This window comes from Varanus komodoensis, unplaced genomic scaffold (assembly GCF_004798865.1).
Source record: "Varanus komodoensis strain SLA01 unplaced genomic scaffold, ASM479886v1 scaffold5, whole genome shotgun sequence".
NCBI classification, from domain to species: domain Eukaryota; kingdom Metazoa; phylum Chordata; class Lepidosauria; order Squamata; family Varanidae; genus Varanus; species Varanus komodoensis.
In genome coordinates, this window is record NW_025336087.1 from 37,841,901 (window position 1) to 37,912,740 (window position 70,840).

The following is a 70,840-nucleotide window of genomic DNA, read 5'->3' on the forward strand; positions in this document are numbered from 1 at the left end:
CAACTGGGAATATAACTTAAGTCATATTATTAGTTCAGGTGAATAATAAATACAACCCTTGCTTTACTTTCTCGAGCGTCACTTGGATAGATGAATGTGTAAGTACTGGATAAATAAGGCTATTCTTGACAAAATTTCTGAAGCCGGTACCGATATTCAGCCATGTTCCTGAACTTAGGTTTATAGCTTTGTTCCAGCTAGATAATTCACCACCATAACTTTTGATGTAGCGCCTGTTGTTCTTGGACTAGACTTGCAGCTGTAACAATTCAAAGAGAAGTTTTCCTTTACTCCTTCAGTGTGTCTCTCCTCTACTCCTTCGGGCAGCAAATCGTGTTTCTGCTGTTCAACCGTGCCAGAATCAAGCAGTTTGATAGTCCACAGGGATTAAAAAAAATTTCTGGCACACAAAATATAATTTCAGTGTTGCTGTTTTTACTGCATCCCTCTGGAAAAAGTGAGCATGCTATATGTTCTGGTACAGTGCCAAACTACAGGCAAGAGAACTGATACTGAAAGGACTCAAATGGCCACAATTGTGTGTAGCTGTCGCAATCTTATACTGCCTTTTGCTTGTGGCCGTGATCTCTTGCCTGTGGCAGCACGTGTTTCAGCCTGGGACAAGTTGGGAACAGGGGTGAGAAAGACAGAGGAAAGGAGGAAGCGCACATCTGAATGAGACTTGGCCCAGGAAAGACAGTGGACACTTCTGGAAAAGGCTTTAAAAATAAGTCCTTCTATAGGTTAAATGCACACTCCATACTGAAACACCTTCTCTATTTAAAAAAAAGTTTGCAAAAGGCAAAATGGTGTCATATACTTGCCACTCAGGGGCAAAACAAACATTACTTTAAATCCATGGCTAGCTGCTGTTGCAGGTCCTTTAATCTAGAGTAGGTGCGGCGGAAACTCTGTCTCAGGACCTTAGCACATATTCTAGAATAAAAAGGGGATTTTTTAAAAAAAGACATTGCTCCTGACATTTACCTCAGACTGGTCACAACCCAGTGACAAAGAATTCTTTTTAAAATGAAGAGGCTTTTAGCCTGCAATCACCTTGCCTGAGGGAATTTTATAAGGGGTGGCACTGGAGGCATCCAGATGGTGGTATCTTCCATTTGAAACCCTGCTGTATTAATCTACCACTTTTTTTCCTTTTCAGAAAAGCATCCATTAAGGAGGAAACGATGGAACAGCGGTAGGAGCCCTTTCTCTGGAAGCACCCTTAACAGGAGGTGTGAATGCTGAGGAAAATGGTGCAGGCCCACATGATGGGTTGAGCTGAGGTAGAAGGGAAGGGTGACTTGCCTGGCTGAGCTGGGACTGAAGACACAACGACAGCTAACTAGAACCAAGCAGCATGGAGTGAAACGCTTGCCCGGTTGCCTGGGGCAGACTCCCATGTTGTTGTCAGGTGTGCCAAGGTGGGGAGAAGTGGTCCAGTTTGCTACTGACAAGCCCACAAGAACCAAGAAGAAGCCCTCTCCCTGGAAATTTCATTTAAGGACTGAGAGAGGCCAGGATGGCAAGGAAGATGGCAATTTCACTGGCAGTGTCCCAGCTAGGCAGAGAAGCGGCACAGAGGTTATTGCTAACCTCATGCTTCTGTCTGGGGTTGTTGTCTGTTTTCTTTGCTCCACGCTTCCTCTTTCCTCTGTTTCCTGTTTATACCTGACAAGTGAAAGTGTTGGTCACTTTGCTAATAGATTCATACAATCCTATATAACTTCCTGGTAGGGAATTAACTCAGCATTCACAATAATGCCATTTACCATCATTGTTTCAGTGCAAATATCTGGCTTCTTTCAGAATAGACTTAAAACAGGTCCATGAATAGCATGAAGGCTTAAGTGTGACCTGAAATCAAGCAGCCTGTTTACCATACTTGAAGTCATAAGTAGTCCTTCCCCCTCTTTTATGTCTTTAGTTAATTGCACACTCCTTCTACAGGCAGGTTGGAGAACAATCACACGTACCCTTTTCAGCATAGATTGTGTCATGCTGTCTCTATGGTTGCTATGGAGAACAAGGAAGAAAAAGTGAGGAGAATGAAGACAAAATGTGATCATCATTCATGGAGCTTTCTCGGGATACTTAAGAAAGAAAAACTGTGGCACTTTGATAGGTGAACTGTTATTTCATCAGCTCTCAGGCATGGGCCTTGTCATTTCTCTCTGCTCTCTCCCCTTCACTCTCACTTTCCCTCCCTCCCTCCCTCCCTCCCTCCCTCCCTCACACACACAGAGAGAGAGAGAGAGAGAGAGAGAGAGAGAGAGAGAGAGAGAGAGAGAATGCTTCAGGCATGGTTCCTGTGAAAGGCTACTGAAATTTAACTGAAGCAGAAAGGGAACATTGTTCAAACCTAAATATTCTGTGGCAGAGAGGGACTACTAAAAAAACCTGTGTCCTGTTTCTATCAGAAAAATACGCAGTTTTGTTGCAAGAAAAGGAAAATGACAAAAACCAGCACTCCTGCCCCAGTGATATCACGACTTTCTGAACTAATAGTCCAGTTTGAAACTTCAGCCATACTCATCAATCTCCTCTTGATTATGACTGCCATTCTTTACTGTTAGCCAGCAGGATCTACATAAATTTGAAATAAACCCAATAGTACATCAGACAACCACATATTGCTGTCAGGAAAAATGACAGCTTCCAGTTACAAGTCTAAATGTATTTGCCAGGAAAGCAAACATGTCAAAAAAAAAATTAAGTTTGCTACTTAGTAGGAATCTCATTTTACATCCAGTTGACATTAAAACGTCTGCCAGCCCCAGGGTTTCGACCTACCCTGAAGGTCCGTCCAGGAGCTGACCTTCTCCTCCTCATTGCCATTAGCTGCAACTTCTCTGCATCTTTTTCGACAGCGCTGCCCCTTATGCATTTGATGGACAGACACCCACCCAGCAAGGAGGCAGTGGGCACTGCTGCTGCTCCTTCAAGCCACCATCGCTGCTCTAATGCAGTAATTTAAAAAACGGCAGGCTGTCATGCCCCTGCTTTTTCCGTACAAGCCACAATCAGCTCCTTTTGCAGCATGACATGCATACCTGGAGTCCTGAACAGATTAGGGCTAAACCACCCTGCAGTTAACCCATGACTTGTTGATGGGTCAACCACAAGAATATTTCACTCTAAAGTATCCAGCAGGCCAGATTTGAACATCATGCAGCATACCCTATGAAGGCACCATTTGTGGGTTATGGGGTGCAGTGGAAGAGGTGGGTGTGCTGCAGGCCACCCACTTGTACATTTTTGTAACTGCATGCAAACTGCCCAGCATCTGGCCAGAGGGAGAAGCAGGTGAAGAAGCGTGTTACAGTGGTGAAAAGGAGCTTTTGTTTGGGGACCTTGCTGTGAGATAGACCCTAGACAGGCACCCAAGTCCTACCCTATAAAGGAAAGAATGTTGTGCATCCTAAAGTGCAATCCATATTTTCCCTCTTTCCTTTTTAATTCCTTTTCTCCTTGTTCATACTACATTGCAAAACACACAATCCCACGCAAGTGGCTACCCTCCTCCAGAATAGCCGCCTTCTTGGCTCGGACGGATTTTTCCCCAGTTCAAACAATTGTCATTTATCTGTGGACAGTTTCTGAAAGAAAACAAATTTTGGGCAAACACTTCCTAATTTGTCCCAAGAGTAAGCAGAAATTGTCTTACATTTAGTATAAGCTGTTCCCAGCTCTAGAGGTGTTAGGAAATGAAGAACATGCTGCAGGAAGGAGGGATATTGACTGAGACTTCTGCACTGCACATTTAAAAAAGCCCAGTCAATGAACTTCACAGGCAATAAAGGAAGACGGATGGACGATGCAAAAAAGCCCCCCAGCACTGTGGATGCACACAGATCTCTATGGGGCTGTAGCATTTCAGGGGACTGATTGCTCGTGTTAGAGACACTAATTGCTTTCCTCTTCCAACACTTTTTCACAGAGGTCATCCAGCTAAGCTAGCTCCCCTCCACAGCACTTCTGCTCTACAAAGCGCGCGCGTGTGTGTGTTCTGGAGGAAGAAGGAAAGCAATAAATCTGCTACTGATGAGCCTGGATGTTGACTGCTGCATGGTTGCAGGCCATAAGCTAGGCTGCAGGGCTCCAGACTTGCATCTGGAGGTCTGACCATGGCAACGCTACCAAGAATGGGTAGCGTAGAAGGCAGGCAAAAAAATAAAATAAACAAATAAAGAAGAAAAATAAAACACATAATAATATGACAAGAGCAGTTCAGGAGCAGGTTACAAAGCAGATCACTTTCCCCAGTACAAACCTGTGCAAGGATTAAGATCACTGGAGGAGTCCTTGCTGGTTGCAATACTACCTTTAGGTTGCCATTTCACAGACCTTCTCCGTGGTGGCTCCCAATTTATGGAATAGGGATTCCTGGAATTCCAAAATAGACCCTGGTTTTCAGGAGCTGCCAACCATATCATGTTTTAGGTCTCATTTCTTTATTCAAGCATCCCCTGAGTGAATGTGCTGTCCAGTCTGATATTGGTATTTAACGCTTTTAATGTTTGTATTAAAGTTAAATGTTTATATATCCTTGCATATATTTTAGCAATCTCACAATATATCTTTGAATGTGTTGAATGTATTTTGAACCAGTGAAATATGTTTTTAAAATATGCTCAGGGGATAGAAACCCAGAGGATTATGAGCATCCAACCACATGTGGGAGCAGTGCAGAGACTCACAAGGAAGAAGGATAGAGAAACTGCAGGGATTCCTGATATCCAGCAGAGCTCCTCCTCCCTCCCTGGCCCAGTGCCAACTTAGGAGTGGAATTTGCCCCTGCAGAGCACAGGCAACATGGAAAGAACCTTGCCGGTTGGAATCCCAGCTCCAGCCTTGGCATGCATTTCCATTAGCGGAGCTGGGACTTGACCCTATCCGAGGGTCATCAGCTTCTAGCTAGCACAGGATTGTGAGCTCAACCATTACAATTCTTTCTTTATCATGACTACTGGAGCAGTCCGAGTGGAAGCTCACTGTCTAATAAAAGAAGAACAGGTATGTTGCACCACATAGATCATATCTGTACATTATCTATGTACTGAACAAATATTGGCAATGATTTTCACCTGGAATCAAATGTTGGAAGGGCTTCCCATACCATGATGCCATAACATCTTTCTTAAAAGTAATAGTTTTTGCTTGCAGCCTTTACTAAGCATATACATAATTATAGCTAGTGCACGGCTGTTTAGTTGGATGCTTGACGGCTTTGAGTTGTGGGCTATGCAGAACTTAAGGTGCAATCCTATGCAAGTTTAGGCAGATAAAAGTCCTACTGGCTGGGGAATGCTTGGAGTTGTAGGACTTCTTTCCTGTCGAAGCCTGCTTAGGATTGCTCCCTGGGAGACAGCCTTGCCTTGCTCTCTCACCTGTCTGTCACCACCCCAACATCTCTTCCTCCTGCTAGGACTGGGAAAATTGCAAACCTGCAATTATGTGCCCAAGATGGACCTGATGAAATCACTCCAGTCTTTCCCCATTATGCAGCATTTCATTCTCCAAAAGGAGGAAGAAATGTGGATGGCCCACGATGTTTTATTGCCTGGACTGGAGTCCAAATGGCACTACCCAGCAAACCAAGGCAAACGTTTTTAAAAGCTGTGCTTAATGCCAGAATGGCAATCCTGTGTGAAATTCTCCCTTTATCTCAGTGGGCAGGAGGACAACGGTGCCTGAACACCCTTAGCTGGAAAACTGGGGTGCATCTTCAGAGACTCTCTAGAACTTTGGCAGGAGTGCCTTCAAAAACAGCATTTACCTCTTGGCTGTACCACAAAAGAACTTTTTACTTAAAGCATTTCTACTTCTGCTGCATTGCTAAAGAACGATGAAGCGCAGCCCACTGTAGCTGCCCTTTAAGTACTGTGGCTGCCTTTGCCCTTGGATTGCTTGTGCTTGTGCCTGGTGCAGGCTTTGCTGTGGCTTAGGAATCGATACAGCCCAAGACAAGCTTTTATTTGCTGGCACAGCAAGTCTCAGGACTGGTCTGTAAGCCAATAATTAAATACAAAACATTTCCTTCAGACAAAAATCCTTCATAGAAATTTCCCCCAGGACCCTATTGTTGTGTTTGATAAAGAATTTTAATTTTCCTTTCCATTCGAAAACTGGCTTGTTATACACAACATAAATCAATATTTTAGAAGTTCAGTGGCTGAATGCTCTGAAAGCAGTAATGCGATGCCAATACAGCACTGGGGCTTTTGTTTTAAGTACCAGAATGAGTGAAAAAGAGAAACAGGAGGGCTCAGTTATAGCGTAGGCAGGGCCTATGCACAGTGATCCAACAAAATGGATCTGTGTTATTTTAAAATCAGTGTTATTGTATGGCAAAGGAAAATACGATGTTGTGATGGATGAGCCATAATAATCTAATGCCTTGGCAAGATGACGCTCACTTATCCAAATAAAAATGTGTTGCTTTTCACTGTGCCAGACCATCAACAGCTTGCATTTTATAAATATTGAGATCTTGATGGTTCAGCATTTCTGTATTAAGTATACTATATGACTTTGGAATTTCAGATTTGTCGGGAATCTCTGTAGTAAGAGCTGCGTTTTGGCAGGGATGGCTGCTCATCTTCAGCATCAGTGTTTGCATAGGGGACCTTTGTTTGGTTCAGGAAGCTCAGACAGCCATGGTTGGGTAGCTAAGGATGTCTGGACTTCCTATCTATAGTCTACCTTTTTCCCTTCAGGGAACCCAGAATTGGTTCTTTCCATTGTATCCTCACAGCCACCTTCTTTCCATTGTCCCAGCCTGTGAGGTGATTCGGCTGAGAGTCAGGGACTGACCCAAGTCACCCCATGCGCTTCATGGCCAAGTGGGAACTACAACCCGGATCTTCCACATCCCAGAGCAGTACTTTAACCACTGGCCTTTCTGCTCTCTGAAACTGAGACTGAAATTGATGCCTGACTGAAGGGAACGATGAAATCCAAAGGGCTTCTTCAGCCTGATCAAAAGCCATCTACACCCAAGTGCTTGTGCAGCCTGGTCCTTTATGCCATTTACGCTGTGCAGTCTCACATGGTTTCACTTTGGCTTGCTCCCACTCCCAAGTGATCCACCATTGAGGACAGATCGGCCCTTAATGGGACCTCAGAAGGCGGAGAGCACAGATAGGTACACTTTGATAGAGGTTAGTTCCTCTTTGCAGGAATGCCAATATCCTTTGAATGGTTGCAGTAGCTGGATTAAAGGAATGATCCTTCACACATCCCCTAAATTTTGTCCATTTGGTAGAGTTCGCGCACCTAGTGTCAGATGTAATGCCACAATGTCCTGGATGGAAGGATCCAAATCCACGGCTGAGGCTGTTAAGTAATCGGGCAGAATTTCAAATGAAGTTATATTGGAGATGTGTGTCCTTAGGGCAGGATACAGAACCTATTTCAGCCCAAGGGCTGACTTCTCCCTGGGAGAACCTCTCAGGGGTAAGGGCACAGGCCTGCACTGGGAGAACTTTTACAAGCTCACAGAATGGAGAAAACTGCATGAACACCAGCAAACTACCCAGCCACTGATAGCTGGAGGAAAAGAAAAATTGGACTAGAGAGAGAGAAATTGCCACCTGCACAATCCCAGAGGCCAAGACTTGGACAGTAGAGGGCCAGATTTTCAGATATGGATTGGGTTTCCAAGTAGGGAATGTGATTCCACAGGAGGTGGTTGAAGACCCAACGGTGAGGGTGTTTGAGGATAGGCTGGACATGCACATGGTAGGCATGTCATGAGTGGAGTCAGGAGTCAGACTAGATGTCCCAGGAGGTCCCTTCCGACTCCCTCTGTTTTTGTGCTTCTATGTTCTATGTTTCCATGCTCCACAGGCCTTGGGTTCTGCATTGCTGGACAAAGGGGACTGATGAATTAGCGTGACTGTGATCAGTTTCACGGAATGGCTATATTCAGACAAGCATGAGAACCCACACTCAGGGGTTGTGCTGAAACATGTTGTCTAATGCAGCTCTACTTACAGGCATGAACAGCCCGTGACCTGTGAACTGAGGGTTGTTCACCATCATTTGTTACCTCACATGAGTTCGTTAAGCAACACGATAACACATATTTCAGCAATAAGCCATGGTTCAGCTTAGATTTCACCCTTACATGTTGGGTATTGTGCAGACTGAACCTCATCAATGACCGTATCTGACCCTTCATGCCATTCAGGGTAAGCAGAATCCACATCAATCCCCATGCAGAATATTTCAATGTACTCAGATACAGATTTCCTCACACAGAGAGCTGGAGACATGGAGAGGTGCAATGTTACTTAAAGCAGGAAAAGGATAAACATTTTAACAGGTGTGATAGTTGGCCTAGCACAGGCCTATAAACAAGGCATCTCATTAAGTCTTTGAAGGCAGAGAAAAATACAACCCTTATTTATATGATAGGTCTGAGTTCTGATTATTTTTTTTATCGGATTCAGCAATGATCTCTGGTAAAATGTGTTTTCCATATAAGTACACTATTCACATATATTTCAATGAGTAAAGGTTTACTGTGCTACTTTAATTTACCAACCTGTAAATGGAATACTTTCTGAAATCAGACTTGGCCAAATCGACATCTTGCTTGCTTGTTTTTCTCCATTAGATCACTGTTTTGTATCATATTTATTCTCATACGTTTGCAGCTGGTGATAAGCTAGATTTGAATACATGATGCATACCTTCTTCCACTTCCGTCAGCTCAGGAGATGGGCAGAAAGACAGATGGGCTCCTGTCACTGTAAAGAAGAGATTTCAGCAGATCTCATGCAGGAATGAGAAGATAAAATAAGATGGTACTAAAGTAGCAATTTTTTCAAAGGTGGAGATAGTTGGGAATTATGGCAGCAAGCTCCAGCGCATCTAGAAGGCAGCAAGTTGTAAAAGGCTGCATTAATGTACCTTCTGCAGAAAAGGGCCACCGGCCCACCATTTCAAGGCATTTCTTCAATGAGATAGTTGAAGAAAAGGTGTTCTTTGGGGAACAGTATATGTCAAACTATTTAAATTCAGTCTACTGCTTTACTGGCAGAGTTGCCAATTCAGATTTTGGTGGTGGGAGCTAAGATCCTCAGCCAGGTTCCAAGACCTGCTGTTGAATATATCAAGACAAAGTTGGAAAGGAAAAATCAGTGTCTTTTAAAAGCACTTGTTGTGCCTAAATAACACACACACATAGACATACCATAATAGCAATATATACAAGTTGTTGATCAGCCTTGCATTTTGGTTTCTTTAAGCAAAGGGCTTTGCGCTTTTCCATGCAGACTTCATACATAGGCCTATTTCGCTGTTTTGTCGTGTTTTTAAAGGTGCAGTTCTGTACTTGAGACCCATCCTACTGAGGGGCTTTAGGGTCTGGCAGAAGAAGAAGCCACTACACTTCTTGAAATGAGCCACCTCAGATACGCTGCATGGGCAACAGGCACAGCATCCTGTGTACAGTATGTGAACCTCACACAGGAAGAGCATCACTTGAGTAACAGGGCACGCAACTGCTGTCTGCCTCTGTCTGGCCTCATGCTGTGCATGCTTTGAACTGACAAAGTAGAACTCTGGTGCGGGAAAAGGTCACTGCACAAAACAGCCTGGCCTCAGCAGGGCCCGCTCATCAGTACTATGCAAATCGGGCTTCTTCTGAAAGAGCGAACAGAGGGCCACTTGAGAGCATCACTAATCCTCCTCCCCTGCCTGGAGACTTAACCGGCAGCTCAGGTCTGGACTCAGGTCACAAACATCCAGTGGTAAGCCAGTTCAGCAAGTGGTGCTGTCCAGATGGAATACCTGAGACAGGGAAGAGAGATGCATCCTATGATTTTAGCACGGCTGCTAAAAACCCACCTCCCCCCACCTTGCTTTTGCACTTCAGAATTGAGTTTGGAAGGAAAAGAGATTAATTACTGATTGATATAAGGTCCATCTGTACTGTGCACAGTCCTGCCATGAGAAAATGCCAGGTGGGTTGTTTATGGTTGATAAAAGCAACAGTGAATTTCACACAAAAACAAAACAAAGACTTTCTTTCGAATCCTGCTCCAACTGAACTGAAAAATATGTGCCTATTACACTTAGAGAGAATGTGCTTCTGACATGGAATCACTGCTGGGATTTACATAATCTGTGTTCATCCTTCCTCTGCTTTGTGGAAGGAAGTTAATAGTTCCAGACACCTAATGCAGAGTGGCAGGGGAAACAGTATATAGAACGTGTTGAAATGGCCAAGCAATTGCAAGCAGAAATGTCCCATTTAAATTTATTTGACTATCGAGAAGGCAAGCCACGTTGTTGTTACGTTGATCTCATTCCTCGCAAGAAGCCCACGCTTGCTTACATGGTCCTCAGCCCTCTTCTATCCTCACAATATCCCTGAGAGTTGAGTTAGGCTGAGAGTCAGAGAGCGGCCCAAAGTCACCCAGTGAGCTTCATGACCTGGTGGGAACTAGAAACCAGGTCTCCTCAGTCCCCAGCCAACACTCCAAACCACAACACCACATTGATTCTCTTAATGCAGCCATAATGTGCGTATAACTCTGTGCCTTGCATCTGCCCAAAAGTGCCTCATTTGCAATATCTAGTTGATATTCTGCCAGAATATACAATGAAAACTGTGTAGCAAAAACTGATGCTAGCCTTTTAACAATGCTCTTTACAGCAAGCGCTTTAACTCCCACTTCAGAAACAGCACAGAAACACCCAAGTCTGAGATAATTACCTGTCTCCTTTTCTGGTGTCTGGAGGAATCTTTTTTCCTGTTCATTTCACTGTCAGTAAAAGGAGCCTTGTCAGTGAAGCTCTAGTTATCTTCACTTCTTAAAAGAGTTTTATTTTCAACTTGTGCTATAAGAAGAATGCTATAAATAAACCATTCATCCTTAAACACTTTATTAATGCTCTGCACATATCATACACAATGGTGCCAAGATTCAGCAACTGATGCCAATGTTGCATCATAGGCTGAGTCCTCTTTGCAGCTGCATCTAACCACTCTGATCCTGTATGCAAGAGCAACAGACTCCGACGATCATTAAACCTGTCTTCAAAAGCTGCAGCCTTTCACGTTCTTTGGTACTAGGACAAAAACTTTACACAAAACCAGAAAGAAAACAAACTGATTTCTGGAAGAACCAGGACTGCTACTGAGAGGTCAGCCATGTGTCCTTCTTTCTCTATAAAGCTTTCTTCCTTTTGAAGGGCTCACTGCTTCAAGTCCAATTTAAGGTACCAAGAGAACAGAGCATACCGGGGCCTTGAAGTTGCCCACCCATGGCTAGCATGCAGATCACAAGCTGAGATGGCACACAGTCACCTCATCCCATGACAGGGAAATGTGGGGCCTTTGCATCTGTATCCATAAATAGCACATGCAACATTTCGTACAAGCTGGTGCCTTCTTTTTGTACTGATGTGTTTTCTTTACTGGCAATGCATCAATAGACATCTGAGCTGCTGTCAAAAGTTCCTAAATATTTTTAGCATATGATAACAAGGCCTTGTTCAGGCATTCCCTTTACACGTTCATTGAATGTGTGAAAGTAGAGAAGAACTACACCTGCTGGTCACATCCCTTAGCGACACTCATCCAAAGGAATGCATGAAAATGCACGCACACGGTGGCTTCCCCACAATTGGAAAACCTGCTCACACATAGGCAGTTGGGATCTGCCATGCACAAAGTAACTTGCATTGTATTAGGTATAACTAGTGCTGCACGGAAAAAAATCCCCATTTGTTCTGACCATTCGCATTCCATTTGACAGAAAGGAAATCGCTTTTAAAAAGTAACTGAATGGAGAAGAACATTTTGGAGAATTTCTCATGGCTTGGGTTTGAATTTCTTGTGCTTACCTTACTTATGAGGTGACTGAGGAGAAAGCACAGCATCCTGTCTTTCATTGTACAGTCATCACTCTGGCAGTCTGTAGCCACTCTGGTTCCCAAAGTTAAGTTAAAGCCTAGGATAGCGGAAGACATCATGAGATACTTCCTCCTCTGCCATTTTTTTTTTCTTTTTCTTCCTTTTTTCCCCAGATCAGGAACTACAGTCATCCTAGGATATGGCAGAGCAATGGAGAAGTGTATAATAGAAAGTACATACCCAGCTCCAAAACACCTCAAAAATAAACTAAAAAACACCCTGAGAATAAGAGAAAAATGGAAGGAGAGGAAACTGTCAGGAAATATTTGCTCAGCACTAGCGCCACTTCTCAAGACGAGACACAACACCAACCAGCTTGCACACGCATTGAGAGAGATGCAAATTGCAAGCTAACACAGATGCTTTTGGGAACATAAAGAGCCCCCAAAAAGAAGCTGATCTACATCCCCTGCCAATGGTGAACCAATCCTGTGAGAAATTGTTGAAAAATTATCTTCCCACTGATTAAATTCAGTGACTTTTCCCTATCCCTAATTTTTCTGCCCACAAAATGCATGGGGAATTTTGAGTAGTTCTTTGCACACATCTCTAGATATAGCATTTAAATGATACCTTTTCAATTACGGAATAGTCTTCACAAAGAAATTCATGGACAATCAGCAGTATGGTATCAAGATCAAACATGTAGAGTTTATTAAGCTTGGTGGATGAAGAGGGGAAAATAGTCAAAAGATGGAGCACCTGAATGCACCATGGTTATCTCAACGAACACTGGAGTTGGGTATATGTCTGGAAGCAAAATGCAACAGCAGCTCATAAGATCAGACCGCAGTGCAACAAAACCAAACCGTTTTCCTAGTAGTCGTCTGTTGTACCTCTCCAGAGTGTGGTATTCGAAGCCTGTGATCATTATTTCACAGACAAAAATTGTTACCAACAGTTTCATATAAGAATGAATCAGTTTCTGAAGGCGTATGGATCCAAAAGTTTGTGCTCCGGGGCTTTTTGCATTAGTGTCTGTCCTTTCTGTTCCCCAAAGGATGCAGAAACATCAATTTAAAAATGTCTTTGAAGCTGTGTATTGTCGAGAAATGCAGAGAGTAACATGTGGCCACTTTTGAAGAAAAGTTTGTTCTTTTCCCCATTGCTTGAGGAAAATTACGCAAAGTGTGTATTGGAAAAATAAATGTGGGACCTGTTTGTGCTAGAATGTTCACTTTGGCAATCGGCGGCGGGAGGAGAGGTTGCAACCCCTGTCACTGAAATTCAGTAAGCAGCTTATTGCAAAGTGCACTCCTGTCACACAGAATCACAAATATCACTTAAAACCTAAGCTAAATTCTTTTTCAGTCAATGCTGAGCAAGACCTCCAAGTTTATATTGCTAGTAAAAGCACTGTGTGTCAATGCTGCTAAGGCCAGAGATGCAAAGCATACAGTCACTTAGGTTGGTATCTTCAAAACCAATTTCAGACTGGATACTGTCATGTCCTTTCCTTTCTACTACTTGGAGCACAGAAAAGACGCAGGGACTGATCTCTTCAACCAAATCAATGGTAACTTTAGGGGATTTTCGAGAAAAAAATTCCATTCACGGAGGGGAAACAGAAGCACTTTTCTTTGCACTTCGCCCACACAAACTAAAGACAGAAATGCAGATTGACACGCAGTTTTGTGGTGCATGATCCTGGTGGTACAAAATGTCATGAACAGGGGTGGGAAAGAATTTCTTCGCATGCAGCATCTTATGCACAACGGTTGCATATTCCCATTACTAGATAAGAACTTGTAACATTAGTAAAATGATCCGTGCTTCTCTAACGCAGGGATCAATTCACAAGAATTGTGGTATTCCAGCTACTATACCTAGTTGTTTAAATGCTGTGAAATAATAGAGCTTTGCATCACAGTGGTAGCAACTGAAAAAGTACTATCATTTGGCCCTTTGAATCATTGCTGCAAAGTCCTTCTCCTGCACCAACCTGCACCTTCAACTGCACCTTGAAAGGATGCGATTCCCTGTTTAGTTTCCAGTGGATTTGAGTGAATATAATCAACGTGATAATACTTTTCTACAATTATTTGCTTTCATTAGTAAGAGATCTATTTCAGTGGAATGCTTTCAAAGCAGCTCATTATCTGATAAATCCATCATTTGCCTGGCATATTTGCTTAATAAGCAGCCATGGTGATGCACTGCAAAATTCACTTACGATCCATGTCTCTTTAATCTCAGCAACAAGAATGGGAATACACTTCAGCAGCAGTGAACTGCTTAATCCAAAAAGCAAAGGATTTCTCTTACGGGGTGGCGAACCTCTTCCACCCTGAGGCCCAGATTCGGTTTCAGGAGCCACACACTCGTGGTGGGCAGAGCTAAAAGCATGGGGGGCGGGGGGGGGGAGGAAGAGCTACAATAGCAAGAATACAAACATATTTTAGGTAAGGCTCTTATTGCCAAAAATAAGCCTTAGGAAAGACATTTCAGGATTGAGGGAAATGGTGCAAAAGCCAGGAAGCCACCAAGTCAGGGGAAATGAGGCATGGTCAGGAAAGGGGGGAAAGGTCCTCTGTGGAACCTGCTGTGGGCCATATTTGGCCCGAGGACCTGAGGTTTACCATGATTTTTATATGACACAGTAAGTGCAACTAGTACAGAACTGTCACCAGTCCTGTAACATCCTTGCAACAGCTATCCCTCTTCTCCTTTAGTACAGCCCCTGGCATGGGCATAAGCCGTGTCAATTTGCCCTCAAGCATACTTCATTGTGTTCTGGCCTGCACCCAGTTTGAGGAGCATCAGACTAATGGTTTGTACAAAAAGTAATTCTGAATCATCCAATTAAATAAATGCATCTGGATGGAGTTTATGCCAGAACTTCCAAGGGTAGGGCAAGGTCTTAAAGAACGTTTCAATATTTGTTGAACACTAACTTAGAAAAATCACATCAATTTGCATCATACAAGGGCTTCCTGGTTAAATACTCACATTGGAAAATATAATGTGTTAACCAGATGATTGTTGATATAATGAGTAGTGATGGCACAAAACTTTAATTAGTCCATCTGTAAGTTGAATTTAGAAGGTTCATAATCCTCAATTGCACAGCAAGCGCTGGCTTCAGTCTAATGACCTTTAATACTATTGTAATTCAAACAGATTGATTACAGGTTCATTTATATTGCCTGTGCAGTCTAGTTGGCATGAATAAGTCCCCAATCAAGTCAATATTTCCATACAGATTTTAAAAGGGAAGTAAAACCACCTAAGAAAGTAGCAAACAATTGTCTTGCTCTGCCCTCATGTGGTCAATCCTGAAAATACCCAATCAAATAAACTGTCCCACATCCAAATAAATTAGGTCAAGGCACTGATTAAACACCATGTTTGTAGAAATCCAACATAAAGGTAGGAAAAAGCAAACAACTATTTCAAGGCACTGGCACAGCTTTTGCACTGAACAATAACATACCCCTTTAGGTCCAACTGGTCAAGTTTTTCTTTATACTACTGCACCTATAGGAGAAACATAGAAATAGATTGCTCTTTCTCTAGTTGTCATTCCTGAGTGGTCTTGTTTTTATTTAAAATGCCCCTTGCTTTCATCCAGTCTTTTTAGTCAACTTAACTATACAGAAGCTTTTAAAAGATATACTCAGAGGCTAACAGGTCCAGGCAACCTATGTTTTCTTCTCCCCAAGTAGCAGTGGCCAGAGCAGTGATGCCATATATTTAGTTAGCTATTTAAAACTTTCCTAAACCATCCCATACTGTGGTCTTGGAATGGTTTAACAATATGACAATATAAAATAAAACACAGCGTCCTAATAAAATTCCCAAACAGCAATAAAACCCCTATTAAAACAATCAAATCTTAAAACATGGGGGAAATAAAACGGTTTTAGCCTGGTGCCAAAAATAATAAAGCGACGGCGCCAGGCAAACCTCTCTGGGGAGTGAATTCCACAATCGGGGTGCCACCACAGAAAAGGCCCTTTTCCAGGTAGTCACCCTCCTATCTCTGGGTAGTCACCCTCCTAATGCCATTATTGGTCAGCAGGCATCCTCAACTGGAACACCAGGTCTGGAATGACGGAAGTGGATAGAGAAGCAAGGCTTACTCAGACAAGGGTCCAGACACTTGGCAAAGCATAGCAGAGCCAGTGGCAAGAGCAGGGACAAGAACCAGAGAAGGTCAAATATAGCAAAGGCACAGCCGTACTAGAAGAGAAGGCAGAGTCAGGAATGGGCAAGGAGCAAAACCAGTGAAGGACTGGAAGCAGAAACTACGTCAGGGATGCAGCCACTACCAAGCCTCATTTGGAGCCTTCTGTGGCCCCCAGCTGGTCTGTATGAGACTGGTGCTAATCTTGCAAGCTCCTACAGGTCTGGTGAGAATCCTGCATGTATGTGGAAGGTGAACCAGGCTGCCTTCTCCATCAGTCCACTGAGGGATAGGGGAAGAAGCATTGCCTTGCAGATACTGAGGTTTTTAGCCAAGTTTTCCTCCAAGAAGAGTAAGGTAGCATACTTCCACACAACCTTGTGACGTAGGTTAGGCTGAGCAATAAGGGATTTTCCCAAAGTCATTTTCATAGCTAACCAGATATTTGAAGCAGGGTCCCCCAGGTGATAATCTGACACTATACTACAATTCTCACACCAAAGCTCGTGAGATCCATAAAAGAATATTGAATATTGTTTTCCCATTAGCTCAGATTCCATCATTCATTGTGGAATACTGCAAGAAAGTTTATGGCAGGGCAGGCAAGCTGCTACTCTCCAGATATTTTGGACAACAACTCCCAGAGGTTCCAATCAGCATGGCAAATAGTCAGGAATTATAGATGTTGTCCAACTCATTTGGCCATCACTAGAAGCAGTATAAAGGTTAGCTGCTAAAGGTCACAACTGAATGCTAACTCTGCTCTTTTCCTGCTGCAAGCCATGCACCCTGAGCGCTACCATAAATGAACTGGGGCTGTAGTTTGTAAACCAGAAAAAAGAGAAAACCAGTTCACACAGGAACATGCCTTAGATACCAAATGAGATCAATTGTTCAGTTCAGTTTATCTACACTACACATTCCCAACTTGGCAACTTCCCCAACTCCAGTGAAATACAACTCCCACCAGCCATAGCTAGCATTGCCATAATTTTTTACCACTACCTTATGTACCAATATTTTCTTCAGTGACTCTAGATGCAAAGTATTTCTTCAGCTTTCTTTTGCTAATCCTTTCATCCCTGTATAATGTAACAATCCACCTACCACCCTGACCCACCTCCCAGCTCTCATGAATCTGAATACATTACTGTTTAATCTTCTTAGCTCTTCAAAGTCCTGTGCCCACTTCATTGCCCACTTACTTTTCTGTGGCAGTTTCCATTCCTTCTTGGTCTCATTTGCACTTTTTAAATGATCTCAACTTGCCTTTTAATCTTCATTGCCTATGCAAGTTAACCATGTTGGCATCCTCTTGGCCTCATTTGCAACTTCCCTAAACTGGGACAGAGCTGTAGCTGAGCTACCATTACTTTACTTTTAAATAACCAAGAGAGCATCTTCCTTTCAACTTCATTTTCTCTACCCAACACACATCCATGCACACAAAAGGTAGTCACAACTTTCAGGTGCCAACTTCCAGTGTTCTGACTCCTCCACCTTTTCCACACTTCCCCCCGTCTCTAAGAAGTCTGGCAAGACAAGATTTAGAACCCCCTCCCTGTTCATAAACTTTCTCAAGAACTATTTTTAACATGTGCTTTAAGCAGGATTCTTGACAGGGCTAAATGGGGCTATTTTGACAGATGTCATGGCTGCAGTCCTAACAGATGTTATCAGATGTTATGTATGCGTTTTGCATGTCCTAACAACCCACACTGTGGCTAGGTATCCACAATGGATTGCTGCATCATACAAACTCCATCAAGATCTGACTTCTTTGTACTACTTAAATTTGGTAGCACTGTGATCATTGTTCTCAGGTAGTTAATGAATACTGTGTGGCATCTTTATATCTAGCAGTCTTTCAACATCACAAACCCTACATAATCAGCATATCACACATGTAGTCTTGGCTACCACTTGGAACTAAGTTCAGGTACCCCTTCTTCCGTAATCTGTTTCATGACTGTTGTCATGTATCATAACTAGAAATGGTGTGTTGCTGCTGTACAGACTTCCAAATCCCTTTCAGGACGGTGGAAATGGGGCTGCCTTGACACTGTATAACTTTAAGCACCTTCCAGGAGGGATTTTACAATGAGGTTTCTTGTTTTTCAGCTGGAGAGTGCTAAGCCTTGCCAGCCAACCAGAAATATTTAACGATGCATTAAAAGAAGGGGCATTTTACTGTGTGCATTTTACTGCTTTAAAATAAAAAAATGCCTTTGCTTTGCTCTGCATGTTTAGACATAAAAGAAACCCCACAATTCCCAGCATTATTGCAGAATACTGCAAACTGTTGGATTTCATTGTCTAAATGTTGACAGGATTGCTCATTTCAAGACTTGCATGTTTTGCTTTTCTCTGGGAATCCTTTCTTGCCTCCAAACTGCAGATATGCATCACAGTCACTTTCTTAAGCAGAGGAAAGTGACTTGCAGCTCCCTAGAAGCCGCATGTGCAGAATCCAGCTTTGGTTACTCTGGTCTTCTTCAGGTTGGACTGCCTCCTTCCCATCTTCTGTGGGCTCATGCACAGCAGATGGTCCAACAACACATTCACCTTCCCAAGACCTGCTGCAGCAGCCGCCAAACCCAATCAGGCCTGCCCATTATGGTTCCTAACAGCAGAGCTTCCATGACAATTTCTTCCATTTGCTCTGCTCTTCCCATTTCACCCTGAAGTTCCTGCAGCTGATTAAAAGGAATCATGCAAGCATGGTGATTTTTCCCAATAAATGTGGAAATTGTTCAATTTCATGGGAGTAGGATTATCTCAGAAGTCAAGGGGAAACAATGAGATAACCCTTAGGTTATGGAGTGGCATAGAAGTAAAATGAAATACATAAACAATGGGATAAATGGCCAATAAACTGAAGCTCAATCCAGACAAGACGGAGGTCCTGTTGGTTGGTGGTTCTGGCTTTGGAGAGGGTGAACTGAACCTTGTTCTGAATGGGGTTGCACTCCCTCTTAAGGACAAGGTTCACAGCTTGGGAGTGCTCCTCGACCTGGAGCTTACACTAGAAGCTCAGGTGACAGCAGTGGCGAGGAGCGCTTTCCTCCAGCTTCGGCTGATCCATTAGCTGCGCCCCTATCTGGAGTATGACTGCCTCGCGACAGTGACACATGCATTGGTGACTTCCCGTCTCGACTTCTGTAACGCGCTCTACGTGGGGCTACCCTTGAAGACGGTCCGGATACTTCAACTGGTTCAAAACAGAGCTGCCAGGCTGCTGACGGGGACCGGGCGTTGTGTTCACATGACTCCAGTTCTCTGTCAGCTTCACTGGCTCCCCATTGAAGTCCGGGCCCAATTCAAGGTGTTGGTGATGACCTATAAAGCCCTAAACGGCTTGGGTCCTGGTTACCTGAAGGAGCGCTTGCATCCATATATGCCCAGCCACCCCTTGAGATCAGCGGGGGAGGCCCTTCTCCGGGAACCCTCCATGAAAGAAATTAGGAGGGTGGTTACTCGGAGGAGGGCTTTCTCAGCGGTGGCGCCTAAGTTATGGAACGCGCTCCCCAGAGAGGTCCGCCTGGCGCCGTCGTTATTTGTTTTTCGGTGCCAGGCGAAGACCTTTTTATTCAAGCGGCATTTTAACTGTTAACATTATTGGTTTTATCTGGCCAGGGCGGCTTATTTTATACTGTATTGTTGTATTTTAATATTTATATTTTTAATTTATATTATAATTATTGTGAGCCGCCCCGAGGCTTCGGCGAATGGGGCGGCATAAAAATGTTTTAATAAATAAATAAATAAATAAATAATAAATAAATAATAAAATAAAATAAAATAAAATAAAAGGAAGAATTTTTCATCCAACCAAACCTATTGTTTATTATCTCGCCTTTTTCCCGCAAGAAAACCAAGGCAGCTTACAAAACAACCCTGTTATATTTCTTATTTGTTAATAGTGCGATCCATTCTGTCACACTTTGGGACTAGATTTACTCTTCTCCAGTTGGTGGTTCAGGCTATCAGCGCTTGAGTCTTGTTAAGAGTTCCTTGGCATCTTTCTACATGACTCCCCAGCAATCTGTTCTCCACATCTCTGCAATTGTGGAGAAATTGCAGAATTCATCAACCATCAAGTGGAAAATATACCTTAAGCCAGTAGAAACAATACTAGTTGAATGGGTGCCTAGTTTTCACAGATTCAGCTACTAATTCAGCTTCAGAGAACTCTAAATGATTCATTGAGGGCCAGAACTCAAACCCCTATTTCTGTATTTGATCCAACTCTCACAGGAGACTTCCACTTGTGCAGTGGGACTTCCCTGTTCACTCCTCCCTACTTCACCCCCATATACATGTCCCAGATTTGCTCCAGAGTACCTCCTACCTCTCTTGGGCATGCCAAGGGAAGAAAAAATTCACAACAGTTCTCTTCCACTGGCAGATTAAACCACTGAATCACAGATTAATCCTGGGGTTACAGCTTGCAAAATCCTGCCCTTGCAAAATGAGAACACCTACCATCTCACATTGCTGAGAGGAATGAAAAAATATATGGCACATACATGGAATGTGGATGGGGAAGAAGCTTAACCGCCTTGGTTGCAATAGTGCTATGGTCTGAACACATAAAAAGCTGCAACTGTGCTGGAACTACACAGGTCTCCCTGGTCAGTGACAGGACAGAAGAGGATCCAAGAATCCTATGAATGCCACATCTATAGAAGATCAGCAACTTATAGATATATTCAAACTCAGTGACAGAACCGTAAAATGACTGGAAAGAATACAAACTGGGGATCCAACATACTTGTAATTTTATTGGATGAGGCTTTCACAAACTTTTATTGTTCTCCACAAGTGACTGGACTTCATTAAGCGTGGTTGGATTTTTTACATTTTTTACACTGGATTCAAGCAACAGTTTGAGGGCAATATTCCTATACCTCTCATGTAGTCCTTAACCTGGAGGCCACCCCATCTGACGACCTCCAAGGACATGTAGGTGTACATGGTAGACCGACTGGCCACCATCTGATCCTTCATTCACCACCATTCGGTATCCTCTGGTCAAGCCTAATTCAGAAGCACATTTCTTGCCAACAATCATTAGATGTCCAAGAAGCTGAAAGGAAATAAAGACACACCATCCTAAGTCATTTAGTCAAAGGCACAGCTAAGTCTAACCCCATGCCTGCAACATCTGGCCTAATTTTTAGACTTAACAACTGTTCAAGAGCTCTTTTTCTCCTTGTAAGTCATTACGAATCCAAAAGTGTTATTTTTATATAGGAAATCACCCTGCACAACATTCCACACTACATTATATAATTGCTAATGTAAATGACGTTGTACTAGTGATAAACTCTGCCTACTGCAATGCCAATTACACTTGCTAGCAGGCCAAGATTTGCAGGAAAACCCACTGCAACAGCAGGCGCTAGTGGTACTGTACTAGGGATAGTTTATGCCAGTACGGTATTATTTGCATTAGTGACAGTGCAATGTTAAATTCTGCCCAGTATTTTTTTATTAACTTCTGGTACAAGAGCCAAAGGGGAAGACGCTCTTCAAAAGACCTAAGCTCAGGAGAAATCCTTGTTACATCAAAAAAATTTCCCCTGCTCTATTTCTGTTGTTGGCATATGAGCTTTAGCTGTTCTGATGTTTACCGGTATTCCCAGAGGAATTTTTAATATGAACATCCTTATTTCACATCCCATCTTAATTTTGAACAAGTGCAATAAAACATTCAACGCTCCCATGTGTTTTTGATACTTCTCATATTCTACAAACATTAATATCGAAGTTGGTAATTCAGATTACAAAAATCAATTTAAACATCTCACATAAAAAGTGAGAATTAAGCCACCGTGCTTCCTATGATTTATGATCCATTTTTCCAGGCCCGCCCAGAACTGCTGTATTAGGGATACAAAGAGCAGCCAAGGCACACAGTTGTCAAATAGCAGAAGAAAGCAGTTACTCATGTGTCAGGGTGACTGTCATTTCACTGTGTGAAAAGCAATGCTCTCATAAATCACAGCAGCTAACCTGACTTGATTTATGGAAGCGCTGCTTTTTCACACCATGAGGTATCCTTGCCTCACAATATTTAACGAAAACTCAAAAACACAGCCTACTGAGTTCAGTGGGGCTTATCCCCAAGTATGTGTGCACAGGATTGCGGCCCTTAGAAAGGATTTTACATTTCAAGTTTGAGGACTGCATTGCAAGGACAAAAGCAGATCATTCAGCCTAGTTCATGTTTACTTAACTCAAACTGAGCAATAAGACAAACTTTGTGAAAATTGCAGTAGTGCCTGGCTTATTTAACCTAGATCAGGGAAATCCTTTCAGTGGATTTAAGACATCCAGGAAGTTTCAGTCCATCCAAGGGTAATTACTGACTGATCTAACATGTGAAGTGATTCCAGGAGTTCATATTTGCATCAGAACTGGGGGTGGGGGGTGTATTTTCCCCAGGGACCATAGGATAGCTTGCAAAGCTCTTCTGAGACCAGAAACAGCACTCCAACCTCAGTAGGAAGAGCTGACACCAGACCCCTTCCCCTTGCATCCAGAACAGAGAGCGCTGACAGCTGCCTTTCTGAAGCTGGAAAAGCAACCAAAGGGGACATTCTGGTGGGCTGGGAGGAGACCAGAGATTCCAGGACACAAGTTATGCTGAGGCTTCTCTAGCCTCCTTTACTAACCTCCAAAGCACCCTCACTAGACAAGCTGAAAAGCCAAAATGCAAGAGATCAGAGAACAGGGAGGAAAAGATCACCTCTTCAGTTCCACCTGCCCTGCTAGATTCAGCCCGGCAGGGCATAGGAAACTTGAGAATTCAAGGCCTTCCAGGTGACAACAGCACACCTGATAGGCCTGTGCCCTAACTGGATAAAAATACTAAGAAGCAAAAGTTATATCACAATGGCAAGAGCATTACATTCTGGGTAGAGCTCTATTTGGAACAAGGGGCACAATGCAACTATACTAAGAAAATGCACAAGACTGCATTTTGTGATGATGCCATGCACACTTTCAACACAAACAGAGATACAATTCCCTTCACAGCATGATGAGATGAGGTTTTCCCCTTTAGGGGATCCCTCCCAATATAAGAACTTCATAAATTTTAAAGAATGTGAAAACAGGGATGCATCTGTCTCCTCTCATGAAGTGTGCTTGCTAAAAAGCACTCCCCTAATATTTCGTAGATGCAAGACTGCAAGGTAATAGGGGCAGACAAGGGGGATTTGTTCTGGCATATTTAACTATCAGTTATCTGTAATTATTTGCATAGAAAGTTAGCACAGAAAAAAGGAAAAAAAGTACATATCAAACCCAATTTTCTAGTACAATATTAAAGTATAGAATAGGCAACCTATGCTGAGAGTCCCAATAGCAACACTCTCTTCTAGGCTCTTAAAACTTGTTTTATTTTAAAAGCTGCTCAGGGCAGAGGCTTGGAGATAGTGGAAAGGCAGGCTATGCACACTGGCTATAGACTAAGCCTAACAGAAAGTGAAATTTCTTCCCCTGTAAACAAAGCATAGGACTGCACTGCAGAAGTGGGAAAGTTGCTTAGTAAGCCTATTTAATTATATACTCATGAAGCAGCTAAACACAGATAGCGACTCATTTAAAATATAGTCCTAGAAGTCCTTGCCATAGAAGATATGTGATAGAATTGTATTTTATTTTTGGCAAGCAAATCCAGCTACGAGATGTAAATACCTGAACAAGAAATGAAGTAATTCACTGAATTCCAGTGTGGTTTTAATTTTGTGCTGAAAGTAGTTGGGTCTTTTCTTAATGAAGCTGTGCTACTCCGAACTGGAGCACAATGGCAACTAAACTATTCAATCCACAGAGTATGCAACTAAGAAGGATGTCCTGTTTTCATTCCTGCAGGCACCACAAATACCTTTCCAGATGTTGACTAATACTTCTTAATAAGTCAAGGGAAAAGGTCAAGAAAGGTTTGAGGTTTGGGAAGCTTCTACAGAATAGCAAGGAAAACTTACTCTGGCCTTTACTTGAAAAGCTGAATAACTCTTACAAAATTCTAAAACCCTTTGTTTATACTTACAGCTTCATCACTATCTTGCGCTTGCGATAACTGAGCAATAGGCTTCTTGGGTACAACTAGGAAATGTGTTGGCGCTTGAGGAGAAATGTCATGGAACGCGAGGCACTGAGGAAGAGGGGAGAGGCAGTTTTTAGTCATTGTTCTTTTAAAAACAGACACCAGAAATATTTCAACCAAGATTGATTTCATCCCCATTACCAAAACTCTTTTTTTTAAAGGAAACGCTGTACAAAAGAATTATAACTCAGTGTGGAGCTGATGGCTTTTTATGAAACTGTAACTGAAATACCATCAATTCAAGCAAACTTTTAATAGTACATGGCCTTACAGAGCCAGATAAATATTTTTAAATTATAAGAATTCAGTTCTATTATGAAAACTCAAGAGGTTTTTTTACAGTATGTCACAGGATCACATCCAGCAATATCTCTATACAAAGTAGACCCACCCTTTTCATTTTGGGGGCTGAAAGGAGGTGTGCAGAAAGGCTAGGCTGCCCCACACCTCCGTTGCAATCTCTGATCAAAGTTAACGGCAGGGATGCAGGGCAGCCTTGCCTGCTCTCCTTGGCATGGGTAAGTCTTGCCATGTCTCACTCCACCCTCACTGTTATTTCAGATCTCATGCTGGAGCCAGCACCAGGGATGATGAGCAGCTGGGGTTAGGACCCATCCACACATAAGACCAACCAATGCAGGTAGTTCAACTGCCCATACCACCTCACATCCCTGCTACTAGCTCCTGTCTCAGGCTGGAGAGCCCCATGAAGATGGGGGTCACTGGGATTCTAGGTAGTGAGAAGTGCACCCAGAACCAATACAGCAACTATCATGCACACACTATTTGCCAATGATAACCCAGGATTTTCCAGATTCCCGCAAATGCAGTCACTTCCATGTTGCAGCAAAACTGATCAAAAGCAGACATAAAAGTGGTTGCGAATGCAATCATATGGCCGCATATATTCGGAGATTACGGGGGCAATCCTATGGATGATTAGACAGAAATGTCCTACAATGCCGGGAGCTGCAGGACGTTTTTCTGTCCGTGCCTGTTTAGGTTTGCACCTTAAGGCCATCAATGCTTAGCCAAGATAGCTCAGCAAAGCCTCCACACACAGAAGCAGAGCATCTCCGACAACTCTGAGGGGAAGGCGGGAGGGCCGCTGGGGCTTTCTGGAGCCAACAGCAATTAGGGAAAAGGAAGGCCCGGCCGGCATATTCCCGTGCGGCCCTCCTACCGCCGCCTATGCAAGCATGGCCGACAGCGAAGGTGCATACGAGCGGCAGGCCAAAGACGCAGGCGGCCAGGCCCCACGCCCCTGTCGACAGGCGGACGCAGAGCTTCCCTCGGCTTCCCGCACCTTCTCGTCCTCGAAGATGATCTTGGCGGGGATCTCTTTGCGGATGATTTTCCCGAAAATGGTGTCCCCGCCAGGCTGGGCCACCTGCGCCTTGCTGATCTCGTCCGCCATCGCTCCCAGCCCGACGCGCTTCGCGCCGCTGCTCCCGATCCCGGGCCCGCCCCTTGGGCCACGAGCGACCGAGCGGGGTTAGCGAGTGACTCGACAGCTCCCCGTCTTATTGGTGCTCGTTCTTGTCACTCATATTTCCTCCACCCAGCTCTCTCGCCGTTTTCCAACCAGGGAAGACGGCTGGGTGGGCCAAGAAATGCAGCTTGCAAAGTTATTGGCTGAAGGAGGAGGAGGGGCGGTGCGTAAAATACCGCAGGGCTATTTACATAAACTACTCTCACCGATTCTTTCTCTACGGTCTGTTTTTTTTTAATCCCTTCTAGTAATCATCTCTATGTGTTTTTTTTTAATCCCTTCTAGTAATCATCTCTATGTGTTTAACCCGTGCTTTCCCAGAGTTACAGCCGGTTCCTGAGAGAGGCTTATTTGGTCCGCACCGAAATCTTCCTTAGAACGAACTGCAAGCGTGTATATATAGACCCGAGAGTCTCTGGACATGGGTTAGGGTTACGAAAGACTGTCACGATAAAATCTAATTCAGGAATGGGGAGAGACAGGAATTCCCAGGCGGTTACTCGGGAAGCATTTCATGGGCTCCTGTTTTGTCTTCCCTGGTGTTATCTTCCAGCCAACATCTTCCAGACAGCGGATCCCACAGAAGTCGAACCCCATCAGTGGGACCACACAGCTGTTGTTGTGCCATGGAGACAAGATGTAATGATCCACTTAAGGCAGGGATGGGCAGTATGAGGTAAAGGGCATCACCATCCCCAATGTTGCTGCTTATCCCCCCCCCCCCCGTAAATCCTTGTTTAAATTCTTTTTTACACCTAAAATATCTCTGAGAACTCATAAATGCAGCTGGGAAACCAAACTACGTTTAACTTGCAATGCAACAAAGAAGTTAGTGGCCAATGTTTGGTAGCAAACTGGCATTTTATTTATTTATGCAGTTTTTTTTCCAGGGGGATACACAACTGGAGAGTGGCTAGGAGCCTGGTGGCAGTCCACAGGGTGAAAATGACTGCTGGACCTCCCAAAGTTCTCAACATCGCCCCCAAATCTGTTGAAATTCATCCCGAATTTGATGGTCAATCCCGGGTCAGGCATCTTTAAGCTCATTCTTACTTTGAATGAGCTGCTGTGAATGGGTGGAATTGGAAGCTGGAGCCAACATTCAAGAGGCTGGGACATAAGCTGCATCAGCCATCAAAGTTTGGTTGGAAAGGCTGGAAATTGAGGAGCAAAGGCCAGTTGAGAAGCTTGCAATGTTGTGTAGGTCTGTTTAAGAAAATTTAATGAGTGGTGGTAGCTTGGAGGAATGAACTTCCAACCATTAACCCTGAGAAGTACACACAGGTTCATTAGAAACTGCCTTATGTTGTGTCAGATACTGGGCCCATCTAGCTAGCATTGCCCACAAAGTCTGGCAGTGACTCTTCAGGATTCAAGCAGGAGCCTTCTTAGCTCTACATGGAGATTCTGCAGATTGAGCATAGGATCTGCTGTGTGCAACGCAGATGTTCTACCACCTGGGCTATGGCTCCTTCCAATCAAAGGAATGTATTCATTTATTATATTTATATCCTGACTATTCCTTTCAAGGAACTCATTGAAGCTCTAGTAATTTTTCTTCTCTCAATTCTATCCTTAAAATAACAACCCTGTGAGGTAGGTTGGCTAAGATTTCTTGACTGGCCCAAAGCCATTCAGTTAACTCCATGGATGGGTGGGGACCAGAATCCAGAAGGGTTTTCCCAAAGAGAGCATGATAGCTGTTTGCCCATTCTGATTAGGCACCGGCGTGCCTTCAATCTCCACTCCACCACACTTCACACTCCCAAAATGTAGAAGCAAAGACAGCCCAAGCGTAAATTTTCTTCTTTTATTTTCAAGGAACTAAGCATTTCACAAATCGCTCTGACAATGCAAGTGTGAACACAACCAATTCGCGTTATCTCCGCCGTATTGCAGGTTGAGGCAGAAGGCGAAGCTAGAGCTGAAAGAGCATACCTTATGCTAGGCCAGCAACGTGGTGCAGTGCAACAGTTCATTTACTAAGAAATAGCTTTGATCCTCCTTCCTCTTAAGGTGCAAATCTATGCATATTTAGACAGGAGGAAATTTCTACAACTCCCAGCATTCCCTAATCAAGACGGGGAATGCTGGGAGTTGTAGGACTTTTCCCCCTAAAGAGTTGCATCCTAAATTGCCTATCTTGTACACTGTGAAACGGAAGGCAGTATCAGATTTCCAGCAAATAAAAAACCGCATGCAAAATTTTATTTATTTAAAATGTATTATTGATTTAAAACAGTTATAACCCGTCTATAACAGCAGGTCTCAAGACGGCTTGCAAATGCAGCGCAACTTGGTAAAAAATTCTCTCTCCACACTTTTTCCGAACCCGAGTCTTATGTTCGATTGAATGCAAGTAGTCGGAGCGACATTCGTGCAGGCGCATTACGATTGCATCCCTCACACAGATTAAAATGAAGCCAAGCCCCGCTCCCGACTCCATCTTTCTTTCTACGCGACTCTTGAGACGTAAGGCTCCGCTCCTTCATAGGGCTAGAGAGCGCCACGCGTCAGAGGAGGCGGGGGAAAAGGAAGACGCGGATTTGTTGTTGTCCTTAGAGCGAGTTTGATTGGCTCACGCCGAACCACCGGCGTGCCGTAGTGGGCGTGGTCCCGTCCCTTTACGAAGACTCGTGCTATTGTGCTTGTCTCAAGCGGAGTTGCTGCTGCGATGGGGAAAAGGGAGGTCAGTGGTGGATTTTGTGCGCTTGCGCAACTGTGGCCGGCGGACGCGGTGGGAGGCAGGAAAGCAGGCCTGGTGGTTGTAGCAGGGCAGTAGGGGTAGCTGCGCTGCCCTTAGGGGACGTACGCGGTCGGCTCGATGTTCCGCGCTACGTGAATCTCGACATGGACTTTGACCACCGGCACCTTCTAGTGCTTCAGTAAAAAAATAGTGAGCAACACCTTCCTGTGCAATCCTAGGCTTGTCTGCCTGTTGAGTGAGCATATGCTCAAGTAAATGTGCACAGAATTGCACATTATGTGAAGATTCTCCTTTTTTTGCTGCTGTCATATAGAACTGACAAGTTAATGGCAAGGCCACTGCACATCTAATGTGTTCATGGATTGTTTTTACATATTACTTAATTTCTGTACCGTACCATAGCCGAAGCTGTCTGGGCAGTTTGCAACAATGCATACAATACAATGCATACAAGACAAGACAAATACCATAGAAACAAACAATGTTAAATAACATGTAATTTAAAATAGCTCTAAAGCGTATTTTTTAAAAACCCTTGCAAAACAAAAGGATTACTTGGGTAATCACCTCAGGTCCCTGGGTAATCAAGGAGATCTTTAAAAGCCTCTGTATAAAGGATTGTCTTGACCTGGCACTGAAAAGATGGCAAGTGTGGTGCCAAGTGGGCTGCTGTAGGGAGGGTCTTTCAAAGATGGGGAGCCACCACAGAGGAGGTCCTCCCCCTTTGTGCCACCTCTGAGCCACCTGTTGGGTTGACACTCAGATGAAGGCCCCAGAGGTTGAATGTAATGTCCAAGGAGATCACAGTTGGGAGAGGTATTCCAGAAGGTATTGCTTTCCCAAGCTGAGTAAGCTTTGGCTATAAGTATGTTAAAAGTAGCCAATCTGATGTTCTCCAGATGTTTTGGCAGAAAATTCCCATTGGCCCTGCTGGTTAGGGCCAATGGAAGCTGCAGTCTCAAATGTCTGGAGAACACCAGGTTGACAAAGATTGGTTTAAAGAATAATGTGCTGAAATCATGCATGTTTTGCTGTTGGAGTAAGAACAGTGTATGAATCAGGGCATGCATGATTATTGATATATAAATTAGGAACCATAATCCATTGCCTTTGCTTTTCCTGTGAGGTCGCACCCTACTCCCTGACAATGTGGTTGTCAGACTGCCTTCTTAGCTTTTTAAAACATATGGTAAAAAATGTGATTTCCCTTGCAGCTCTGCAGAAATTCAGCAGGTGAATTTCTTTACATGTAGTTGGTTTGATGGAAGAAGTCAACCCTGTTGAATTCCTGCCTGCCATATTTGTTCCCTGAGTTCTGCATATAAAAACCTCCTCTTGCTCAGTGGTCCCCTCAGTTCATTGCAGCATGTTGCTTATCCTCACTGAATGGCATTGGCTAGGTTCACTCATCCTATGAAGCCATGCTGATTTCCTACCCTTGATGGGCTGTTATCCATGGCATTTCTGTGGGGGTATCTTTGCTTTCCAAAAAGCATGGAGTGCATCAACAGTCTGTTCTAAGATTACTACACTTTACTGGCCATTTTCTGGCTATCTGGACCTGGGATCAACCATTTTACCATTGTTGTTATGAAACACCATAGAGTCCCATGAAAAGAGCAGCCGTGGGAGCGACTCAGCCATCTGTTCTCTACTATCCTCAGCTCTCAACAGATGTGTTGTCACCATCTTTATTTCTGTTGGCAGAGTGATATGGTCATCTCCTTGTTTGCTTTTGGAAACATGGAGAAACGGGTAAAAGCACAGGAAGTAGAGGGGGAATCATGGCAAAAATGTTCATTATGACTTAAGAAAAATTCCTTTGGGGTTGAGGTGGACAGGCAGGATGTAAGAACACTTGGGATGGGGAAAGGGAGAACCCACTTCAAAACCTCAGTAGGCCAATCAGGATGAGGCCACTGGGATCCATAGGGAGCAATAGCATAAGGAAGGAGGTTTTGGTTTTGGAACTATGAGGATGCATGGCAAGAGCAGAAGGACAGAGTAGGAAGTGGGGAAAACTCATTGTCCAGGGAAACAGACAATTGTCTGGCCAGTAAATTTGGGCAAAAATCTGTGTACCATGGAAACAGTGCAGTGCTGTTGCTTGTCATGTGTGAGCCTGGCTGTGTTACTTATGTTTAAGCCTGCTGTTTGGTGGATGTTTCATTATTCAGCCCCTCTAAACACTAACCTTTTTTGCTCCTACACACAACAAACTGACGTGCCTGCTTCCATTAATTAGAACAGGTGGGTACCCTGATGCCTTTGTGTTACCAATCAGATGATGCGTGGAGTGACGTGATCACTGCAGCGCACTATGTGCATTCAAGCAGCATGCCCTTTTTAATATTTAAGCCACATCAGAAGGTTTCTGTGTCTTACGGAACACCCCTTGGAGAACTCATGGGCCTTTTTAGCATAGCATAAGGTGTATAACATGGATATTCAAAATGACCCCCCAACATGCACCACAACCCACCATGGCTCAAATTGCAAACCTGGTCATTATCTGATGAGCCTGACAAAGATGCCAGGGCATAGAAATGTTTGAATTGATGAGAGTAGGCACCCTTAAATGAGGCATGATAGGCCTCTGCAATTGTGCAAACCAGCCCCCGTTTAACTCTTTCCTTCTGGAGCTAACCTCCTCTGAATGGGAACACACTTACTGGGCAAAGGATTGGAAACACAATGCATCCTTCCCTTGTTGGGCTGCCCATGTTTCCAGAGTAACTCACATGGAAACAGAAGGGCATAGCACCTCTGATAATGGAGGCAGCATATAGCCAACAAGGCCAGTAGCCATCGACCACCTTCTGCTCATGAATTTATCCAATCTCCTTTTCAAGCCATCCCTCCTTCTCCCTCCCCAATGCTTTATCTATAGACTGTTGAAAAATGCCATCCAGCTGCAGGATGCTGGATGCAGAAAAAGCAGAGATTGCCACCACTGCGTACTACTTCATGCAAACCACCAAGTCCAGAGGCTAAGGCGGGAAGGCACTGGATTACAGCCTTGCTCTATTTTAAACATAAGTCAATTCTATTACATTTTTCTTTGTTACTGTATTTCACAACTTTACTTTTATTTTGTGAGCTTCCTAGAGGATTTGGCTATTGGGTGATACAGAAATATAATAAGTAACCAAAACGTAATAAGTAAAACAAACAGAAATAACAGAAATGTAATAAGTAAAACAAAGTTTCAGTAGTGATGATTTTTAACTCTTATGTCGCATTTACAGATTTTGAAACTTTTCAGATCTTTGCACAGGACAAGGCAACAAGTTTTCCAAAATGACAGCAGAGCCCTAGAAGGTAAAGATTCTTCTTTTCATGCTAAAGGGAAAATAAAATAAAAATGAAACAGTCTTGGAAGGGGTTTGTTTGGGGGAGGGGGGTTGGTGGTTTTGCAGCATCTTTGCCAGGATGATAAATGGGCCCTCAAAAATTACTAGTCTACAAAATTCAAAATTCTCTTCTGTGCACTTACAGAAGAGGAACAAAACACTCTGCCTTTCCTTCAGCAGCCTTCAGTTTTGCATAGCTATCAGGTGAATGCTTAAGTATGAAGCTGGTGACAGGCATCTCCCTCTTTCAAAAGATCATGTGATCCTGCATGTATTTGTGCCAGTTTGAAGTTGGCAAGGTTATGCAATAGTAGCATAACAGTATGGGAATCCACCTTGTACAGACCATTCATCCATCTACCCCAGTACTATTAAAACTGATGGGACTGGCTTTTCAAGGTTTCAGGCACAACTTTTGCAGTCTTACCCGGACGTGATGGGAAGTGAACCTGGGACCTTTTCATGCAGAACATGTGCTCCATGTCTGAACTACCATCCCTCCTCTAGCCTGCTCTTCTTCCTTTCTGACGAAGGAAACTTTCCAGCTTATAATCTGATAGATGTAGTTCATATATGCAGGAACTGCATGTTTTAAGCTAACTGTTTGCAAATGAAGCCAATCCAAGCAAAGGAAATAACATGGAAAAACAAATCACATTTTAATGCAGTAGACATTATATGCTAAAAGAAGGTGTTCTGAAGTAGCTCTTCTATTGTATAGGAGGGTGAGTGCATTTCAGATGTGGGGAAAGAGAAACATTCAATTTCTCTGTGTAGGTGTTAATGGATTAGGGGTATAAAGCCATTTTGACAAGTGTCATCATTGTTCTGCACCTGGGATTTTCCACCCTCGCTGTGGATATTTGAAAAATACTTGGGATGCTTTGAAATGTGCAACTCTCAAATAAAGTATAAAGGGAAGAAAACAGAATATCATCAGTATGGTAAATAGTGTATACTATATAGCTGTTGCTCTAAGGGTCTTTGCCATTTTTTTTGCTAAAGGGCTTAACCAGTTTGTCATGGTTCTTCATGAGTAGTAAAGGGGACTGTTACTTTCCTCTCCAGTTGTTGGGAGTGTGCTTTTAAAAATAAAAGTTACAAAAGAGAATGAGATTGGAATCCATTAATTCATCATCAATCATGTCAGGCACCATCCACAAAGATCCTAGCACCTAGTATTAGTAATAAATACTATGGGTATGGTAGCTTAGATATAGTAGACTCATGCTTGCAATCTTGCTTTGGACATTTTCACACCTGAATAATCTCATGCCTTGAGATGTGTTCAGTCCAGTGCTTGTCTGCCTCAGAGAAGGTCTGCAATTGACAAAATTCTGTAAACTGATGCAAGTTTTTCTAAACCAGGCTACATGTGTTTTAAAATGCAGTTCCTAAGGCAAAACTTCAGGGAAAATGCTTCTTTGCCTTCTGAGGGCATAATCATCCTGATGTTGTGTTGCATTTGATCTAAACTCTGTATAGGATGGGTAAAAAATTGTGGGAGTTGTAGTCCAAAATATTTGAAGGGCACCAGGTTGCCTACCCTTGCTCTAAAAGATTTGGGCCATTACTAATTAAAAGACTGTCTCCTTTTTGGTTTAGCTGCACTTGTGCAGCAGAAGCAGATATAAAGTTCGTACAGCTTATCTTTCTGTTCTAGCTACGCCTCCTAGTTACATAAGGCTATTTGCAAACACCTTTTAATTTTTATGTGAATTATGCTGTTGCATAGATACAGAGGGAACTTTATGTTCCCATTAAGCTGTGGAACAAGGTGATTTCAGAACTGTTCTATGCCTGCAGCATGATTTTGCTATCATTTATACAGAGGTGTAATATGCTAAGGACTCTTAGAAAGAGGTGGAACTGCAGTTCTCTGAACACTTTGCCTGCAAAAATCATGTAGATGGAATGTAAAACATTTCTGCTCAAGCAGGTACTATTTTCAGAAGGAGTATTGTACTCTTTAATATTGGCTTAATGCTTTCTGATACTTTGAACATAGTTCTTGTCTCCAATATTTTGCTATCAGTTTATTATGAGTTGGGTTGGAACCAAAGCAGGATATGCTGCTTAAGCTGATTTATACTACAAGCGTACTGGGAACTTAGCTGTTTCCTGTTCTAGGGGCTGGTTCTGCAGAAATCAAATACCAACTATGTCTTTTTCTAATGTTATCCTCTGTAGGATGGTTCATGTTTATCTTGTTCACCATGCTGCAAAACAGTTATTTTCTTACTTGATATGTGTCCTGTAGTATAATCTGTACAGTCAGAAGAAAGTCATTTTAAATTTCTAGAAACTGATCAGATTCTGCAACTACACTGTTGGGAAATAATCAGATATCACTCCATGGAAATATGGCTGTCTTAAGAGAAATATGAAGTTCTAATGTGCATATGCTTCACTAACTATGTGTCTCAGCCTTTTTCTGAATGCTGTTCATAAAGTCTTTCTGCTGAAGCTAAAATAGTAACTTTTTCCAACCTCTTCTACTTTCCCTTTATCCAGCTGCAAGGCTTAAGATAAATGAAGAATTCAGAAATAATAAAGATGAGACTTCTTCTGAAAGAATAACTGAGGTACTTACACAAGAATACCTTTTTGCTACTGAAGAAAGGACTCACTGGTTTAACTAGCACAGGTCCTTTCTCCCCCTTTTTCCAAAGAACCTTGGGGCTGAGAGGAAACCAGGCACTAGAGCAAAGAATTCTGAGTGCCTTTTTAAAATGATGGTTCCTTTGAAACTATAATTCCTTTGTAAATTGTAGTTCCCTGCTATAAAGTAAAAGTCATTGAAATTAAACTGATTTAGAGCATGTTTGCATCTGCAGTACTGATGTGCTCCAAACATACATGTTGGAAACCATGGACTGGATCTAGCTTTAGTCATTCTTAAGGTAGGCCCATAGAAATCAATGAGACATGTTAGTCCTGAATATCTGACATCTCTTTGGCTTGACTAAGTGTAGATCCAGCTCAGTATCTTTTAAAGTTTGAACCTCTGCAGCTTTTTCATTGTGGTGGTTGGTTTTGGTTTAGCTTGTCAGAGGAAGAAACTCCCACACAAAAATGAAAGATGAATTAGGAGCATCCAACCACTTGGGAAGATGGCAGTCTTGAAAAAAATGCACCAGATACATACATACATCAGCAGGATCTTCGTTGTCTTTCTGCCTTTAAGGGAGGTAGTGGACTCTGTTAGTCAGAGATAAGCCTCTTTATATTTTTCTTCCTTCTTTGGGAACCATCCCTTGCAGCAGCCCTGGTTGAGTGAACCCAGACTTCATTTTCAGACATCTGGAAAGGGATTCATTGGAACACTCCCCCTGTTTGGCCCACTGTTGATACTAATGTCTCTTGCTTCTTGTTATCAGGCAAAAAACCAGCTGAATAGGCAAAAAAGCCATATAGGCATAATCTTATTCAAGTTTAAACTGGAAAAAGGCAATAACACTTGGTTGGAGCATGCTGGGAATTGTAGGCCTCTCTTTTCTGTGTGTGTGGTTATGGTTTAGACTTACATAGGATTGTGTCTTAAATCACTTAGACTTTCTTAAGATTATGAAACTTGAACTATAGGTTTTCTTTTTTGCCTACGCAAAACAAGTATAAATGTTTCCTTTATTATTGTCTTTCAAAAAACTTCTCCATTCATTCCCATTCCTCTAACCAGGTAGGGGATGTTCAGGCTTTCTAGATGGGATCGCACTCCCACTGAAGGAGCAGGTTCATAGTTTGGGGGTGCTTCTTGATCCATCTCTGTCACTTGAGGTGGCATTGGTGGCTTGGAGTGTCTTCTACCAGCTTCAGCTGTGCCCCTATCTGGACAGGGATAACCTGGCCTCAGTAATCTATACTCTTGATCTCTAGGTTGGATTACTGTGGCACACTCTACATGGGACTAACCTTGAAGATGGTTCAGAAGCTGCAGCTGGGGCAGAATGTGGCAGCCAGGTTAATAACTGGGACCTGGAGACCCAAACATATAAGGCCAGTTCTGGCCAATCAGCATTGGCTGCCTGTATGCTTCCAGTCCCAATTTAAGGTTCTGGGCTTAACCTATAAAGCGCTACACAATAAGCCACCTTATGGGAAGCAGTCTGATCCTGGACAGACAGGTACCCACAGTGGGTGGGCTTGTTTTGTGAACCAGGGTTTTTTCAGTGGATGAATTTTTGGTATACGAGTCTGTTTGCAGAAACTGGCACAAAAGAAAAGATCAGGTAACTTACAACTTTGTCTAGTCCATGCCTAACAGCAGCTACGTCTAAAGCCTTTAAGCACTGGTGTTGGTTCTGTCCAACCAAAGGGAAGCAACTTGGCTCAGATTCAGACACTGAGGATGCATTTCAGTATCTGTCGTGCAGGAAGCCCCGACAGAGACAGTGGCTCACAAGGAGGTCTTGTGCTTGACACCCTGTGCCCAAAAGCCGACCCCACAACCCAGTCTAGGGGCGGATGAGCAAGCAGCTGCACCTCCCTCTGATTCCCAGCCCATTGAACAAACGCCTGAGCCCTCATCGAAGCCAGAGAGTCCCAAGAAGGAGGAAGCTGCAAGTTCTACTCGGAGGAGCAAACTGCTCCTTTCCCCTCTGACACTGATCTCCCTGAGCATGAAACAGAAGACTCAGTGGGCATGGTGGATTTCTCTCGAGCTGCCAATCACTGGATTCTATGAAGATATGAACAGCGACAGTCTTTGTTAGTAAGAGGGAGGAAAGGCGTGACTTAGAGGAGTAGATGCAGGTGGGCTCCGGGAGAGAAGCCATTAGAAGGTTAACATCTACACACCAAAGACCTCAATGGAAGGGCTTATCTATAGAGTTGTAAATCTTGTAGATAATTAGCATTAAAGGACTTTAGTTTTATTGCTCCTGAAAGTGTGGATTGTTCACATGCCAGGCTGCCAACCTCGACAGTATCAAAGTCCTATTTTTAATCTTTTAAAACTAAGTTAAGCCTCAAAAAACATTAATGTTCATAAACTTGGGGGGGAAATCCCTTTTACTTGTCTTTTCAAGGATTATGAATTATTTTGATCAATATATTTGCCGACTCAGTTCCCCATTCCTCCATATTTACAGGAAGTTACTTAGAGCATAAGTACAGATAGATCATTTACTAAGTCTGTAATATTAATGCACTTGATAAAAATAAAATTCTGGCCGCCTCAAGCTAAAATAAGTAAATTATATTGTGTTAAATATTGTGTTCCTATACCAAAGAGCATTTATCTGCCGCAGACCTCAGTACAGAATTAGTTGGCTGCCAGTGTATGAGTACTTTCTGTCAGGCAACAGGGCAGTGGTTTTGGAACTCCGTCCACTTTATAATGTGGTGTCTGCCTTACTTTTCTAGCAATAAGTGAAGTATGAGCTGTTATTTATAATATTAATGTACCACTTCCCTTTCTAAAAATCCTGAAGCAATTTACAGCATAGCATAAAACAGTACATCACTATAAAAGCGCATCATCATTAGAAACAAGTTAATGGTTTGGAAAAACCAGGGTAAACAAGTAGGTTTTTAATAATTGTCAAAACACACACTTACCAGTGCTGGATACACTGTAGAAAGGTTCCTTTCATAGCTACAGTATCCCAGATATCAGGTGACAAGTTAGTTTTTTAAACCTATTCAGACTTGATAACCTTGTCCCCCATGAGCTCTGCATGCATATTGCGTATTAATTAAGATGGTGTGGTGCAGCAGCGAGAGGGTTGTGCTGGGGACCTGAGAGAGAGTGGATCTACTTTCCACTCAGTCTTGAAGCTCCCAGGGTGGGTTTGAGCCACTCACTCAGCCTGATGTACCTTGCAGACTTGTTGTTCTGAGGATAAAATGGAGTGAAGGAGGGGTATGGGAACCTTGGGTTCATCACAAGAGAGAAAAAGGCAGGATAAAAAGGCAGTGTGATAACAATGGGGAAATATACCAAGGAAATAAAATTAGATGTAACATGGTCATTACCAAAGGGAAGAGCTGTCAATCAATAAATAGATAGATAGATAGATAGATAGATAGTTTAGTATTTCAGGCACTCCATGTGTTTATAAAGGGATTGAACTGAAAACAGCCCCGTTTGCCCACTCTGGAATGGAAATTACGGTCTTCTCTCCAAGGAGTTGCCCAAAGAGCTATTGCCACTTCTGGCTAACTGTAGGTCTTTCAGTATTGAAAATAACATCCTTTGAATGATTCAGACATGGAAGGTAATGTTGTTCCATGAACACAGAAAGGCTCTTCAGGTATTACTCTGTAGCATTCAATTGATTTTCTTTTCCTTTTCTTCCTGTATAGCTTATGAAAATAGGTTCAGATGTAGAAGTTATACTCAGAACATCTGTCATTCAAGGTATCCATGTGGACGCCAACAAAATCTGTAAGTAAAGAAATTTCACTTTGGAAACATCACCAAAGTTGCTTTAAAACTGAATAATGTTGGCTTTGTTCACCATACACTGCTTGTCAGTTTGTTAATTCTTTGTATGTAGCGATGCATGCTATTATAATTGTCATGACCCATTAACAGCACAATCCCATGCCTCCTGACATTGTCTAGGGATGGCAGTCAGATAGGTTAGAGTCTCAGCTTCAACCAGGGAAAAACTTCTGGGATGGAGTTTGGACTCCAAGCTTGGTGGGCCCCTCCCCTCCCAGCCCACGTGGTTCTTTCTGCAGTGGCTGGTTTCTGAAGACAGAAGATTGGAGCCAACATGAGGGGAGGGGAGGGGCACCACTGTCTTCTGAAGAATCCTACTGGGCCTTCAGTTCCCCTTCCTCATGAAGAGGAGAAAAACATTTAGGGGGCCAAAATCAGAGCAGAGCAGAGCAGAGCAGAGGTCAGAAAGTTCATACTGATTGCATAAACCTTCTCATTTTTGGCACATTTGAATACATTCGAAATTGATAAGATATATTCTTTTTACTTCCACAAAATGTGTTGCAGAATCCCTGATACTGTCTGCAGTTACTATTCTAAATGTATGTCTTGAAACTTATTTTGTGATTTTTAGGGTAAGATATTTGTATTCATAGTTTTTGCAGTTGTTTTACTGTTCCCGTGAGTATCTTTCCTGTGATCCTGTATCAAATGGGTTCATTCAATGGATTAAGAGCCAGTGTGGTGTAGTGGTTAAGAGCATGGGACTAGGACTAAGACGATGTGGGTTCTAGTCCCCACTCAGCCATGGAGCCAACTGGGTGACTTTGAGCCAGTCACAGACTCTCAGCCCAACCTACCTCACAGGGTTGTTGTGGGGATAAGATGGAGGAGGAGAATGATGTAAGCTGCCTTGAGCCCTTTGTAGGAAAAAGGCAGGATATAAATCGATAAATAAATAAATAAATAAATAAGCTGTATATACCTGAAAGTTTCCCAATAAAAGAAACATGTACATGTTTGCTATAGTCCTCTAGCCTATACTCTCTGAGCCACATGGCTATATTTTAAGATATAAAGCATTATCACAATTAACATTAGACAGCCTATCAACCCTTGATCCCAACAGGATACAGATTGTAGTTCCTTACTTAGAGACTCCTAGTCTTTCTTTTGAATTGGCAGGCCATCTTTGAATTAATTCAGGCAAACGGGACAAAACTGAGACACCCTCACCTCAGACTCGAGCTCTGCAGTTGCAAATACTGCTGAGCAGAAGCAAGTATGCTTAGAGAGAAGGGGAGAATTGGACCAGTGCACTGGTTGTACATGTAGTTGATACCTAGGAACCAATGCCACGGTTTCAGACAGCTCAGCAACTCTACACTAACAGCAGCAGTTTGCCAGGGTTGGAGGCAGGAGCTTTCCCTGGTCCTACCTGAAAATGTCAAGAATTACACCTGAACTCCTAGGACTCGTTGCACTCAAAGCCTGTGCTCTTCCATTGAGCTGTAGTCGGGCACCATTCCTCCAGTTCCTTTTTGCAGGACAGATACATTTTGTGAAACTCCTTTCCTGTCTAGGCCAACAGAAGGATAGAAGAGTAATGTCAGGATACAGGAGGAAAAATAAGCACCATTTAATCCCCGTGACTGGGCATTTTCATTCTATGAGCGATGTACACCGCACTGGAATAAGCCTACCATAAAGAAGCACAAAGTGCATGTGTTGAGATAGAAACTTGGCATTGGCTGAAAAGGAATTGTCGCATGGTATAGAACATGGGAGAAGGGGGTGTTGTTTGCTGGTGGTGGGGGGGGGGGGAGCATCTTGACAGCACTGCAAGTAAACTTGGCCTGGTCCCAGAGTGCACAGTATGACTCTAGTTTTGCAAGTAAATTGTCTGGCTTTACCAGTTCAAGCTGTGATTCGGTGATGTTTGCTTAAAATGACCTGTCAGCATTGGTGCTTTGTGCATTTGCTCAAACAGAAGTGCTGACCCCACTCCTAACTGGCTACTCCTCCATGTTACCAAGTAGTGATAGGAATGATGCCAGCTGGGACTCCCTGCATGTGAGGTATATGCCATGTGTGCTTCTGATACCCTTAACATACAAGATTACCCAGCCTAGTATTTATTTACATTTGTATCCCACCATTTTCCCCACTTATCTTACACAATCCTCCTCCTCCATTTGAGGAACAAATGCAACAGTCTGTGAAGTTGGTTAGGCTGAGAGTCAGTGACTGGCTCAGAGTCACCTGATGAGCTTCGTGGTCAAGGGGTGACTAGAACCCAAGTCTCCTGGGTCCCAGTCCAACAATCTGGCCCCTGCACCACATCCCCACTCTACCCTGAGGCCAGTACTTATACAGAAAAAGCTGTGTGATACGATTGCATCTTTGCCTTTAGGCTGTTTAGTAGGGCTAGGCCAGGGGTCGGCAACCTGCGGCTCCGGAGCCACACGTGGCTCTTGAACCCCTCTGCTGCGGCTCTGTCACTCAAAACATGCATCGGCACAGCCGCTGATCTGCTCGAAGCTCCACCCAGGAACTCAGCACTAGTTAAGTAAATCAGCTAGTTAAGTAAATCGCTACATTCCTCTGCTAAACAAGCTTCCTGCAGGCTCTCATGTTACAGGAAACTGCTGAAAGGGTTCTCTTTGTCCCAATGTAATCTCTATTTGAATGTTAAAAGCTGCACTTGGGACCTGTCACAATTCACAGCACTTGACTGGTTATCTGCTAATCAGTCACTAAACACACCTATATCTCCGGCACATCTCTGGACCTGCTGATCCTTACTGACCCCCCCCCCCCCCCGGTTAGGCCAACCATGGATAAATCGAAGAAAAGAAAGTTTTCTGAAGAAAACCAAACGTTTTATGGTACGTGGGTAGATTAATTTGCTTTTACTGCTGACGAACTTATGAGGTTTGCTGTTTAATGCATGCAGCCCTTTAGCACTGACTTTGACTCTTCAGGAAGCTGTTCTCCTTTTGAAAATATATGAAAGGAGTCCTACTAGTTTATAATGTAAGATTAAAAATAACAGTTTTTTGTGACTGAACAAGAGCTGCAGCTAAATCATAATGAAGATACCCATAGCATTAAGGTAAAAAACGATATATGCAGTGTTATCTTAATTTTAGATGTCAAAAGGGTTTTGCAGCTCCTGGTGTTTTCTTTTGTGTGGGAAACGATGGCTTTTTAAGTGTTAAAGGTTGCCGACCCCTGGGTTAGGCAAACTAATCCGACAGCCTTGAGGAGCATTAGTAGCCTAAGATGCCTGATGTTCAGAACTTTGGTAGAGATGAGGATTGATAAGAAACAATTGAACAAAACCAGTTGGCTGCTCTGATACTGACTGAATGAGTTAAGAAAGCTTGTATAGATAAGGCAGTAAACGTCGCTAGGGAAAACACAGCAGGCTTCCAAATGGAAGTCAGAAATATCTAGACCAATATTGTCAAGTTTGACTGGCAGTGGCTTTCCAAAAGTTCAGGCAGAACTTTCCCAACCCTGCCTGGAGATGCCAAGGATTGAGGCTGGGACCTTCTGGGTGCAAAGCATCCACTTAGCAATGGCATCTCCACGTATCAATGGCACCTCCCTTGAGGTGGAGGGGTTGCCCAATAAAGCACCTCATCTAGAAGCATCCATTATTACTGTGTTGAGAAAGTTAGGAATATTAACTGTTCTTTTCAGCAGATGGAAAATTTAAACAATATGTGTAGCAAATCAGCTGACCTTTCTTTGTAAATATAAAGTAAATCTTACAGGAAATGTTCCTCTCTTCTAGTGCTTGTTCCAAGAAAAGAGGTGCTGCAGGACAACATGCCTTTCTGTGACACGCCAAAGCAAAAGCCATGAATTGGAAGGAATAGAATTTAATGTTGTTTATTCTTTTTTTCCTTGTAAATGAAGATTTCCTGTAAAAGCGTTCTAAACAGTTTTTTAAAAAAACAAGTATTTATTGGACTTGTCTTCAGACTTAAAGCAGAAAAAGACTCAGTTGTGTTGGTGCATACTGGAAATTAATGCTATTGTTCTCGGATTTAAGACAACATGAGTGAGTCAAAGCTATTTTTAAGCCTTTCCATAACATTCATTTCTCCATGGGAGAAGATTCGTTTTTTTCACACATGTTCAGGCATATAGCTTTTTCCCCACCATCATCAAAAAGTTGCCAGACCAACCTATTGTAACTTTTAGTTCAGAATGTTAAAATGTTTTAGTGTTTGGGTGGTCGGTAATATGATATAATTGGCCCTGAGATTTTGGGAAAACAGTGAATTAAACATCTACAGAAATCATGTCAATAAATATTAAAAAGGTACCTAAAGTCATTTAAAGTAGACTCTCCATTAACCAGAACTCATGCAACTGGCACTTTCAAGCAACTGGCAAGAGAATCAAAGAAATAATATTTTAAATAAAAATTAAAATGTAAGTTTAAACTTGATGCACCATGCCACACCATGAGTAAGCCCACGCTTTGTGCATCATGTTTGTTTCCCATTTCCACCAATTCACTGATCGGTTGGGATCTATTATTGTTCACATTTTGTGTTCTCACCCAAGCCAAGGGATGCTGAAACTGGTCCCAGGAAAGTGGAAAGCAGAACATGGAAAGAGGACCGAGGCTTGAGAATGGTGAGAATCGTGCAGTGCTCATGGGGAAATTTAATGTCAGATCGTCAACAATTTATGACATTAAGGCTCAGTCTCAAAAGATAAAGGGGTTTTATGTTAACCCAGAGAGTGACAAGAGTGTGGAGAAGTGTCATACTCTTCATACACCGAAAATGGAAGTGCTTGACCAGGCCCTGCATGAGTGACTTTTGCTGAAAAGGTCTGATGGTGGTTGTATTTCTGGACCCATGTTACAGGAAAAAGCAACAGAATTTCATGAGAAAATGAACATTGAAGGTAAGTGTTCATTTTCAAGTGGCTGGCTTACCCAATTCAACGTTCATCATGGCATCCATAAGCTGGAATTGTCAGGTGAGCAGAAATCGGCTGATTTTGAGGCCACAGCTTCATTTTGTGATGTGTTTAGTGAATTGGTTGCAGAAAATGGCTTGACCCCAGAGCAGATTTAAAATGCAGATGAGACTTCATTTATGTGGAAGTGTCTGCTGAATTCTACTTTTCCTGGTGGTAATGAGAGGGTACCTCCTGGGTTCAAGCTAAATAAAGAATGTATAACTGTGCTCATTTGTGTAAATGCATCAGGAACTCATAAGGTAAAGTTGTGTGTGGTTGGCAAATTTGCGAAACCAAGGTGCTTTGAAGGCATAACTAACCTTCCTGTAGATTATCATGCACAAAATAACAGTTGGATGGGTGCAGAAATTTTTACAAAGTGGTTTCATAATTCTTTTTGTCCCCAGTGTTAAAGAAAATTTATGGAACAAAGGAATACCAGAGAAAAGTAAGGTTCTGTTGCTCTTGGATAACTGTTACACACACCCTCCTGTGGAAGAGCTCACTAATGGCAACATTTTTGTATGTTACCTTCCAGCTAGCATTATGAGTCTGATCCAACCAATGGATCAGAGAGTGACAAAGAATGTAAAAACATTTTATAGGTATGAGTTCATGCAGAAATAACTAATTTTGATGAGACAATTCCGGACTTTCATAAAAAATATCTCAAAGATACTATCTACATTGTCAGTTGTACTTGGGATTTTGTGAGAAGTGAAACATTACAGAATTGCCGGAGAAAGTTGTGGCTAGCTGTGATGTCTGTGGAATCCTCCTCCATAGACTTTGAGGGGTTTCCAGTCAACAGGGCAGTTGCCAGTAGCAGAGTTCATGATGAAAGCTGGGAGTTAGTCGACTTTGCTAATGACAAAGTGAATGTGTCTCAAGATGAACTTAGCGACTGACTTGCTGTGGATGAAGCTATTCCAGGATCTCATACAGTAAATACAGAAGACATCACAGAAGCTGTTGTGAATCATGGAAAAATGAATGTTGCAGAGGAGGAAGAGAGTGATGGCGATGGGTGTGAGGTGGAAACAGTATCCTGGCAGAGAGCTGCTGCAGCATCTGAAAATGTGATAGCTTTTGCAGAGCAGAGACCCTTCTTCACCTCTCGGCATGTTACTGTGTGTCCCCAAAAATAGGACCTACCCCGAAAATAAGACCTAGTCTTATTTCGGGGTAGGTCCTATAATATAAGCCCTACACCGAAAGTAAGACCTAATGCCAAAAATTATTGGTAATAGGTCTTACTTTTTTTGCTTACTTGCAGAGTGCCAGCGCAGTGCAGAGGGCGCAGCAGGAGGATGCAGAGCAGCTTAACCTGATACTTCCTCTATAGTCCTGGCTCCTGTGAAGGGCGGAGTGATAGCAAATGCACGCCGCCTGTCACAGGAGCCGGCACTATAGAGGAAGCATCGGCTCACACCGCTCTGCTTCCTCCGCTGCCTGTGACAGCACCGGTAGCAGGTGCTGGAGAGGATCGGTGTATGCAGCTTTTGGCAGCAATTGGAGTGCAGAGCAGAAGTGTGTACAGCAGAAAAGTGCAGAGCAGAAGGGTGTACATTAAATGTACATTTTGTACATTAAAAAAATAAGACCTACCCGAAAATAAGACCTAATGTGCTTTTTTGAGCAAAAAAAAAAAAAAAAGACAGTATGTCTTATTTTCGGGGAATCACGGTATGCAGCAGCACATCATGCAAAACCTGACTTTGCATGAGAGGCATAGGGCCTCAAATCCAGCTGATATCCGTTCATTTTTCAAGAAAGTTGCACGCAAGCTTGCCAATACAGCATCATCTACTGATGTACAGCCAAAACCATCCACATCCACTTCTGATCCTATCCCAGCTAGATCAGATCCAGATGTGATGTCTACCCAGTAAATGCTCTACCCCTACTGTAACAGTTTTACGAGTACATGTGTATGTTTTTTTCCTAAGTTACTTGAAGTTAAAAAAATTGGTTAGTGAAGGTCATTAAATTGAAAAGTTTATTGACTGCCATTTAACTAAAATTGCACACTGCATTCACAAAACTGTTTTATATAAAACTGTATTACATTAAGTTTGTCTTTATTTGTCTTAATTTGCTTTTAATTAATGTATTTCAATATTAATATCATGTCAATACACAATTTATGGTATGGTATGGTATGGGGTATTGTATTAATTAGACCTATTTTCAATAGTTACTCTCAGGCAACCAGAAACTACAAACCACATTTATCTGGCATCTACCAATCCTGGTTAACTGAGCACTGGCCATTAACTAATGGGCACTGGTTAACTGAGAGTCTACTGTAATTAAAACCAGGTTCACATATATTGTGTTCCAGTGCCATGCTTGAAATTAATGGTGTTAGAGGTATGTGACTTCTTATACATGTCTGCTTAGAAGTAAATCCCATTGCCTTTGATGGGGTTACCCACAGGTAAATGGCCCTAGCTATATCAGTCTCCCTGGGCCACAATGTTGCCATAACAACATCTAGGCCTACACATGTATCTGTTCTGTGTCGCTGCAGGATTGACTTGTGCCTTGGCCATTAGTGCTTATCTACATCAGCAGTGGCTTGATAACTGTGCAAAGAGAATGGAGAAGGAAGGATCCATACAGCATGTTGAAAAGCCTTTTTCCTAATATGAGGAGTAGAGTAGTGCTGTTGATAGGCTGAACTAGATAGCAAGAAAATTCAAGTTTAGTCACTCTTAAGGAAAACTTTACAAAACATTGATATTCTTGGGCATAGGAAGCACAGTGAGTTATGCAGAATTGTTTGCAGTTGTTAACATCTGTGTCCTTCATGATGGAGGGGCTAGCACATCTGGCAATAGTAGCAGGGGAAGGGTGTTTCTGTTTCCTCAGGCTAAAGTATCTCATATCCATATTTGAGTTGTCCATAGTAGAATAAACCAGGTTCTATTCTTATCAGGTTTCTTGAGATAAATTTAAGTTGGTAGTAGGTGTTTCTTATTTGTGTGAGGCTTCTGTTTTATTTATATTTGTTCTTTTTCATTATGCTGTAAAGTTGCTCTGGGTTGCCAATGAACATAAGTGTGGGGTAAAAGTTAAATTATTTCCTTCCTTCCTTCCTTCCTTCCTTCCTTCCTTCCTTCCTTCCTTCCTTCCTTTCTTTCTTGCATCTGAGGATACAGATGGGATGAATCTTAGTGAAATCTGTTCCACTTTGTGCTCATCTTGGCTTGGTGTATTTGCCTGCTGCAGGCAATTGTCCCAGGTCTAAAATATGATTCCTGCTTCCTTAAATAAGGACATTTTCCCTTTGATATTTATTTACTAATTTCCCCATAGGCCTCATTATCTTGCCATTCACTTAAACACAGGATCCTTAAAGTTGTTGATGCTAATTAAAATAATCCAAATAATGACACTTCAAAAATGCAAAACCAGTACCTAATTATATCATTAATGATCAAGCCAAAGTAGTGTCTTTACCCAGCTTTGGGAAACTGCTCTTGGGTGATACAGATGGATTTTCCTGGGCAGGAAGTTCCACATGCTAGGTGCAGTTATGGAAGGCATCAGGGATGCCAGGAGTTGATGCCCAAAACATAGGGAAGGTACCAGCTTGAAAAGAGCCTGTTTAGGTATTGGCTGGATGCACAGAAGGGCTTACCAGACTGAACTCAACAGTCTTTCAGGCACTGTGGTATGAAACCTTTCAGGCTTTAAAAGTAAAGTATTCATCACATTGAATAACACACACAAATGGACCACAAATGGTGGTGATGGTGTAACAGACAACCAGCACAACAATCTTTGCCATTGCATTTTGTACTGACCCTGCCATTTCCAACTGCTCTTCAATAGTAAATGGAGTTCTCTTTATCTCTTAAAGAAGCACTCCCTACATCCTTGTGAATGACTTAAGTAGGGGTAAGTTTCTAATCTCATTTTCTTAGACAAGGTGGTAGTAGCTAGCAGCTTCAAGCTCTCCTGGGTAAAATTGATGTTCTAGATTCATTTCAGTCTGGCTTCTGGTTAGGGTTTAGGACAGAAGTTAGTGCTGATCATCTGATCCTCTTGCTAGGTTCTGCCTCTGTCTGTAAAGTAGAATTTTCGGTTGCTTCACACATTGGATATGTGAATGGGAGGACTAGAGAGCATTATATAGAAATAAAGGTATTATTAAAAGATGAAGGCTGCTCTAGCAAATAATTCCAGTGTGTATAGTCTGACTCTTAGCTCTGTACATCTGTTGGATAATTCGTTGCATTTATTTATTTATATCCTGCCTTTTTCCTACAAGGGCTCAAGGCAGCTTACATTATCTCTCCTCCTCCATCTTATCCCCACAACAACAACCCTGTGAGGTAGGTTGGGCTGAGAGACTGTGACGGGCCCAAAGTCACCCAGTTGGCTCCATGGCCGAGCGGGGACTCGAACCCAGATCCTCTGAGTCCCAGTCCCATGCTCTTAACCACTACACCACACCGGCTCTCCTGTCATTGCCAAGATTCAATTTCTTCACATCAGGAATGCAGGACTACTAGCCTGCATTCTTCCACAGAAAATGTCTTTCTTTCAGAGGGCGGCAGCACTTTAAAACAGGGATGTGCAAAGACCTCAGGCTTGTATTATCTCTTTCGTTCACACTGCTACCACCACAGGATCTGCCTAAGCAAGTGAAAATCTGTATCTGTATTACTACAGTTCAGAGATTCTAATACCAAGCTGTAAAGCTGGACAGAAGAACTACACGGTGGGTTTTCCTGCACCCATATGGCAGCGAAAAGACTAATATTTCAACATCAGGAAGAAAAATGCTCCCTTCCTGTAATTCAATGGATTGAGGCCCTACAGACAGTGTCAGCATTTGAACAGACAGCATATACCCTGTTTCTCTGAAAAATAAGACCTATCCCGAAAAAAAGACCTAGTACTATTTTTGGTACTTGCTAAAATATAAGACCTACCCCGAAAATAAGAACTAGCTATGTTTATTCCCAGGGCCAGTGGGGAACATAAAGAGCCTTTTTAAACTTTATTTTTTAACTTAACTTTAACTTAATGCACTGTGTGGAGGAAACATGCTTATGCAGCTCTGCTCCCTGCTGGGGGAGCGGAACCACATAAGCCCATGCTTCCTTTATAGCGCCGGCTCCTGTCACAGGCGGAGTGATTCCAAATGTACATGTATTCATGCTGTTGTTCATGAATAAGTGGATTGTTGTACACATTAAAAGATAAAAAAAAGACCTACCCCGAAAATAAGACCTAGTATGTTTTTGTGAGCCAAAACAAAAATAAAATAAGACAGTGTCTTATTTTCAGGGAAACACGGTAATTGCCACTCTCAAATGGATAAGTATATGTCTATTTGGTCAGCCTTTGGTCTATGCAGAATATCGTTTTTCTCTTTTATGGTTTTGTTGAAACTAATAATAATAGCAGCTCAAAAACTTGTTCAAAAGCAATCAACTGATACTCAAAATTAGCCATGGCAGATAAGTTTATTTGATTTTTTACTTGCCATTTTTAAGCTGTGGGAATCAGAAACTCCAACAGATCTTACCAAGCACTCAGATGTACCAGCAGACTCTGACTGGCCTTCTGCCTGTCTCTGCTATAAAATGGCCCATATTGATACTAGCATTCAGTTTGAACACTTGAGTTGATGAAGTTGCTTGTTACCAACAGAGTATATATTTAGTAAGAAATAATGTTGTATATATTTGGTAAGAAGCGAGTGCTATTGAGTGCCTAAACCCATAATTTCCTTAAATATTCTATTTGGATTTAAGGTTTTAGTAGCTGTCCACAAAGAATCATTCAAAAATCTCAGATGTTCCCACAGCAGATGGTGCTCTTTATTTAAATTAAGGAATCAGACTCTGAGTTGAGATCACAACTATATACTATGTGCATTTTATATTTAAAAAATGAGCTTTCTTTCATTCAAAAGGTTATATATAGAATGAGAGAGAGGCAGAGAGATAGAATTCAGTTTGTCTGTATTCACTAATTCTCTCCACAAAGTAAATGCCCTTAGAGCCTTAATGAAGTGATTCTTTTTAAAGAGGAATATACATTTACAAAACAATTACTGTTTCTGATTATATTTTCAATCCAATTTAAATAGTTTTATCCTTAATAACACCTGTCAATTTTTTCTCTCATATAAATCACAGGTTAATAACAGTTTAATAGCAATTCAGTTTAATAGCAATGCAACCCTCTGCAAGTCTTCTCAGAGGAAGTCCCATTCAACTCAGAGACTTACTCCCAGATGTGTATAGGATTGCAGCTTTAGATTTTCTTTTTTGTCTTGGTTCAGAGAGGGATATTGCAGCACCTTTTGAAATGAAAACTTATGCTTACAGTATTTACGTTCCTGATATTTCTGCCCTCTGACAAGCTGATTTGGGTCACACATCCAAAGCTTAACTGCAATAGTGTACATCATATTAGATCTGTAAATACAGCAATTTAAATTCTAGTACTGGCAGTTCCTTACATTTCCTTTGTGAAAAAGGGAAAACATTAACACTGGAAAACTAAAAATAAGGCCAACCAACCTTTACAGGAAGAGCAGAGTCCTCGTCTTTCCTTGCATGAGACAAATCTTTCCAAGGGTTTTCCTGATGTTTAGCATAAAAACAGTTCATTCTGTTATGATGAATGGGAAATGCATTGTCATGATTGCAATTAAGTATTTGTTTAACCTTTATTATCAAACTATAGCCATTGGAATGAATCAACTATACATTGGGATTTTCTCCTGTAAAAAGTCCCTTAAAAGGGATGGGAACTGTACACATGCATTAATGTGCTTTTTATAGATCACATGTTATTCAGTGGTAGAGGCTCTGGAAAATTTCTCAGGGTTGCGCCTATGTATGCATGTATAGTAGTCCTTGCATCCAATTGTAACTGTCATCTCTATAGGTCCATTAAATAGGGGAGGCTGGCCATCATTGTTCATTGATTTTATCTGTAAAGGTGCATTGATTGGCAGTGTTAGCTCTTGATGCACACCAGATGCATAGCACTGTGAAGATGCAAAATACTTTTACTGTGGTACATAAGTCAAGTCTGCAAAAACAAACTGACATGTGTTGGTTGATAAGCATCCACCCCTTTGTGGGGCCATGCTGTAATAAGCTCTGGTACAATCTACTGTAGTTGAATGAGTCCACCTGTGCAAAACTGCACTCAGATTAAATACTGAGCCCCAGACTTTGTTAGAGAACGTATCTTAAACAGTGTAATAAAGACCAAGGAACTATCAAACAACTCTGGGATAACATTGTGCAAAAGCACCAACCTAGTTTGGTTATATTTTTTAAAAAATTTCAAACTATAAACAGCTTCTGGAGTTCTGTTAAGTCCATTATTACAGAATGGCAAGAATATGCCTAAACTCTCACCCTGTCTAGAGGAGGCTGCCGTCCCAAACTCAGTGATTGAGTAGGGAGAGCAGACAAGCAGCCGAGAGGCCTGTGGTGACCTTGAAGAAGCTGGAGAGGTCCAAGTGGAGAAGGGAAAACCTTTCCATGGGACCAGGCACTCTGCAGAGCTGGTCTTTCTGGAAGACTGGTGAGAAGAGACCCTTGGCTGAAACAAGCCCATATCAAAGCCTATTTGGAGTTTGCACAAAGGCAGGTGGGTGACAGGAAATGTGGGAAAAGGTTGTCTGATGGGAACCAAATTGAGTTTTCAGCCTTGTTGCAAAATGCTCTGTGTGGCACAAAGGCAACAGAGGCCATTACCCTTAGCACAACGTCACCACAACAGAGCATGGTGGCAACAACAGCATGTTCTGGGCATTCCTTTCCTTGGCAGGGACGGGAAACTGGTCAGGCCATAATGGATGGAGCAAATTACAGTGCAGCTCTGGAGGAAAAGCTGTTTCAGTCTACAAGGAACCTGGGACTGGGGTGGCGATTCACCTTCCAGCACAGCAATGAGTCCAAATATATAACCAAAGTAACCCCGGCATGTTTAAAAACAAGAAATTGGATGTCTTTGCATATTTCAGTCAAAGCCTAGACCTCAATCTGATTGAGGACCTGTGGCAAGAGGTGAAAGGTTGCCATTCAGACTAACACAGCTGGGGCAGCTTGGACAGACAAAATGGGCAGACATTTGCATATTGCACATCCAGATGTGCAAAACTGGTGGAGACTTACCTGAGAAGTCTCGTAACTATAATCGCTGCCAAAAGTCCTAGCAAGTTGCGGGAGGGGATAGTTATTCAACCAACAAGTGCCAGTTTGGTTTTGTTTACATAACTTTTATCTTTCAATGAAAAATATTTTGCACCTTCACAGTGCTGAGTATGTTTTACATCATGTAGTAACAATGCTAATTAAACCAATTTTAATTTCATGTTGTAACACAACAGATTGTGAAAAAGTCATCATGGAGTGACTATTTCTGCAAGGCATTCTCTGCATGTGTGCCTGTGTACACATGCGTGCATGAGAGAGAGAGAGAGAGAGAGAGAGAGAGAGAGAGAGAGAGAGAGAGAAAATCTACTAAGACAGCACTGCTGTTTTTGATAGCTCCATTTTTTTGTTTCCTTTGCTGTTTTCTGCATGTTGTCTTGTTTCATTTGCATCTCACTAGCCAATCTAGCCTGAGGTCAATTCTTGTGGTTCAGATATGGTGCATGAAATTAAATGAATTAAAGGAAAGAGCAACATTCTTCCACATGCCAGACAATATCTGAGAAAAACAGAAACTGTGTCAGACTATAGCTTTCCTCTTGCACAGTTTCAAATGCTGACTGTTAGTATTCAGCTCAGTTACCATTTGACTAGAAACAGGAACAAAATGATGTCCTGCATGAACATATACTTAGAAGAAGGATAAGAAAGCCCCAGTCTAATCTGGACAGGCCCTGGCAAGTGTTTCTTTTTGCACTGATGTAAAATATTCGGGTTCTTTGTTCTTGTTTCTAATCTATACAGTTCTTCCAGAAAAGCCTTCAAGATTTCCAAGCTTGATTTTGGAAACCCAAAGATAAGAGTGCTTTTCATTCCCCAATACATATGGTACCTTCCGGATGTGTTGAACTACAACTCCCAACATCCTGCAGCCAACCAGCACATCTGGAGGGCGGCACTGCATTGCAAAGGCTGAGATTTGGTATATGTGAGTCTCTCATTGCTTCAAAGTGGGCAGTTGACCAAAGCAAACAGAGCTGTGGCACTAGCAGTAATACAAAACAAATGAGGACATGAATGAGGATGAGAACATTAACGTTCAGAGAACAGGAAAACAAAAACAGCCCAGGGAACACAAAAGGGAGCATTGTCATCATGCCTGCTGCGTTCTTTTCGACCCTGCCCCCTCTCCCCTTCCTAGCATCATAGGGCAGGACTAATTATGTGGAAGCCTGACCTCCCTACCCTGATTTGGGTCTTGCAAGTGGAAGGGTGGCTTCGTGTACTCTTTCGGAACTGACTCCCAGTCGCAGAGCAGCAACGTTGCCGGATAATGCGCAACAAGAAACCTGAGGTGCGACTTGCAAAGTGTGGCCACCATATCAGATGCCACAGGGACTCAGGGCCCCTTGCAGCTCAGAGGCCACAGACAGCATTGATCTATCCCTTCGGTCCCTACTTTGCCAATACTTGGGCAGTGAAATGATTCCAAGGAATGCAGTAAGTAAGGAAACATGCAATTCCCTGTTGTCGTCTGCTCTGGCCCACAGAATATTTATTTGGTTATTCTATTCATATCCCACCTTTTTGCCTGCAATGAACCCAAGGCAACTTATGGAATTTGTGGAATCCTCATCCTGTTCACGTGCTACACAGCTCAATGGGGACTGCAGTCTCCATAGTCCCCATCGGCCATGTTGATTGGGATTTCTGGGTGCCACACTGCAGACTGTCAGTTCCCCTACATCTGACATGACTGTGTGTGCTGATGGGGGGGGGGGGGCGTGGGCGTGGCGAGTCATGGTCGTCAGCCTCAACCAACCTCCACGCAGCTGATCCTTAGCTCTGAGCCTTTGTGTGTACAGCTTGTACAGAATTAGGCTCTGCAGGTGTGATCACGAAGCTGCTAGAAAGCTCATGGGTGCAAGAGAGATATACATGGACAATTGTCACACAGAAGTTCAGCTGAACACGAGAAGGGTGGTGGTGGTCGCCGTCATCATCATCACCACCATCATCTTCTTCACTATAACCCTGACTCAGAGCCAGTGACTGGTCCAAAGGCACCCGGTGAGTTTCACAGCCAAGAGGGGAATAGAACCAGGTTCTCCCAAATCTTAGCCTAACAGTCTAACCACTGGGCCACCCTGGTACTTTGTCAATTGAAAATGTGGCTACTGCTATTAACTAGGCTATCTTTCAACTGTAGAAAGGTTGACTGTCCTGTGTCCCGCAGGTTGTTTATGCATTATGCATCTTTTACAAAAGACAGTGTGCTTCCAACTTTAATCTGGAAAAGAATACTCTTCCCTGAGTGTCCAGTATATTGTAGAAGTCAGGGAATCCTGGTTTCACAAGAACACTGCAGGTTTGATTTTTATATCACAAAGGCACATATAAGCAACCTTTCTCTATAAAGATTTATTTGGATTCCCCCAACATAGAGTAAGTAGCCATCTCCAACCTGGTGCCCTCCAGATCTGCTACAATGCAGTTCCCAGCACTTCTGGAAGGCTGAAATCAGGGTAGCTTGAGCCACAGATGGGACATTTCCCAACAACAGATAATGGAGTTTGGCTTTTATGCAGTGTTGTGTACCAGTATCAGAACAAAAGAGAAGGCCTTATGGGTTACTGATGGGGTTGGGGAGGGGGGAGAGGATTGGCAAAGCTTGGTCCTGAAGGCTTTGATCAGAAAAGCACCATTGTAACTTTCATGGGAGATGCTTTGCTTTCAGTGAAAATGGGTTTACTATAACCAGAGATATATGTAATTTCAACATCATTTAAAGTTTCTTTTTCATAATACTATACAAACATTTGCTAATAATAGCATTAAATGGTTGAACTAAGGACAGCTACTTTTATTAGCTAGTCTAAAGGGGGAACTGGAAAGGATGGAGGGGGGGGGCAAGAGAAAAAAATAAAATAAAGGTTAATTATATGTTTTTAGCCTTCAGCATACTATGATTGTTTTTGGTTGTGGATGTTCATCTGTAGTTGTGACCAACATCAAAACATAGTATCAGGAACACACTCCCTAAGTCATTTGGTGATTATTTAATAGCACAGCAACAAATCCATAAGATTGAATAGCAGATTGTACCTATATCTGCAGCAGTGTAATAAAAATGCATGCCTACCTAGTCCAATCATGATAAATTATTACTTTGAATTGCCTACCCTGTGGCTGTCAAGAATTGATTGGATTGGATGTAACAAAAGTTGATTGGATTCTGATTTATGGCAGTTGGAAGAACAGACAACTATCAAATACCATTGTAGCCAGATCTCACATAATTGGAACTGATAAGCAAACTTGATTCTATTTCTCAAGAGCTGGAGAAGGATTGTAGCTGAATCTCATTGCAAAAGCATTAATGTTCTCCCAGTTGGTTATGAATTGTACTCATGATTGGCTCAGTGCTCTGGCAATCTGGATGATTTCTTTTTCCAGCTTTCTAGTTCACAGCCAGTTAACTGGGCATATCTTCCTCTGTTTATTATATACCTACACCTCTGTGTCTGTCCACACATACCATGCCTTAGTCCATTCATATGAAGGAAAAGGTTCCTACCACAAACTAGCTGAACATTTTAGGTAGCAAGAGGTATGGTAGATCCTGACAATGCAACTAGAATATTTCTAGCAATATTCTTAATAGGAGTCTGATTCCTGGAGGTCGCTCACATTTTCAAACAATGGTCTAAGTTTGTATGTCTTTTCTACTTAAACTACCAAACTTTTCATGGGTGGTCAAGCCATGGGATAGTCACCTCCACCAAGCTGTAAGAGATTTCTGATTATGTAGTACAGGCTTGATCACCACAAAAGCCCAGATAATAGATTGTCTCTGTCTCCTACCACCTTGGCAAACCAACAGTTTTCTTTCTAAGCTAAACTACTGACAAACTTTGCACTGTGCATTATTCAAGTTGGCTGGCCAAGGGCCAGGTGAAATTGCTTCCGCAACTGTAAACATGTTCAAATGTTCCCAGAGGATATGTCATGTGTGCTCCAAGCAAGTTGAAATTAGGTAGATCAAAATTGTTCATTCCGTTACTTTAAAAAGGATCAGGATAACATTTCTCAAGACTAGCCCAAACACAGAAGCAAATAAGTTGGATCTGCTGTAACAAAAGCTTGCACTGTAGAGTGGCCCTGCTAAGGATTCTGGACTGCTACACCCTTTTTCAGGATATTCCATTCCACCACCATCACTATCAGTCTAGTTTTATTGAACCAGCTCAACCTCCTCCTCCTCCTCAAGAAAAGAAAAACCCTAATAGGGTGTATTTACCTTAGAGTTATTTCCTTCAAAACAATTTGAACTTCTGAACTTAGGTCTTTCGCTAAGGCTGTTCTTTTCCTCTTTTGCATGGATGGAGCTATTCTGGCTACATAAAGATCCACAGAGTATCAACTATCCACATGGTTATACAACCCACAGGTTGTTAACCATGGTTTCCTTGCCAGCGTGCAAGAAAAGGGGGTTTCAGCACAGTTCTTCACTCTCCTACACACTCCCAAACCAGGGGTTGTTTAATCATATGAAGTGAGTTGATGAGTTCATTATTAATAGGCAAGACTAACAAGTGCCTATCTTGCCTGAATTTCAAGAGACTCTGTTTCAACTGTGTGGAACTCTTAGAGAAAGAATTGTTTCCTGCTCCTTTGGAAGAGACACAAGCTTTGGCAGCATTCTTCCTATTCCAGGAGATGGGATTGAAAGTGCTAAAACACCTATCCTCAAATATCTGAGACTTAGTCCAAGTTTTAAAGAGGGAAAGCACTAACATGCATTAAAAATGAGAAAAACACTATTGCTGCAGTCAGCTGTTGATTATGAATGCATTTTAAGCTGGTCAGGTTAAAATAAGATACAAGAAGGTCCAAACTGAAGGCAGCCAAAAACATTGGGCTGACCCTGTTTTCTCAATACCTTAACCATGTTTACAAGACAGTTTCTATTTTGTCTTCAATATGCAAACTACATTATGTGTCCTTGCTTCATCTTTTCTGGCAACTGACCTTCCAAAATTTTCCCAGGGTCCATCTAAGGTGAAGCTGGGATCCAGCACAGTTGCCTGGATGAGACTTATGCAAGACCATCTGACGGAGAAAAACAACTAGAGGAAATAGAAAGTTTAATTGTTTCCTGTACCAAGAGAATGAGCCCATCTTTTATTTCATGGTGAATCAGCTTGTTTGTTTTTACACTGAACTAAAACTGATGAAGTTATACTCCCTAAGAAATGCTTCTTGGGAAATAATTGTAGCTAATGCTGTTGAAAATCATCCAGAGTGTCTCAGGTATTGGGCAGTACAGAAATGGAATTAATAATTATTAAAAATGGAAAGGCAGCTGATACATTCTAGTGGAACCTGCAACAAAATGTCAACATGTGGAATTTTTCCATTTAGGTTTGAGCCAGAAAACTATGCCCTCTTCCAGGTCACACACAGAAACATAGCGAACCAGAAGGGGTCTCCCGGGCCATCTAGTCTGACCCCTGGCCCCAGCCAGCTCCGCTTACGACATGCCCACCATCTGCATGTCTAGTACCATTACAGTCACTCCCTCCCTTCAGTAGGCAACCAGCATTCTGTGCCAACTGAGCATGCTCAGTTCTTACGGGGGTATTTGGAACTGTTTCCCCCATTTTGACGCTTCTCCACACACCTAAAAGGTTGCTTTTAGATTTATTCGTTTGTTTTGGGTATTTCTGCAGAGCTTGGGTTTCCGACAAGTCTGCAGACATCTCTTTCTTGCTGACATAAGCAATGAAACTGGAATGACTAATATGCTTAGCAGATGGGATGTACTTCACTAGAAACAGAGGACTGTGTCCAGAAATGCATGTAATACAGCATCAAGAACCAGATCCAGTTTACTGCAAAATGAAATCTCTCTGTGAACCCCAGATAAAAATACAAGGAGACTAATTATTGATTGTCAGTTCAAATCTTGTTCTTTTGAACAGTGAAATGGAAATTGATATGTTGTTGCATTATTTAATGCACTTCTGCCCCTGCCTTATTAGAGAAGTATAAACTGTAAATTGTGTTGCATTTTTAAAAATATACCTTATGCTTGCATAGCCAAGACAGATACGATCTCTTTATTTTTCCTGATCTTTTTCTATGCCTACCAAATTAAGTCCAACTCTTTGTTCTCTCAGATTGCCTCGAGGGTGGGAGTGAGGTGTTGAATTATTTCTTTTAATCTTGAGATAAAATCCCCCACTCCATACCATCTCTCAGAATTGCTTAATGTGGGAGTGGGGAGAGAGACTCCTAACACTAGGCTTTATTTAGATGTAAGGGCTGCAATTTTGTCTAGGGTTTTGTTTTCTGCGTTTGTTTTGATGGCCTTGGTGCCATCTCTTCTTTTTTTAAAAAACGAAAGGTATTTACTGCTGCAAGGAGGAAAGCAACACACGTTGCAGAGACGTTGCTGTTGTCAGTTAACAAGAGCTGCCATGGTCATTTTGCAAAGCCCTTCATGGGCAAGCGGCAGCATGTGCTTACCCATATTGATGGGGAGGGATTTGCCTGTGGGGACAGCATACTGTGCTAATCTTTTTGCAGTTCACAGCAGGAACCCCTGATGTATAAATTGCTTGCTAAAAGCTGCTGCAATTAGATGCACAGTAGAATCATCATACTTCAGCAAATTACACAGAGATGTCAGCAGCCAGTTACTGAGTAATCTTGGAATATACATTTAGGAGTTATGAGCCTTATAAAAGTGATCCATCATCCTGAATGAAAACACACAATGCAGCCCTAAATGTCCTGAAATAAACTTCCATGTAAACACACACAGGATTATGCTGTAACAATTCATTTTAGTTACCGCATCTTTTCGAAGTCTGAGGATTTCAGTAGGCTCTCTGATTTCAGCAGGCATTACACTCATGTAAAGCCCCTGGTGCAATTCCCTTCTGCTCATTCATAACTGTGCAGAGCGGGAGAAGCAGATTTGCACCCCTGGCATTGCTGGCAGTAGAATTATAGAAGTGTAGAATAGTAGAGTTGGAAGGGGCCAAGAAGGCCATTGAGCCCAACCCCCTGCTGTTTCAGGACACCATGTTACACCATCTCACTCAGGTGGCTGTCCAGTTTCCTTTTGAATGTCTCTAGCGTGGGAAAGCCTCTCTAAGCAGCTGGTTCCACTGTCATATTGCTCTGACAGTGAGGAAGCTCTTCCTGATGTCCAGCCTGAATCTGGGTTGTTGCAACTTGACTTGATTATTCTGTGTCCTAATCTTGATCTTCCTCCTTGTGACATTCTTTGAGGTACTTATAGAGGGACATCATGTCCCCCCTCGGTCTTCTCTTCTCAAGGCTGAATGTGCCCATGCAGTGTCACCATCTGCACAGGCTCTGTCCTTCCATCTACTTGGCATCACTTGGGAGGAGGGCTGAAGACAGATCCTACACTCTCCTGCCCCACATGCTCTTGAATGTATGAAGGGTACGCAAGAGCAGGCCTTCTCCAGCTGCCCTGGCATGGCTCCTGCTCTTGGCAGACAGAGCTGTGTGTGCCACGGAGACTATTCTGTACCTGCTAAACTAGCCAACAGCCCTCAGGTCAGGTTGGCTGGTGGAGGAGGCCCCTCTGCTTGCGTGTGTTGAAACAGGATTCAGTCACCAGTCCAGTCAGTTCTCTACATAGAACAGAGAGGGGAAAGTGCTATTGTCCCTTCTGCCACAGACAGCAAAATGTCTGGCCAGCTCTGCTTAGGTGGGCCTGGGTTTGGATTTCAATGCAAGAACAATCCTAGGCACAGTTACCTGAGAGTAAGCTGCACCGAGCACAGAGGGGGTTCAAAGTAAGCATGCTTAAGAAGATGCTATAATAGCACAGTTTAGTTACCACCAGATAGGTAACATTGATTGGCAAGTCTCATGCATTTTGATTCTTTTATTCCTCCTGCCACTGGTCCTTTGCTTAAAAGACACCGTGTTTTGAATAGGGGCTCATTTAAAATGTGGAATATGGTCACTGACCAGCGCAATTTAAAATCAATAGGGGAGGTTCATGGGCATGGCTGCTCCCAGCCACAGAGCCAAAATGGAAACTGCCTTTGTAACAGGCTAGTGGAGCACGTTTCCCCTGCCTTTTCTAAAAGTATACACTTTATTTATTTTATTTATTTATTAAAACATTTTTATGCCGCCCCATTCGCTGAAGCCTCGGGGCGGCTTACAACAATAAATTAATAGAAACATTAAAAATCCAAAAAATACAATATAAAATAAGCCGCCCTGGCCAGATAAAATCAGTTAATACTAACAGTTAAAATACCGCTTAAATAAAAAGGTTTTCGCCTGGCGCCGAAAAGCAAATAACGACGGCGCCAGGCGGACCTCTCTGGGGAGCGTGTTCCATAAGTTGGGCGCCACCGCAGAGAAAGCCCTCCTCCGAGTAGCCACCCTCCTAATTTCCTTCCCGGAGGGTTCCCGGAGAAGGGCCTCTCCCGCTGATCTCAAGGGGCGGCTGGGCATATATGGACGTAAGCGCTCCTTCAGGTAACCAGGACCCAAGCCGTTTAGGGCTTTATAGGTCATTACCAACACCTTGAATTGGGCCCGGACTTCAATGGGAAGCCAGTGAAGCTGACGGAGAACTGGAGTCATGTGACCATAACGCCCAGTCCCCGTCAACAGCCTGGCAGCTCTATTTTGAACCAACTGAAGTATCCGGACCGTCTTCAAGGGTAGCCCCACGTAGAATGCGTTACAGAGGTCAAGACGGGAAGTCACCAGTGCATGTGTCACTGTCGCCAGGCAGTCGTTCTCCAGGTAGGGGCGCAGCTGATGAATCAGCCGAAGCTGGAGGAAAGCGCTCCTCGCCACTGCTGTTACCTGAGCTTCCAGTGAGAGCTCCGGGTCGAGGAGCACTCCTAAGCTGCGGACCTTGTCCCTAGGAGGGAGTGCAACCCCGTTCAGGGCAAGGGTCACTTCACCCTCTCCGAAGCCCAATCCGCCAACCAACAGGACCTCCGTCTTGTCTGGATTGAGCTTCAGTTTACTTCACTTCTTGAGATGCACATGCCTTTTCAGTATAAGCTTGTAAGGGTCAGGAGTGCTGAAGTTCTCCCAGTTTGAGGGTGGAATTTGATTTTGGAGAAGTGCTTGGAAGCTACATTCCAGTGTCAGAATACAAAAGGGCAGCAGCTTACAGACCTTCCTGGCAGTAACTAAGCACTAAGAGGGGAATACAAGCTTTTAGGATGGGGCAGGGGATAACCCACAAAACCCAGGATACCAGCATACTATTGTCAGGCAGGAGAAAGGAGCAAAGGCATCTGAGCTGCCCAGAAGGCCTGACTGGCACTCCAGTAGACTGACTTTGGCACATGGGCTTCTGCTATAATATTGAGATGAGATGAATGGATGTTGTGATAACCATCTTACTGAAATTAAAAATCAAAGATTGGTTTCTAGTTGACCTTTGATCGTTTCATGGGCTCCTGTAATCCTGCTCAACCTACATTTAGACTCAGGAAGAGAGAAATTTTTATTCCTATGGCAACAAGAACAAATGTCCTATAGCAACAAGAACAAACATACTTGGATTGGTTGCAAACATATTGCTTGGATTGTATCTTCTGCCCACTTTCTACTACTGCAAAATTTATATGAAAATGGTTTGCATATACTGGCCTTCCCCAACACAATGCCTTGCAGGTATTCTGGACTACAGTTCTCATCAGCAGGCCTTCAATTCCCATCTGGACAGGCGATCAGAAGGACGCCATAGCATGGAAGCTGTTGCGAGCAAGATCACACTCCACTGCATGTCTCCTGGCACAGGGTTACCCATCAGGGATGGCCAAGGCAGCAGCTTCTGTGCTTTAACTAGACTCAGAAAGAATAGCCTTCCCCAGTCTGTACCCTCTAGATACTTCGGACTCCCATCAACCATAGCCAGCATGGTCAGGAAGACCAGGAGTTGTATGCCAAAACATGTAGAAAGCCCCTCTTCATTCTAGAACACTCACCCCAAGTTGGCCTTACAACTGGTATTCAGCTGGCTTCTAAAGACCATTTTCTTCCAGCCAGCATATGGATGTTTGGTGCTGCTGCAACCCAGGTTTCTCCGGCTTGGTGCCCTCCAGCTGTTTTGGACTACAATACAAAGAGTTCCTGGCTCTTGAACATCCTGGATGGGGTAGATGGAGCTGATGTTCAAAACATCCGAAAATAATGTGTTGGATAAGGCTGCTGTAGCATGCCGGTATTTTAGTGTTGCTATTTTGTAGCTGTTATTGATTTTCCCCAAATGTGTTTAATCTGATTTATTGATTCATGTCCTGATGGTGTTTGTTTATTTAGTATTGTTGTTTTGGTACTTTATACAATGTTTTACTGATCATTAAAAAAAGCTTTGGAGGTTAATGTCATCTTGAAAGGTGGTTTCTGCATCCATTAAAGAAAGAGAGAAAGGATCCCACCCTGCCTGATAGGGCCTGTAGTTGCCTTCACCTTAATATTGAGCATGCAGTAAGCAGGCTCCTGGCTTCATGAAGCCATTCCAGCAGCCCTGCTACAAAGCCACCAATTCTCTTAATGGCAAAGTCTGTAAAAACTGACACTTAGAAGGGTACAGCTTTTCACTTTGCATGAAACTCTTACCCACAGACCCAGCAAAGGACTTTTCATTAGCACATAAAAGCAGTATTTGGAGCTGTGCATGTTCAGGTGACTCAAAAACAACATTGCAAGAATGGCTTCTTGAATGTAAACAAAGCCAGTGGCTGCAAATTCAATATGCCTGCTTTGTGTGAGTTTGTTTATGGAATGCTAGTCCCCATGTACAGGAGCTAAAAGTGATGTTGGGTGGATGCCAGTGTAACTAAAGTGATGTGGTTGCTTGGATATTCTTTATTATCGTTTCTCTTTAAGGTAAGGAAAGGGAAAAATTCAAATCAAAATTGTGGTTCCAGATCTCTGGGTAAATTTGCTGGAAAAATGAAACCATTTGAAGAAGAGTAAAAAGTGGAGTTACTTGAGAATTTGGTTGAGCATGGCCAGGTGGATTACTGATTTGTTATCCCAAACTGGGAACGCCCCCCCACCACCGCCCATCAAGGGCTGCATTCCTTTCTGTTGGGCGTAATCTGTTGGGGACCACACATGCTAGCTTTGGGTGGAACAGTGACCAGAGGTGAGTGGGTCCAAGCCCTCCTTCTTCCTCCTTCTTCCCCTTTTCTTTCCCACATCCCCTGCCTATGGTTTGTCAGGGAAGGACAGGTTGCTCTTACAAATCTGAATTGATAATTTGCACTGAGCTTTTGGCAAGGGGTCCACCCCTGATGCAAGGGGTCCACCCCTGATGTATACAAAAACATTTGCTGGGAAAGGGAGATCGGAAGAGCAGCTGCAGTATGAAAAGTCAGTATCTGACCATGTGGTGAGCTTCAAATCCATTCATATTTAGAGTAGATTTCAATTTTAATTTTAATTTAATTAAAACATTTATATGCTGTCCTTTGCAGCAGCCTCAGGATGGCTTACAGAATTAAAAATAACAATATAAATAGCAATATAATATTATAAATAACATTAAAACATTCCACAATAAAACAAATTAACAACAATATATACTCTCCTAATTAAAGAAAAAGAAGAAGAAAAAAAAGAAAATGAAGATTCACTGAAATGAATGGAAATTAAATTAGTCATGACTTCCTTTTCCCACAACTAAGGGCTGTATCCAATGTTAGTCTAACTTTCTTTCATTTCAGACGATCAGTTCTATTTTGGACTAAATTGAATAAATGGATCCAATCCAATATCTGTAAGTATGAGATCTACTCATCACTTTACAGAAGGAGGCAGGTACTAGACCTAGTGCTAAAGGTTATAAGCCTCCAGATGTGTCTCAATTCCAATTCCCATCATCCCTGGCCAGTGATCTGGGATGCGCATTGCATGTAGAGGTCTACAAGGATCTCCAACCTTTAGATGAAAGTTCAGGAGTTACATGGCTTGCCCAAGGGGGTCATACACTAACCCACTGGTAAATCCTCTGCTGAAACCCAACATTAACGATGGATTTCCATGTTACAGCTACAAAGGATTTCCCCTAGAGGACTGCCACAATTAATCTTCAGCCTACATCATAATGATAGAGTAGAGTATATGCTCCAGTGCTAAGATACAAATGCTGGAAAGCTTTAGGCATGTATGTGATTAGCTGATTTGCTTCGACTCCTCCAAGCCAACTTTGCACAGTCAGCAACTGGCACAAATGATTAGCCGCTGTGTTTCTGGATATGGGTTTATTTTCCCGCAGGCAGTCCTGAACACATTCATACTATAAAACCATATGAGTGTAACATTAAAAATAGCTCTGTTGGTCTTTTATTAAACCGTTTAAGATAATATGTGGTGGAGACAGTATTTTTACATAATAAAAAGTTCCTGGCCAGTGATGCAGCATGTAAAAAAGGCTGCCTTCCCGTCCAGTGCCCTCCGTATGTGTTGCAGTACAGCTTCCATGTCCTGGTCAGATGGTTGGGGATGATGGGAGTTGTACTCTAGCACCTGTGGAGGGAGCCACACTGGGAAAGTATGCACTAATCTGACATATTCAGCTTTAGCAGAGGGTTTGGCATGCTTCTTATTTACTTCTATGTCAACTTCACATAGATGAACCTAGACATTATATGGGACATACTTTCCTCACTGGGGTTTGTGGGGTGGGGAAAATTTTCTGGGGCAAATCAGAAGGGTGAGATGCCTAGCATTTTTATTTAAACTATAATAAGTCTTTCTAAATGTGTATTCATAAAATGAACATGACCTCGTTGTATGCAATTCAGTGCCCTCCTTTGACATCATGCACATCGGGATGGCGATCTGGTGAAGTTTTGCACCACTTTCATGTCGTGCAGTTTTAAGTAAGATAAGCCTTCTGACCACATGCAACTGATGCTCTCCCCTCTGCCTCTGCAATCCATGCAGTCCTGTGCTGGCAGTGCATAACCACCCACTTGCAGGCAACCAGCAACTGAGAACATCCATGGACTGGGAAGAGGGCGCTCGCAGTTCGGATGTGGCTGACATGTGATCATGCATTTCTCTGTTTCATCTGGACTGGTTGCCTTCAAAAACCTTGTGAGGTATAATAGCTAAGAATGCACATGCACTGGTGATTTCTATCATTTTATCATTCGATTTTGTTAGAAAAATGATGGAATCACTGATAAAAGTGAGAGAACATGCTCAACGTGTCCCATAAAAATATTTAACTACCCTGAATCACTGTACACTAATGGAAATTTATGTTGGCTGATACCAGGAATGTTGAGGTTACAAGGAATAATCTTTCTTATTGGATATGGCTATTAGGATAAAGAGATGTTTTCATACACTAGTAACCCAGCCAATTTTGTGCACCATCTGCTACTAAAAATTGAAGTAGGAGGAGACACAATGCACACTGCATATTGTTATATGGCTCATTTTCTTCCTATTTAGCATTCTATACCCATAATTTCTTAAACATCCAACATACTCTTCTAAGAGCAAGGGATGAGCTAGATGATCTCTGAGGAAAAACTTGCAGCTCCACTATTGGAAAAAAGGCAGCTATGGTCAAAACTGGTTAAGCAAGTCTGCCAAGCACATTGTATTATTAGATAAACAAAGGTGAACCATTGTCACTGAGTCATTCGAGAGTTTTCTTTTTCTTTTATTTAACCCTGCAAGGTTTTCAAGGGAAAATGAGTATGTGGGGAAAGTTTAACTCCTCCTCCTAGAGCAATACAGCCCTGAGTCATATCAGGACCACATGCAAGAGTAAGGAAAACTATCCCACATGATTGGCAAAACATTTTGTTTGGTCTACAGGGACTCAGCGTTAGACCACCTTCCTTTGAATGGCAAGGAAATAGCCTGGGACTGTTGTGAAAAGGGGCATAATTCCCACTCCTTTCAGGGGGATAATATCAAGTTGCATGTTTGTAAATGCTTAGGTTGGCAGAACTGGAAAAAGACCGTGGGAGGGAGAGAGCACTGAGCTGGTCCTGGAAAGACACTGACTGTTCCCAAGACATTTCATGTGAGCAATGAACTTTGGGACTGACTGTTCAGTGCTGTATCTCCAGCCATGCTCAATCTGTGCATTTGTAAATAAACACAAGTATGACAAAATCTCAGTAAGCTGCCAGCAGCCTCATTCCAAAGGAAACCAAACCCCAGGTAACAAGTGCAGCCTGGCAGTTCTCACCACTCGGAGAACTGAGAGTATGCATAACAATAGTTTCCTGTGATTGTTCAGGACAAAGGTCCTATGCTGTCCCCCTTTCATCCATTGTCCCTGCATTTCTCTTTCATTATGGGTGTCTTTTTCAATATTTGAATAATGCATTAGTGCCATTGCATTGGTAACCCACAAAAACATGCACACCTGTTAGTTTCTTCAGCCAGTTTTTGTTCTTGTCACAAGCTGAAACAAACTTGGCAGTTTCATCTGCTCCAGAAGGCCTGTCTCAACGTCTCCAGCTTTGCAGGCATGTGTGCATGCACAAACACACAAAAGCACAACTTTTGACACACTACATCAGAGGTAATAGGATGTAATTGAATAAGTTAAATATTGCAGGAAATCAATCCAAAAATCTTCTGGGAAGAGGAAGCAGGTATAAATAAGAAGCAGAAGAAGAAACAGAAATTACTATTGGGCAGCAGTGAATAATAAGGCTATACTGGATGTGACCTAAGCTGGACATAGTTGTGCACCTAAGAGTGCAACTCAACCACAATCAGAACCTTCATCATTTGAGCAGGTCAAAATGTCCTTCAGTAACTTCAGTACTTGAGTTCTTTGTTTATTCTGATTAAACTCATCTGGAAAGATACTGTGCAAACATTTTTTCTCCTAGTCCTATTGCATTCTTGTGTTTCTGTTGCAAGGAAAAAGGGGAAAAACTGCTTCTTGTTGATTAGTTACACACGATAACAGAAAGCAATCTGAATTTATTTCAAGTGGATGCTAAATTTCTTACCAAACCCTCTCTTTCCCAGTTTTCTACCAAGGCAAGTGGCAAGAAAGCTCCAGCAAAGAACGGCAAAGCAACTTAGTTGCAGTTCTTGCATTACAGAAGTTCTGAGAAACAAGCTCTTTGCATCCTTGCAGCCTGATATATATGTGTACATATATCTCTAAATGAAATGATCGATGTCTAAATCTAATCACATGTCTAGAATATTTTGCACACTCTGCTAATGGCCTTCCTCGGACATGGCACAGGCTTCATATTGAACAGAAGATGGACATCTTTGTATCAAATCAATTTATCAGGTTCAGGTCATGTGTTAAAGAGCTAGAACAAAGGGTTATGTTAAACAAGACATCACTGCTGGAATCCATAAAGCAAAGTGGGCCTCAGACTGAAGTGACAAGTACTGCTATGGAATACAACCTGGGGCCAAAAGAAAGAGGCGACATGACAGCTGTTAGAAGAGCAAGCAAAAAGCCTACAAAGTAGGCTACTAACAGTTAGCGTCCACTTTGAAGGCCCTTCTCTATGTGCATGCTAAAACCCCAAAAAACTAGGTTTGTTGGAAGATGGGTACAGCCTTCTCTGATCAGGTCCGAAGGACACAGCAGCTTCATTGGGCATATGCAGAAATGTTTTGAATATACAGCCCCGCTCAGGGGAATATTGTGTCATACGAAATCAGTCACCAAGAGTGATTTGAGGGTTAAACAACCTTTGCATAATCCTCAGTTTGTGGTAGGATTCTGCAAGGCTTGCTTAACCTTCCTATGCTCCCAGTGTATGAGATCGCATAGCACAGGCAACTTCTCTTTGGAATGGCATGTTCAAAATGCTGCCTGTCCAGTGTGGGCTAAGGAACCCAAAGGGTGCTGACCTTCTCATGCAAACTGGCTGTCTATGGTGATAACCTAACAAAGTAACTCTTTGCCTAAGGAGGTTAGACTGACCTTTTTTAACATGGTCTATTAAAACCAAGTTGTTCTGTGGCTTTGGGGTATTTAGACAGGTATTGCCTACACTCTTGGTTTTTGTTTTGTTCCTTCTTTCCTGTATTTTGCTGTGTTATGATGCTTTAAAGTTTTCAAATTATAAGTCTCCTTGAAGGACCTCTTCAGGCCGAAAAGTAACTCATAAATAAATGCATGAAACAAGCAAGCAAGCAAACAAGATGAAACGAATTACCATGGTCAATGCATGTCCTCAAATCTGCACTTGCTAAGTTAACACGAACAAGGAGTAGAAATGGCTTGTTCCCACCCAGTGGGACTTACTGCTGGTCTTGAAAAGTGGCTGCTGAAGGAGAGGGAACACTACTTTAGGGAATGTTTGCATAGGAGAATCAGCATAAGGAGGTTTAAGCATCCCTTCCCCTCTGCTTCTTTTACCCTGCAGATGTCTCCTCATCTCTCCATCCCCTTAATAGGCGAAATAAGAAGCAGTCAGCTTTGGTTTTGTTTATAACCTACCCTTCAACCTAAAGGGTCACTTCACACAACTATTTCATTATACAGTACCTCTGGGAAAAACCTTGCTTCTAGCCAGATCAGACTTCAGCAAGATGCATCTGCTACTGCACTGCAGGATGCTTCAGCTTTTGACAAGCTAACACAAAGTACCTAGATTTAAGTTAGTAGGAAAGACAATGTTTATGCCTCCGTGCAACTAGATCCGACAGAGGTGGGTGATGGCAAATAGGCTCTACTTTCGAAGAGATGGATGTCAAAACTGAAAATTGAGCTTCTAACGTTGCATGAGATTTGGAGCCAGTTAGAAGGAGGGTTATCCAACCTAAAAATGGTCTTCCTTTCACTTAGTGTTGTTTACCTTTTATTTTGCTTGTATCTTTAGATATTTTGCTGGGAATTGTATCTTAGAAAAATGTATGGAATCCTATAAGGAATAATACAAAGTATTCATCTGATAGTGCCATAACAATACAGAATCTTCTGCCTTCTGTCAGCATATGGTTGACTATGGTTTTGCAATTTATTATTCCTTAGACAAAGGAAGCATGGACTGTAAGTTGTTTTTTAAACCACTAGAAGCTTGTGGTCTTATAAAGGCAGAGATCTCTCTATCTCCATTGTAATTATTTTTCTCTTGATAGCATCCTTGACAATAAATCATCTATATGCCAGGATTTGAAGCCTGCTGGCTGATACAATAAAGGGAGTACGGTAAGAATGGAAGAGGGGTTTTTTTTTAAATACATTTACTGCTTGATCTCTTCATCTGTAGGAGATGGGAGGTAGTCATTTGTTGAATAGTTTATATGAAGCTTTAGAAAAACCCAGGTTTTGCTATATGCCCAATCATATGAATGACAAAGGGTATAATTGTAAATTCACTTAGGGAGATGTACATGACTGAATGTGTTTAAGCTTTACCTTGGAATAACTTCAATTGAATTCAATGAGGATTACCTCTGAGTTCATATGCATAGAATTGTGCTGTGCAGTCAGAAAACTGTACCCCAGTTCTAAAGATACATTTATTTTGAAGGTTTTTTAACCTTCCATTATAATGCCAACTAGACATAAACCCTTTTATCAAGCAGACTTCATCCACTTACAAAGGGCTCCCATGTCTGTAAATTGCATCTATTTCTGTAAAAACACTAACATTTCTCCATGTAAATCAATGGGCATATGACATCTCACATTTCCAAATGAAGCTCTGCTTCACACCTGAAGCATAGCAGGTCATGCTAGAAGCACTTCAAGGTGAAATGACCTACTTTCTGAACTACCAAACTGGATCCAAGCCTCATCATAGATTACTCTTACTCCCTAAATTCAAGCTGTTGTTGTAATCAATTTAGAAACAACAAAACAGCCTGTATTTTACTCAAGCAAAGCGAGTTTCTAAATTTATTACTACTCCAAACATGCACAATCCTATATATCAGCATTAGCACTGGTCCATGGCCTTTTGCATCTTATGCGACTCCTAAGTGCATCCCACAAATGATTCACCAGTTCTGATAGTAGGTTTTAATCTTGTAAAAACATGCCAAGATATTTAAACCTTGTTTTGTGGCACCAAAGAGCAGAATATGGCAACCAGTTGCACTATGGGAGGCATCCTTGAATGGGTGTTCTGGGGAATTTGGAGCTTCTTCAGAAACTGATCTAATGGAGGACAAGTATTCCTTTTTTATTAAAAGAATGCTTCACCACTTCCAAAAGAAAACACTCAAGATGACTTGCAAAACTAAAACAAAAATGAAATGATAAAAGAAAGACCAATCAGGCAAAACACAAAAGCAAAAGCAAACAACAACAACAACAACAACAACAACAACAACAGGTAAGATAAGGTGTTGTTGTTGTTAGTCACGAACTCGTGTCCAACCCATCGCGACCCCATGGACAACATTCCTCCAGGCCTTCCTGTCCTCCACCATTCCCCGGAGTCCACTTAAGCTCACACCAACTGCTTCAGTGACTCCATCTAGCCACCTCATTCTCTGCCGTCCTCTTCCTCTTTTGCCTTCTATTGTTCCCAGCGTTAGACTCTTCTCCAGGGAGTCCTTCCTTCTCATTAGGTGGCCAAAGTATTTGAGTTTCATCTTCACTATGTGGACTTTCAAAGAGCAGTCAGGGTTGATCTCCTCTAGGACTGACCGGTTTGATCGCCTTGCGATCCAAGGGACTCGCAGGAGTCTCCTCCAGCAGCACAATTCAAAGGCCTCAATCCTTTTGCGTTCAGCCTTCCTTATGGTCCAGCTTTCACAGCCATACATTGCAACTAGGAAAACCATAGCCTTGACTATATGCACTTTTGTTGGCAGGGTGATGTCTCTGCTTTTTAGTATGTTGTCAAGATTTGCCATAGCTTTCCTCCCAAGGAGCAAGCGTCTTTTAATTTCTTGGTTGCAGTCCCCGTCTGTGGTGATCTTGGAGCCCGGGAAAATAAAATCTGTCACTACCTCCATTTCTTCCCCATCTATTTGCCAGGAAGTGAGAGGACCAGATGCCATGATCTTAGTTTTCTTAATGTTGAGTTTCAAGCCAACTTTTGCACTCTCCCTGTTCACCCGCATCAAGAGGCTCTTTAGTTCCTCTTCACTTTCTGCCATGAGAGTGGTATCATCTGCATATCTGAGGTTGTTGATATTTCTCCCAGCAATCTTAATTCCAACTGGTGATTCATCTAGCCCCGCCTTTCTCACGATGTGCTCTGCATATAAGTTAAATAGACAAGGCAACAGTATACAGCCTTGCCGAACTCCTTTCTCAATTTTGAACCAATCAGTGGTTCTGTGTCGAGTTCTCACTGTTGCCTCTTGACCCGCATACAGGTTTCTCAAGAGACAAATAAGATGGTCTGACACTCCCATCTCTTTAAGAAGTTGCCACAATTTGTTGTGATCCACACGATCAAAGGCTTTAGCATAGTCAATGAAGCAGAAGTAGATGTTTTTCTGGAACTCCCTAGCTTTCTCCATGATCCAGCGTATGTTGGCAATTTGATCTCTAGTTCTTCTCCCTCTTCGAAATCCTGCATGTACTTCTGGTAGTTCTCGGTCCACATACTGCTGGAGCCTAGCTTGTAGGATTTTGAGCAT

At 42.5% G+C, this 70,840-nt stretch overlaps 2 protein-coding genes and 1 long non-coding RNA gene across 3 annotated transcripts; 1 reads left to right on the plus strand and 2 right to left on the minus strand.

The window, feature by feature from the left end:
• Positions 1–8,518: 8,518 nt before the first annotated feature.
• On the minus strand, positions 8,519–11,997 carry LOC123031677. The gene is made up of 3 exons (XR_006416359.1): positions 11,863–11,997; positions 10,730–10,854; positions 8,519–8,756 (listed from the first exon to the last, which is right to left on the minus strand). It is a non-coding gene; the product is annotated as an uncharacterized LOC123031677 (long non-coding RNA).
• An 8,819-nt stretch (positions 11,998–20,816) lies between these two features.
• HINT1 (histidine triad nucleotide binding protein 1) lies at positions 20,817–25,642 on the minus strand. The gene is made up of 3 exons (XM_044446850.1): positions 25,484–25,642; positions 24,121–24,225; positions 20,817–21,147 (listed from the first exon to the last, which is right to left on the minus strand). Exons 1-3 carry the CDS (start codon positions 25,592–25,594, stop codon positions 20,983–20,985), a joined length of 381 nt encoding a protein of 126 aa, XP_044302785.1. The 5' UTR covers positions 25,595–25,642; the 3' UTR covers positions 20,817–20,982.
• A 2,639-nt stretch (positions 25,643–28,281) lies between these two features.
• LYRM7 (LYR motif containing 7) lies at positions 28,282–43,333 on the plus strand. Its single transcript, XM_044446862.1, has 5 exons — positions 28,282–28,358; positions 31,625–31,697; positions 34,244–34,314; positions 38,036–38,117; positions 41,920–43,333. Exons 1-5 carry the CDS (start codon positions 28,344–28,346, stop codon positions 41,988–41,990), a joined length of 312 nt encoding a protein of 103 aa, XP_044302797.1. The 5' UTR covers positions 28,282–28,343; the 3' UTR covers positions 41,991–43,333.
• Positions 43,334–70,840: the final 27,507 nt, after the last annotated feature.

Bases quoted from the DNA above. Each gene is read 5' to 3' on its own strand.
- HINT1 (XM_044446850.1), bottom strand. From the start codon at position 25,594: ATGGCGGACGAGATCAGCAAGGCGCAGGTGGCCCAGCCTGGCGGGGAC. The intron at 24,226-25,483 runs GTGCGGGAAGCC...CCTCTTCCTCAG, and splicing joins TCATCTTCGAGGACGAGAAG to TGCCTCGCGTTCCATGACAT. The intron at 21,148-24,120 runs GTAAGTATAAAC...ATTTCCTTTCAG, and splicing joins CGCAAGATAGTGATGAAGCT to CTTCTTGGACATCTAATGAT.
- LYRM7 (XM_044446862.1), top strand. The intron at 31,698-34,243 runs GTAAAGATTCTT...CCCTTTATCCAG, and splicing joins TGACAGCAGAGCCCTAGAAG to CTGCAAGGCTTAAGATAAAT. The intron at 34,315-38,035 runs GTACTTACACAA...CTTCCTGTATAG, and splicing joins CTTCTGAAAGAATAACTGAG to CTTATGAAAATAGGTTCAGA.